The sequence below is a fragment of the Lolium perenne genome, chromosome 5 (genome assembly GCF_019359855.2).
Source record: "Lolium perenne isolate Kyuss_39 chromosome 5, Kyuss_2.0, whole genome shotgun sequence".
Classification (NCBI taxonomy): Eukaryota; Viridiplantae; Streptophyta; class Magnoliopsida; order Poales; family Poaceae; genus Lolium; species Lolium perenne.
The window spans coordinates 141,911,740-141,983,828 of record NC_067248.2 but is presented as its reverse complement, the minus strand read 5'-3'; the positions used below and the strand labels follow the sequence as shown (position 1 = coordinate 141,983,828).

Below are 72,089 nucleotides of genomic sequence, written 5' to 3'. Positions count from 1 at the left end.
CTTACCCGTATTCTGTATTGTGGGGGTACTTGTAAAATTGGAATGGTATCGCATCCGAACCCAACCATCAGTTTTTGTAAAATTCACCAAGTCATTCACCAGTCATATTCACCTTCAAAATCTCTCAATAGAATGACTCATCATTCCAAGGTTTTCAAAGTCATTTCAATTCACAAGTTCCCAACTAGAGTAGTCACTTTTAATATTGAGCACTAGCCACTTAGTTATGAGGGGTGCTAAATATCTTGGAGCTTGCTAGGCTAAGTGTGATTCTCTTGTACTACTCTATAATTCAACCAAGTGAATCATAAATCAAAAAGTAACTTTGATAAATAAAATCAAGTAAAGCTTGTAAAGTAAAAAACTTGGGATAGGTTCATAAAGTAAAGTGTAATGGTGCCTTGCTCTTGTAGAGCTTTGCACTTTGCAAGAATATAAACTTGCAACCAAAATGGTTTGCATTAGTCTAGATTGCATTGGTAATAGCTTGCCTTGATTGGTGATGTGATCAAAGTTTTCCTGTTCTTCCTCTTGGTAGAAGACCTCTTCTTCTTGATAGTCTCCGGTACTAGCGTCTATAAACGAATACGAGGATACAATCACCAAACAACACTTAAGTATTCTTAATTGGCCTTAATGGCTCACACAATTGATCTAGCATCACTACCTAACATTTATTCACAAATTATTCTAGGGTTTCTTTATTTAGTATTAGGAGAAATAATTTCCTCTCATTGAAAATTTGAATTAAGGTTTCTCTTTGGTTTGGAGAAATAATTTCCTCTCATTGAATTCTTCTTAAGATTTAATTTCTCTTATGAATAATATATGACCTAGGTTGACCAAAGTCAACCTCTTCATACTTATCATTTGAGAAAATGATTTAAATGAGGTTCCATACCTCATGCAATTTAATACTAACATGGTAGTGATTTAATGCCACCAAATAACTTAATATGAGATTATATAGACTATGGTCACTACCTCATGTTGAATTACTTGAGAACAAGATTTAAATGAGAGGAAAACCTCTCATATGATTTAACACATAGTTGTAACTAATTTAAAAACTACTATTGAGGTGATTTAATATCCTCAAATAACCAGGGATGATCCCATGTTGACCAAGGTCAACACTTCACACTTAGTATTTGAGAAAAGTGATTTAAATGAGATTCATCATCTCATGTGTTTTAAATAACCTTTGCAATTTAAATACTATGTTGATTTAAATTCTACAAGTGAGCAAGTATGAGCCTAAGCATTTAAAGGTCAACACATTACTTCATATCACTTGTGAGAATGATTTAAATGAGGTGATACACCTCATAGATTTAAATTCCTAAAATTTGAAATGGTTTAAATGGGCTAGTATTGACTACATAGCCAATATTCTGCTTCTAGCCCATGATCATATACAGAACATATATCATATTTTTACATAATAATTTAGAGTTTGTTAAATGTGAATTATTGCAATTGGATTCACTTCAAAATTCAAATTGGTTGATTTTTAAGATTTATTTGAATACTGAAAAGTCTCTGTTTTGTTATTTTTGCTGTTCAAAATCTACACAACATATGAGGTTGAATCCAGTGAGGTTAGCTAGATAATTTCATAAGCTTTCTATAGCATTTTGAATCACCAGATTTGGATTTGTAGATTTAAAGCTATTCAATTTTGAATTGGGCATCAGTATTGGATTTGAACAAAATGGATTAAATCATTTTTGAATTATTGGGCCACGCGGGAAACAGAATGGGCCAGGACGAGGGGAGACGAGCTGGGCTGGCCCAACTAGCGCTGCCCATGCCGCGGGCCGTCTGACGAAGTGGGGCCTGCACGTCAGTGACTCTTAAACATCGAATCGGTACCTGTTACTGAGAGCGGTTGGATTAGATGGACGATCGACGGTCGAGCGTCGTCGTCGTTGATGGCGAGAAGCAGACGCGAGCACGGCGGAGGTAGGGGGTCGGCGGCGTGACGGAGGTTCCCGCGGGGCTCTGCTGGGTGCGCGGCGAGGTTGTCGACGACGAGGAACCGCCTGGTAGCCGTGGGAGGAGCGGAGGTGGTCGAGATCAACGGCGGTGAGGAGCTACTGTGGCTGTGATCGACGATGCAATTGGCGCTACTCCGGCCAAATTGGGAAGGGGGAGGTGGTCGAGAATGCTCAGAGGAGGGAGGTGAGGCGATTGGTGTGAGGAACTCGTGCTGGGACTGCCTCTATTTATAGGTGAGGTGGTGACCGGCGGGTGCTGTGAGAGGTCATCGACGGGGAGGGCGCTCCAGGGCGCGAAGGGGCAAGCTAGGGGGTGCGCTAGGGAGCTGCGATCATGGCGAGGACGATGCGCGTGAAGGGGCAGCGATTGGAGGACGATGGCAGGCTGGCGTCGTTCGAGTGCTCGCGGTACGGGCGCGGCAGAAGTTTGATGATGGCGAGGGCGACGTTGCACGCGCGAGCCAGTGGGCACGTCTACGGCGTAGAGGAGAGGTTGGCGAAGCGCTAGGCAGAGGTAGGCATGCAGGGGGAGGACGAGGGTGCTCGAGCGCTTGGCGCTCTGGCGCGTCCAGGATTGGGTCGGGGCGCGGTCACCGCGTGCCTGGCATGCCGTGGCGAGGTACTGGGCGCGCGAAGTTTGGCCAAGTGTTGGTGTCTCCTTGCTCAGGGCTGGTACTGGCGTCGTCCTTGTGTGCTGGGGGTACTCTGTGACATGGTGAAAGTGAGAGGGGAAGGCCAGAGAGAGGGATGGCATGGGTGGCCGGCATGGTGCACGGCATGGTTAGTTTAGGTCTTTTTCTCACTTTAAACGGTGGTGCAAGTACATGGCATTGATGCAGGGGTTGCAGGGGAGTGTGATCATCACAAGCTAAAAGAGGTTTAGGCTAAGAACCACTGGATAATGAGATGTAACACAAAAGCTAAATGCTGCCTGCCAGGTGTTCGACACAATGGCCGCATGAGAAAAAGTTTTAAATTTTGAAATTCTTTTTGGTGAACTTCATTCATATTAATTATAGGTTAGTTTGGTGGTGGTGGGGTTCAATTTGGAAAAGAATTGCAAATTTTCAAAAGTGAGGTGATCTTATTCTCTCTCTCGGGTTCCATCTTTGCACAATAATTCTGGTCAACCTAGTCAACTCTGACCATGGTGGTCAACATGAAAGTTGTAGACTTTGACATGGTCTTGGATGACATGGCATTGGTTGGCTAAGTTTAGTTTAGGATTTGAGAGATAAAGAGGTGCAAAGTAGGGAAGAAATTAAAAAGGGGACATATGACCATTATCACATGTATGTAAGTTTTGAATTTTGCTTTGATTTGATTTTGGTTTCTTTGATGCAATTGTGTTGGTTTATCATATATAAGAGTTTTACAAACAATAGATCAAGCAATGGTGGCCTTTGATGAAGATTTGCAAATTTGGCTAAGTGTGTATGTGAGTGAAAATGGAATTTTCTCACCATTTGATTTCTCTCCATTTTTCAAAGATTTGCAAAAATGGCCATAACACATAAGAGGTGGTGTGTCAAATTTCATTAAACTTGTAAATTGTTCATCTTGCTTCACTTGGACATGGGTTAGGGTCAATTTAGTGTTATATTAGGTTGAGGGATGGTTTCACATCATTTGGTCAAGGTTTAGAGTCATAGGGCAAGAATTGGGTTTTATGGCTATGTGTCACATATGCCTCTATGCATATGTTGCATTTGGGTTTTACTTTGACTTGGCTTGACTCAAATGGTGTTGTTGAGTGTTGAAATGGTATATAGGAGTGATCCCTCCATTCACAACATGTATTAGGGTCAAGATTCTTAAATTCACATATTTGCTATTTTACTCTCATATGCCTCTATGGCATTTTTAGTTTCTTTTTATTTTCTTTTGTTTCAACTTGGATTTGATTTGATAAGTACTAGGTAAGATGTATGAAGGTTTTCCAAACCTCTAAGCAAACTAGAAAAGCTTAGGGTAAAGATTTATAGAAATAGCCATAGGCACATATGCCTTTTTCTTATTTAATTTTCTTTTATTTTATTTTAACTTGGGTGATGAAAAGAGGGGTGAGGTTTTAGGGTTTAAGATCATTTCAACATACTTTAACAAGCAATCATGGCAAAAGCACAAGAATTAAGCAAGATCATTATGTATCAAACTTAATTGAATAAAAGTTTTTGTATGTTCCAAAATTTGGAACTAGGGAAGTTCATTTTTTTTGTTTTGAAAATCTTGGGATGTTACAAACCCTTCCCCCTTAAACAAATCTCGTCCCGAGATTTTAAGAAAAGTTAGGTTCCTAAGAGGGATTGAGCATTTTGATTAACAGGAAGACATACTTGGCATGGCCTGGGGTGCTTCCTGAGCTTCAGTGGCAGTCATGTGGTAGAGACGGCCGTTGTTGTTGTTCTGGTTCCTTCTACCTGCGAAGCGACGCTGTTGCTGAGCAGGTGCAGCGGTATTGGCGGCAATCCTAGCAAGCTTTTTGGGGCACTCATTGGAGAAGTGACCCACAACTCCACATTCGTAGCAGTTGACGGTGGACTTGTCTTTGGGGATGACGGGGGTAGCATTGCTTCCAGTCCTTGGGGCAGTATTGGTGTTGTTGTTGTTTCCATTGTTGTTGCTGTTGTGGTGGTTGTTGTTGTTGTGGCTGTTGTTGTGGCTGTTATTGTTGTTGTTGCCTCCAGGCTTCGGGGGTCCTCCGTTGTTGTTGTGGTTGTTGGGGCGATAATTCTGGGCAGGGGGCTTGTTGTATCTTGGGTTGAATCCTCCAGAGGAGTTATTGCGGTACTTCTGGGTATGGTGGGGTCCATTTTGGTTCATCATTCTGCGCTTGCGGTTCTCGTTGGCCTGATGCAGCTTTCCTTCCATCTGTATGGCTGAGTCTACCAGGGCTTCTAAGTCAGCGAACGGAATGTTCACTAACACAGTCTGCATCTCGTCATGCAGTCCGTTCAGAAATCTCTCCTTCCTTTTCTCATTGGTGTCGGTCTCATCCGGGGCGTACCTTGACAGAGTGAGAAACCTGTCGCGGTATTCCACCACGGACATTCTTCCTTGCTTGAGTTCACGGAACTCGTCTCTCATCTTCTTGATCAGTCCTTGGGGCACGTGGTATTTGCTGAATTTCAGCTTGAAGTCTTCCCATGTCATCATCTGTCCCGCATTCATTGCACGGGCACTTGTCCACCAGGCTCTGGCAGGTCCTGACAGGTAGTGGGTGGCGAACAGTACTTTTTCTGCGGCTTCAACTCCCGCAACTTCGAGGTTGTTCTCCATGGTCTGGAGCCAGTCATCAGCATCAAGGGGCTCTTCAGTCTTGTTGAATACCGGAGGGTTGGTGTGTTGAAAGTTCTTCAGCTTCGATCCAGGGTGATCGTGTTTTCCGTGGCCTTGATTGTTCTGAGCTATCTGTTGCAGTGCAGCAATGTTGGCTTGGCGTTCAGCTCTCTCGACTTCTCGGTCGGCAAGCAGGGTTTGCAGCAATTGCATCATCGTGTCGTTGGTGCGATTGGGAGGGGCCATCTGAACATTGATGTAGATGATAAGGTAAGAGGGAAATTTCTATGGTTTGTTTGGTTAAAGTTTTAAAAGTTCATAACTTAAAAATTTGAGTAGTGTTGCGGGGGTAAAAACCAACAACACTTTTTCATTCATACCAAGCATCACACATTACAAAGCTAACACACCGTTGGTTTGAAGAACCATTCATCGCTCTACGATACAAGGGGATCCTGATACAACTCACACATACGAAAGTGCTTTAAATGAAACTACTCTTCAGGGAGGATTCTTCATCTTCACGGGTAATGTGCTTGGCGAAAAGCGAGGGCGTTGTCCAACTCCTTGCGGGTCTTGTACAACATGAAGTCGAGGTGTGCTACATAGTGGTTCATCTCCGTGTGCGGGGGCATGGTCATCGGTCTTCCGGTGGGGTCATGTCTTGGGTAGTAAATGAAGCGGGTATTCTTGAGCTTGTTTACATTCTGTCCGCACAGGCGGGCAATTGCTTCCTGCATGGCTTTGGCTATTCCATCCTTCCAAGTGTTTCCCGTAACAGAGAACCAGATGGTTTCCCATGTTGAGGCTCCAAGCTTTCCTCTCAGATCTGCAGTAACTTCCCACCGAGGTGGTCCTCCTGATGGATTGTTGAGGGGTATTCCGAAGAACTCGGGATACGGGCGTCCTAAATAATCAACCAGTTGTTTCAAATCCTTCTCGAACATGAGGTTTCCTCCGTGGCCAAGTTGATAAGACTTGCAGGTGTACTCCATCTGTGAAGAATTATGATGAGTAAGTTAGAGAAGTGTGTCAAAATTTTATGTAGTAGTATAAGAAGAATAGAGCATAACTTTCTTATTTTGAAAAAGATCTCAAGGATAAGAGGGAGAATAAGTTTTTCTTAAATAGTTACTTCATTTGTTTTGAAACTAAATTTTTCAGACGTCCATTCTAACTAGGGTCTCCTAAGGTCAACAATGGCTCTGATACCAACTTGTCAACACCCGGATTTTTAAGTCCAGATGCCTATTATGCCATTCATCGCAATCCCAGGAATATTGTTTTTGCGAGACATAATAGATTGATATCACAACACATCATTCATTACATACCATAATCATCTTACAAATAAAGGATCACATGATCCAGTCTCATTACAATAATAGAAGTTCTATTTATTCATTACATAACACATAGCGGAAGCGAAAGTAGCATAGTAGTAGTCCATCTATTCCACAGTAACTCGTTGACGTCAGGAGTGATCCTAGTTGTCGTAGACGTCCTGCTGTCCTTCTTCCGGGTTCTGGTACTCGTCTTCATAGTCTGGCCATTTGAATAGCCAGGGACACAGCCATGAGTACTTTAAAGTACTCGCAAACTAATACTAAGGTAAGTATTATCAATTATGGAAGGGGATGCTAAGCTCTAGTTTCATTTGCATAAAGCCAGTTTTATTTCATAAGCACTTTAGTAAACCAAGACTTTTCATTTGCCTAACTTAACTCAAGTGGGAACATTAGTGTCATTCCCACAACTCAGTTGTGATTCAAAGTCAAAGTCACCTTTCAATTCAAAAATTACAAGTCACCATTCATATTTTTAGAAAGGTTCTGATGACGGAACAGTATGGCCTTTCCAACTGTCCATAACCGCGGACGCGGCTATTCGAATAGGTTTAACTCTGCAAAGGTTGTACACTTGTGCCACAACAATTGCAATAGTTCGTCAGGGGTAACTGGCCCTGATTTATCGTACGCAGTACGCGAACTATCAATCCTAACCTTTCATTTACATATTCTAGTATAGGCACCTCTCCCCATGAGCTTGGCCTCCCAGTGAAGACACGCGGTCAGCCTGGGAACTGCACAGGGCTTGGGCCGGACATTCACCTCATTTCACGTCATTTCACATCACTTCACCAGTACGGAGGCAGCCTCAGCCTAACCCCTATGACGCTTGTTCAGAGGGAACCCATACTAAAATACATAAGTTTCCAGCTAAGCCTTACCCAGATTCAGGTATTGTGGGGGTACTTGTAAAATTGGAATGGTATCGCATCCGAACCCAACCATCAGTTTTTGTAAAATTCACCAAGTCATTCACCAGTCATATTCACCTTCAAAATCTCTCAATAGAATGACTCATCATTCCAAGGTTTTCAAAGTCATTTCAATTCACAAGTTCCCAACTAGAGTAGTCACTTTTAATATTGAGCACTAGCCACTTAGTTATGAGGGGTGCTAAATATCTTGGAGCTTGCTAGGCTAAGTGTGATTCTCTTGTACTACTCTATAATTCAACCAAGTGAATCATAAATCAAAAAGTAACTTTGATAAATAAAATCAAGTAAAGCTTGTAAAGTAAAAACTTGGGATAGGTTCATAAAGTAAAGTGTAATGGTGCCTTGCTCTTGTAGAGCTTTGCACTTTGCAAGAATATAAACTTGCAACCAAAATGGTTTGCATTAGTCTAGATTGCATTGGTAATAGCTTGCCTTGATTGGTGATGTGATCAAAGTTTTCCTGTTCTTCCTCTTGGTAGAAGACCTCTTCTTCTTGATAGTCTCCGGTACTAGCGTCTATAAACGAATACGAGGATACAATCACCAAACAACACTTAAGTATTCTTAATTGGCCTTAATGGCTCACACAATTGATCTAGCATCACTACCTAACATTTATTCACAAATTATTCTAGGGTTTCTTTATTTAGTATTAGGAGAAATAATTTCCTCTCATTGAAAATTTGAATTAAGGTTTCTCTTTGGTTTGGAGAAATAATTTCCTCTCATTGAATTCTTCTTAAGATTTAATTTCTCTTATGAATAATATATGACCTAGGTTGACCAAAGTCAACCTCTTCATACTTATCATTTGAGAAAATGATTTAAATGAGGTTCCATACCTCATGCAATTTAATACTAACATGGTAGTGATTTAATGCCACCAAATAACTCAATATGAGATTATATAGACCATGGTCACTACCTCATGTTGAATTACTTGAGAACAAGATTTAAATGAGAGGAAAACCTCTCATATGATTTAACACATAGTTGTAACTAATTTAAAAACTACTATTGAGGTGATTTAATATCCTCAAATAACCAGGGATGATCCCATGTTGACCAAGGTCAACACTTCACACTTAGTATTTGAGAAAAGTGATTTAAATGAGATTCATCATCTCATGTGTTTTAAATAACCTTTGCAATTTAAATACTATGTTGATTTAAATTCTACAAGTGAGCAAGTATGAGCCTAAGCATTTAAAGGTCAACACATTACTTCATATCACTTGTGAGAATGATTTAAATGAGGTGATACACCTCATAGATTTAAATTCCTAAAATTTGAAATGGTTTAAATGGGCTAGTATTGACTACATAGCCAATATTCTGCTTCTAGCCCATGATCATATACAGAACATATATCATATTTTTACATAATAATTTAGAGTTTGTTAAATGTGAATTATTGCAATTGGATTCACTTCAAAATTCAAATTGGTTGATTTTTAAGATTTATTTGAATACTGAAAAGTCTCTGTTTTGTTATTTTTGCTATTCAAAATCTACACAACATATGAGGTTGAATCCAGTGAGGTTAGCTAGATAATTTCATAAGCTTTCTATAGCATTTTGAATCACCAGATTTGGATTTGTAGATTTAAAGCTATTCAATTTTGAATTGGGCATCAGTATTGGATTTGAACAAAATGGATTAAATCATTTTTGAATTATTGGGCCACGCGGGAAACAGAATGGGCCAGGACGAGGGGAGACGAGCTGGGCTGGCCCAACTAGCGCTGCCCACGCCGCGGGCCGTCTGACGAAGTGGGGCCTGCGCGTCAGTGACTCTTAAACATCGAATCGGTACCTGTTACTGAGAGCGGTTGGATTAGATGGACGATCGACGGTCGAGCGTCGTCATCGTCGATGGCGAGAAGCAGACGCGAGCACGGCAGAGGTAGGGGGTCGGCGGCGTGACGGAGGTTCCCGCGGGGCTCTGCTGGGTGCGCGGCGAGGTTGTCGACGACGAGGAACCGCCTGGTAGCCGTGGGAGGAGCGGAGGTGGTCGAGATCAACGGCGGTGAGGAGCTACTGTGGCGGTGATCAACGATGCAATTGGCGCTACTCCGGCCAAATTGGGAAGGGGGAGGTGGTCGAGAATGCTCAGAGGAGGGAGGTGAGGCGATTGGTGTGAGGAACTCGTGCTGGGACTGCCTCTATTTATAGGTGAGGTGGTGACCGGCGGGTGCTGTGAGAGGTCATCGACGGCGAGGGCGCTCCAGGGCGCGAAGGGGCAAGCTAGGGGGTGCGCTAGGGAGCTGCGATCATGGCGAGGACGATGCGCGTGAAGGGGCAGCGAGGGGAGGACGATGGCAGGCTGGCGTCGTTCGAGTGCTCGCGGTACGGGCGCGGCAGAAGTTTGATGATGGCGAGGGCGACGTTGCACGCGCGAGCCAGTGGGCACGTCTACGGCGTAGAGGAGAGGTTGGCGAAGCGCTAGGCAGAGGTAGGCATGCAGGGGGAGGACGAGGGTGCTCGAGCGCTTGGCGCTCTGGCGCGTCCAGGATTGGGTCGGGGCGCGGTCACCGCGTGCCTGGCACGCCGTGGCGAGGTACTGGGCGCACGAAGTTTGGCCAAGCGTTGGTGTCTCCTTGCTCAGGGCTGGTACTGGCGTCGTCCTTGTGTGCTGGGGGTACTCTGTGACATGGTGAAAGTGAGAGGGGAAGGCCAGAGAGAGGGATGGCATGGGTGGCCGGCATGGTGCACGGCATGGTTAGTTTAGGTCTTTTTCTCACTTTAAACGGTGGTGCAAGTACATGGCATTGATGCAGGGGTTGCAGGGGAGTGTGATCATCACAAGCTAAAAGAGGTTTAGGCTAAGAACCACTGGATAATGAGATGTAACACAAAAGCTAAATGCTGCCTGCCAGGTGTTCGACACAATGGCCGCATGAGAAAAAGTTTTAAATTTTGAAATTCTTTTTGGTGAACTTCATTCATATTAATTATAGGTTAGTTTGGTGGTGGTGGGGTTCAATTTGGAAAAGAATTGCAAATTTTCAAAAGTGAGGTGATCTTATTCTCTCTCTCGGGTTCCATCTTTGCACAATAATTCTGGTCAACCTAGTCAACTCTGACCATGGTGGTCAACATGAAAGTTGTAGACTTTGACATGGTCTTGGATGACATGGCATTGGTTGGCTAAGTTTAGTTTAGGATTTGAGAGATAAAGAGGTGCAAAGTAGGGAAGAAATTAAAAAGGGGACATATGACCATTATCACATGTATGTAAGTTTTGAATTTTGCTTTGATTTGATTTTGGTTTCTTTGATGCAATTGTGTTGGTTTATCATATATAAGAGTTTTACAAACAATAGATCAAGCAATGGTGGCCTTTGATGAAGATTTGCAAATTTGGCTAAGTGTGTATGTGAGTGAAAATGGGATTTTCTCACCATTTGATTTCTCTCCATTTGGTTTGACTTTTCTTGACTCTAATGTGGTTCTTATTAGTTTAGAAACATTTTAAGACCATTGAAACCAATTCAAATGGTCTTGTTCAAAGATTTGCAAAAATGGCCATAACACATAAGAGGTGGTGTGTCAAATTTCATTAAACTTGTAAATTGTTCATCTTGCTTCACTTGGACATGGGTTAGGGTCAATTTAGTGTTATATTAGGTTGAGGGATGGTTTCACATCATTTGGTCAAGGTTTAGAGTCATAGGGCAAGAATTGGGTTTTATGGCTATGTGTCACATATGCCTCTATGCATATGTTGCATTTGGGTTTTACTTTGACTTGGCTTGACTCAAATGGTGTTGTTGAGTGTTGAAATGGTATATAGGAGTGATCCCTCCATTCACAACATGTATTATGGTCAAGATTCTTAAATTCACATATTTGCTATTTTACTCTCATATGCCTCTATGGCATTTTTAGTTTCTTTTTATTTTCTTTTGTTTCAACTTGGATTTGATTTGATAAGTACTAGGTAAGATGTATGAAGGTTTTCCAAACCTCTAAGCAAACTAGAAAAGCTTAGGGTAAAGATTTATAGAAATAGCCATAGGCACATATGCCTTTTTCTTATTTAATTTTCTTTTATTTTATTTTAACTTGGGTGATGAAAAGAGGGGTGAGGTTTTAGGGTTTAAGATCATTTCAACATACTTTAACAAGCAATCATGGCAAAAGCACAAGAATTAAGCAAGATCATTATGTATCAAACTTAATTGAATAAAAGTTTTTGTATGTTCCAAAATTTGGAACTAGGGAAGTTCATTTGTTTTGTTTTGAAAATCTTGGGATGTTACAAGGACATGAGTAGCAAACCGAGGAAACGGAAAGATAAGAAAACGATCAGTACATCATGCGATGATCCAAAGCACCACATTGTTCGTTCAGGGAAAAGAAACATCGTGGGAGTGGAGGACAAGACAGATATGTCAGAAGATTATAATATGTTTGCTGAAATTCCGCCCTTCAAAGTGAACACCGACCCAAGCATTAAGTTAAATGATGAGGATACTCCATGGATACGGCACAATCGTAAGCAAGCAGGGACACAAGGGAAGAAATGATGTGTAATAATTTATTGTACCAAACTTTATTGAATGGATCATGTGAATTATATTACCCGTGATGTGTTTGGTGTCCATTTTGGAATGATTCGATTGATTCGAGAAACCACACTGATGATACATGAAATTTGGAGTGATTTAGTCATACTCCTTCCTAGGCGTATAATATGCATACTCGTAGTCTTCATAGCCGCCGCCGTTGTACTGGTAGTCGTCGCCTTCTAAGTTGTCGCCGTCGTCATCGCTGCTGTCATCGCTGTCGTCGGGCGGCGCTCGTGGCTCGAACTGAGGGTAGCGCAGGCGGGGGATATCGCCGGCCGTGATGTAGTCCATGACGCTCTGCAGAGTCCGGCCGTACCACCATAGCCGACGGCCGGCCTCGTGGAAGTTCCCAGGAGGCAGACCGTCCTCCTCATACCTAGCGAGCGCCCTCTCACGCCGATTGATGAAGAAGGCATCCCAAGTATGCTGGTTATCGGGATGCCAGCGGGGATTCATCCGCTGCTCCGGCGTGAGGTCGAGGTAGTAGTGGTTCGTGATGGCCGCCCGGCGCGCAGTACCCTGAGGGACGGGAGGGACCGGCACGCCTCCGGCGCTTAGGCTCCAGCCGGCGGGGACGCGGTAGCCCGGTGGGCAAGGGTAGTTCGAGGCGCAAAGCTCCTCCACCTGCTGGTAGGTTACAGTGGGTGCGGTGGAAGCCATGAGAGAGTGATGAGAGATTGTAGAGATGTGATAATGCTGGCCAAGCCGGGCTACATATATGTAGTGAGAAATGGCGGGAAAATGGGAGCGGGAAGACAGGAGGCGGGAAGAAAGTGGCGGGAAGACAGGGAAGAAATGGCGGGAAGAAGAGGAGGAATCCAGAGCTGGTCATCTAACCTTTAGTCCCGGCTGGTGGGTGCAACAGGGACTAAATGTGGTTTTTGTGTCATCTAACAAAACTGTCGGTGGGATATGGATGTTTGGGTAAGCTTTAGTCCCGGCTGGAGGGTGCAACCGTGACTAAAGCTATCGGCAGGATAAGGACGCGTGGGTAGCGCACGACGCCCTGTCGGAGGAACAAGACAAAGCAGAAGCATCGATACGCGGGAAGATAGAGGCGTGAAGAAATGGCGGGAAGACATAGGCGGGAAAGAACTGGCGGGAAGACGGGCCGGGAAGAACTTGTGGGAAGACAGAGGCGGCCGGGAAGAACTTCTCTGAATTTTTTGATATATTATTTGTATTTTTAAGATTTTGAAATGAATTAGTTCTATTTTATGAATTTTCTGATATATTATTTGTATTTTTAACATTTTGCATTGAATTAGTTGTATTTTTCTTAATTTTTTGATATATTATTTGTATTTTTAAGATTTTGAAATGAATTAGTTCTATTTTATGAATTTTCTGATATATTATTTGTATTTTTAACATTTTGCATTGAATTAGTTTTATTTTTCTTAATTTTTTGATATATTATTTGTATTTTTAAGATTTTGAAATGAATTAGTTCTATTTTTCTGAATTTTTTGATATATTATTTGTATTTTTAACATTTTGAATTGAATTAGTTTTATTTTTCTTCATTTTTTGATATATTATTTGTATTTTTAACATATTGAAATGAATTAGTTTTATTTTTCTGATTTTTTTGATATATAATTTGTATTTTTAATTTTTTGAAATGAATTATTTTTATTTTCACATTTAGAAAATGAAATAATTTTGAAAAAGGCCTTTAGTCGCGGTTGGCCGCGGTTGGGGTCACCAACCGCGACTAAAGGGTACCCTTTAGTCGCTGTTGGTGACCCCAACCGCGACTAAAGCCCCGACGGTATAAATACCGCGCGGGCGGCGCGCAGGATCGCACTTCTCCTTCCTCAGTCGAACCGCCAGCTGCCTCTTCGTCGACCTCGCCTCCGCCGCGCGCGCGTCTCGTCGCCGCCCTCGTCGCCGCCGCCTCCTTCTTCTTCTTGCGCCCTCATCGCCCGTACGTCGAACCCCGGCCCCTGCACGCGCGCCTTCTTCTTCCTGCGTCGTCGCCGCCCTCGTCGCCCGTTCTGCCGGCGCCCGCCGCGCGCCGAACCCCACTGCACGCCGCCGCCGCGCGCCGGACCTTGCGCGCCGCGCGCCGCGATGCGCGCGTGCCGCGCCTCCGACGATCACCGCGCCGCGCCGCCGGACCTTGCGCGCGCGCTCGCGATGCGCGCGTGCCGCGCCTCAGGCCGATCACCGCGCCGCCGCCGCCGGACCTTGCGCGCGCCGCACGCGATCTGGCGCGTGCCGCGCCGCCCGGCCGGCCGGCACGGCAGCGAGAGAAGGGCACGGCCAGGGCGCGCGCGCCTCTCGATCGATCTGGCCGAATTTTTTTGTTTTTTTTATTTGTAACTAATTAAACTTTGTATTTTTTGTAACTAACTACTTAACCAAAACATAATATTTGGAATTTGGAATGTTAAGAAAACATAATATTGGAATGTTAAGGAAAAAAACTTAAAAAAATCCGCGCCGTCCTCCTCGCCGCGCCCTCGCCGACCGCCGCCAGATGCGCCCTCGCCGACCGCCGCCCTCGCTGCCGTATGTCTCGACGTACGTCGCCACCAACGATCGGCCGCCGCCTCGATCCTCTCCTCTTCTTCCCGCGCCGCCGGCCGTCGCCGCCGCGTTGTCGCCCCCTCGCCCCGCGCATTTTGGTGCCCGCCGCTGAACAGATCGAGAGAGAGAGGAGTCCGGGGGCGCCGTCGCGTGTTGCCGCCAGACGCGCGCAGTACACGGGAGAGAGAGGGTCCGGCGCGCCACAATCTGTATTTTTAAACTTAATTAACTTAACAAAAAAACTTATAACAAAAATCTTAATTAACTTAACAAAAAAACTTATAACAAAATGAATTGGTTTTTTTTGTTTTTAACTTAACACAGCACAACAAATCGGAGAAAGCAACCCCGCGCGTATACGGAGGGGGGCGCGGCGAGGGGGCCGGGCGGCGAGGTGCGCCGCCCCCCTTGCCCCCCTCCGTATACGCGCGGGGTTTTTTTGTTGTTTTTTGTTCTTCACTTAATTAATTAGTTTTTACTACATGTTTTCAGGACTGACATATGGCGGACGATAGAGCTGACCCGATTATGGACAACTATGATCCGGACGCTGAAGACCATATGTTCGGCATCTTAAACGGCGATATTCTATATGTGCCGACCGAACAAGAAGAAGATGATATCTCTTCTTATCTGAACCTTGACGGTGAAGATGAAGGGCACCGTCAGCAAGATGATGCCGAACAAACGTCGATAAACGACGATCTTCAAATGGAAGTAGCAACCACCTCCGGCGCCGAGGTATATATATATATACATTGAGCCTCTGGTGATACAAACTAACTGATTTGAATAAATATGTGTGTACTAACGCGCGCGACTCTCTTTCTTATTTTAGCCCTCGGCCGGATCGTCGAAACAATCGAGTACGTCGTCAAAGCGTGGCGCAACCAAGACGATGAAACAAGGAGAAACATGCACCATCGAGGTTGTCGACAGTGCAACCGGCAGGCCGCTGGAGCCCCGCAAGAACGCCACCAAGTTTATCAACCAATGCGGAGCCGTTGTTAGAGACAACGTCTCGATCACCGTCCAGGAGTGGAATGAGCCAAAGAAGGCACGAATTGGTTTCACTTTTGTCGATAAGAGAACAAAAAAAGATTGCTTCAAGAAGCTTATGGAACATTTCGTTCTACCTCCGGAATACAACAAATTCGATGAGGAGGGTAACAAGATTGAAGAAAACAAGGAGAGGAGGAGGCTAGTCAAACAGTTCGCTCTTCATAAGATGTCCGACGCATTCCGGAAATTCAAGCAAAATCTAGCCCATGACTTTGTCAAGGAGAACAAGACTCCGGATTTCAAAGGACAATATGAGAAACTGAAACATGATTGGCCAGAATTTGTGAAGCAAAAGAAATTGGAGCAGTTCATTCAAATATCGAAAAAAAATAAGGAAAATGCGGCTAAGAAGGAGTACAATCATATTATGGGGCCAGGAGGGTATCGCCTTTGGGAGCCTAGGTGGGAGAAGATGGAGAACGAGCTGAGGGCGCGAGGAATCCGTCCAGGTACGGAGGGATGGGACCCAAGGGCCAAAAGTTGGTGGTACGGGCATGGGGGAACGCTGAACCCGGAGACAGGGGAGTGTGTTTACCGGGGCAAAATAATTAAATCCACCCAAGCCCTTATTGACGCAATGAGGGATGCTCAAGAGGGGAAGATCAAGTTCAACAGAGAGAACGACGCGCTGACAAAAGCCCTCGGGAATCCTGAACACGGAGGACGTGTACGAGGCATGGGGCACATTCCGTGGAAAATAGGGTTCCCCCAGAACGATGACCCGTACGGTTACAGAAGTCGTAAGAGAAAGATGGATCGGGAAGCAGATGTTGTGGCGCGGTTGGCATCGGAAATGGATGTGATGAAGAAAACCGTGAGTGTACTAGTAGCCGAAAGAGATGCAGCTCGGGCGCAGCATGAAGATCATCTAGTGGATCTCGGAAGCCAGCAGCGGAGAAGCAGCGTGGCTTCCACGGAGGCCCCACCGGCTGGTGCACGTGCACCGACGATCGAAATTACTGCACCGGAGCCTCTGGCGGTCGAAATTACTGCACCGGAGCCTCCTCGCTACCCCGTGGACGATATAAAGGAGATGAAAGAATATCATCTGTATTATCCTATCGGGAACATGTCCATGAAGGTAGCCATCGGTAGTGCTTTAGCATGTTTACCTGGAGCACTCCACCACAACAACCCCATTCAAGATGGCTATGCTCGTGTCACGGTGGAGGACATAGTCCAAGGGTTTGAGGACCTGGACATTGACATTGCTACACCTGAAGGGGCGAGAAGACTTGGAGATGTCAAGCGCCATATCATTCTATGGCAAAAGAAGTTTATCAAGTTTCCAGGCGAGGCGCCAACAAGTCCACCCCCCTACGGTGGTGGTGGCGGTGGCGGTGGCGGTGGTGGTGGTGGTGGTGGTGGTGGTGCTTCACCTACACCTCCTTCACGTCAGCCGACGCCGCCCCCCAATTCACCTCCGGCAGGTAAGCAGCCGCCGCCCCCTAGTCCGCCCCGGGCGGGTAAGCAGACGCCGCCCCCCAATCCACCTCCGGCGAAGAAGCAGAAGCAGTCCTGGAGTATTAACCCGGACCCTTATGTACCTAAGATAACAAAGGTACCGGAGCCATCACTGAAGCCTCTCCCCACGAGGCCTTGGGAACGTACTGCCGAGGAAGTCGACGCGGCCGCGACTGCTGATTATGAGAAATGGAAGGCGGACTGCAAGAAGAAAAGAGAGCCCGAGCCCAAGCCAGTATTTTCTGATGAGCAAAAGAAGTGGGCTAAGTCATTTTTGAACGAACCGTCCCAAGCCGCGAAGAATCTGCCTGACGACTATGCACGTGAACTTCGTAAGCAGGCACTCATGTTGAAGGAGAAGAGAGAGCGGGAGGAGGCCGAGAAAACGGAATTAGAAAGTAAAAAAAGCGGGAAACGAGTTGCCCAGCTCGGGGAACAAAGTAAACAATCGATTGCCCCACTTATAGTGAAAGCCGCCGGTCCGGATGCCCCCGATATCATAGAAGCTGCGGCAGCACAGGGATTGACTGTAACGAGTGCCAGAGAACAAGCGGCCAACTTAGGTATTACTCTTCGTGAACTGTTAGGCCTTGATGAGGCGCCAGTGAAGGAGGTAGTAATTACATATGTGAAGAATGGGCCTCTCGTCGAGCCTGCGCAGGAAGAGGATCTACCTCCACAAATGAAAGGTCTGCTGAAATGGTACAAGGGTTACATAAAAAATAAAAACGCCAAAGAATATATTTATGCGGAAGTTAGATATGAGCATCACTTCAAACATTACTATGTACAAATTCATCTGAGTGAATTGTTCCAGCTTTTCAATCTGCGCGAGCTCGACAAATCTATCATCAGTTGCTACGCTCTGTAAGTGATTTATTTCTACCCCATCTCGTTCATATTGCCTGCACTATATATATGTCCTAACTATATTGTTGTGTCCGCTATTATACATGCAGAATGAAGATTAAGGAATGCAGAGTAAGGAACATCCATGATGTTGGGTTCATTGACCCACACATCGTTAATGGATATGTGTTAGAGCATCACCCCGCCGACGTGGAGGCAGACCTGTGGCGATTTCTTACAAAGCAGAACTCAAAAGTGATATTCTATTTCCTTACCATTTTGGGTGAGTGTTTCTGTCTTGAGCACATTCTCTTTTGTTTACTCCATGCATGGTATGTGGCCGGCTAATCGATGAGTTATGCATGACGTCGTGCATGTATCGTGTCCGCATGAGTTCCACGGATTCTCGCTAGTAATTAAAGTTGACACCTCAGAATGTCTCGTCCACGACTCTCTGACTCTGGATTCAAATCTTTGGGGCGGCATGAGAAGAATGCTACAGAAGTAATTATTTTCATTCATTTGCGCTCTATATCGATCGGCCTATTTCGTTCATTTCCTAAGCTTCAATTAACTAATAACTCTCTTGTTCATTTAATTTTCTTTGCCTCGTAGGGTTTGGAGACGGTTCTCAGATCAAAAGGTTGGTGATTTCAAAAAAGAGCTAGAATTCAAAAGGTCAAAGGCTAAGAATGGTGGCGATATTCAGCCAGCGGGGACCAATCTATGTGGATACTATGTCTGTGAGATGATCCGGAGATACACCTCTGAGCGGGTTCCGAGTGATACCAATGCTCAGAGGAATAACCTCCGGATGATGCTTAGTCCAGAAGCTCGCTTCCGACCACTTCAAGAGGAACTAGCTGGATGGTTCAGGAGGGAAGTCCTCCATCCTAAAGGAGAACACCATTACGAGGACGTAGAACTTTATATGCATTAAATTATGTATGGAAACTTGTTCAAAATTGTATATGGTCATCCGATGATATTGAATATATATTGTATATTCCTCTTGAATTCTTTTTGGTTCTAATTTCAAATTTGTTTGAAATTGTACATTCATATGCATGTATGTAGTACCGTAGAATATGTGAAACTCCTTCAAAATTAAAATAAAGCACAAAAGAAATAAAACAATACAAATTAAACAGAAAACAGGTTTAGGGGGGGGCAGGTTTAGGGGGGGCTAAAACCCTAAACCTGCGGCGGCCTTTAGTCGCGGTTGGCCAGAAGAACCTCGACTAAAGGTCCTCCGCCCCGACGGCCGCCTGGCGCCCACGTGGACGGGCCTTTAGTCGCGGTTCTTAAGCAACCGCGACTAAAGGAGGGGTCTTTAGTCGCGCTTATTTGGTCGCGGTTGCGCAACCGCGATTAATGACAGTTGCGAACCGCGACCAAAGGCCCTTTTTCCACCAGTGGAGGTGGCTACGTACGCTAAAATTTCAGGATACCCTCGCACTTTAGGGTACCTTCACTAGCATTAGAAGGACTTCACCATGCCATTATAAGATATAAATGAATGCATTGGCTTCATCGATCACGCAGTTACTTATGAGTTGAGTTAATCGATCACGCAATTACTTATGAGTTGACGCCCACTTATGGACGCGCATTTTCTCAGGACGTTCGGGTGTCCGAACCTAATCCTCCACCGTGTAGAGCATCAAGATTGGTGAAGTCTTTTAGCGAAAAGTCCATTTTCTTTATCCAATTCCTAGCAGGAGGTCCTCTCAGTTTGTGAAGTTCTTCACAGGTTACAGTGTGGATCCACGTAATCATCATAACATATCAATTTTTTTTGAAGTTCCCTACATTTTTCTTATCTGTGAATATGAAGTTCTTCACTAATTGGTATAAGTAACATTTATCACGTAAAAAGATCCATGTAAATCCATATGAAGTTCTTCACAATTTGCAGTGTGATTTCATTGTTGCGATTATAAATAACATTTATCTACATAAACAAATCCATGGAAAATCATTACAAACCACTGGATGCATTGATTTTAACCACGGATCTATGTAAAGTTCTTCACAGATCATCTGAAACCTAATTTGAGCATGAATATCTAACACAGTCAGAAACGTATCCATGAAAATTATCTTCTGAATATTCATGAGAAATATGCATTGGATCCATTTGTTTCTACAAAGATTCTAACAACCATTGGATCCAGGAGATTCAAGAAGATCCTAACAAAAAAAGAGGAAGAAAAGAAAAGAAAAAAGAATGGATCTCTGGCCACCCGTCAAGCCGCTGGCTCGGTCATGCTGGCTGGCGGCGGCCAGGATCTTGCCCGGCCGCGTCTCCAACGCCAGACAAAGCCATGGGGAGGCGGCCCTGTCCGGTCATGGTTACCTATGATGCAACGGTAGGCTCCTTTTTTCACACATGTTGAAATGACGTTCGCGGCGGGCTTCATGCGGTTCACAAAGCACATATGCAAGGGTGCTCAATCGGATTTTGGGCTAGCGGCGGTCGGCGATCTGTTTCGTGTCGGCGTCCAGCGGCGGCGGTGTTTCCAGATCAAGATCAAAGAAAGGCGGTTTGCACAAAGGTCTTAAAGGGTTTCAATGTAATTTTCTTTTCTATAGAGGGCATGAGTGCAATTTCTCTAGGACGCGTGTGTTGTGGGTCTTTCTGGTTGTGTGTACTGCGTGTGGCGTGTGTTGTAAGCTTTATTCTGTTCAAATGATGGCATGCAGTGTTTTCTCAAACAAAAAATGTAAGATTTCTAGTGGGATGAGCAGGCATGTATATCCCGCGTCTCATCCCAGTTCCCTAAACCATCTAATCCCGTTACCTAAACTTGTTTGTCCCATGTGGGCTAAAACAGACTATCCCATCTAGTCTCGCTTGGCTGCCTACTTATAGCTAGCGACCAAGTGCAGCGCTGCAGCAGTAGAAGACAGTACGGCTATACTCGCTAATTCCGGAGCTGGCCAGCTGCTGTCAAAAATGGCCTAGGCGGTATCTCCATGGGTCCCATGCGGTCCGGCTAGAAGTTATCCCGCTCATCCCTTTAATCCCGACATTATTCAATTTTAAAATTAAGATATCCCGCTCATCCCTTTAATCCCGATATTATTCAATTTTCAATAATTTTCAGATCTAGAAATTTTAAAATTGAATAATGTCGGGATTAAAGGGATGAGCGGGATAACTTCTAGCCGGACGCGCGGGACGCATGGGACCCATGAGGATACTGTAGGCCATTTTTGACAGCAGCTGGCCAGCTCCGGAATTAGAGATTTGAACATTTTCCAAATTTGTACATATTTAAAATTTTAATATTTTCCATATTTCCAAAATGTATATATTTGAACATTTTTTAATCTAACTGCCTTATGTTTGAAATTTTTTTACTCCCTCCGTTTCTAGAAAAAAAAGCTTCCCAACTTTATCTAGGTATGGAGGTATATAGACATGTTTTAGTTATAGATTCATCTGTATTAAGAAAAAAAATGTGAAGATTTTTTTAGAAAAAAAAGAGGAAGTAGATTTGAAAAATATTAAAATTTAAACATTTTTATAGATTAAAAAAAAGAACAAAAAAAACGAGAGAATCTTACCCGTTACTAGGCCAAAATATCAACATGGCCAATGACCACACAATCCAAACAGGAGCAACCATTACACCGGCTTAAGGTGGGGAATAGGAGCCCACAGGAATGACTTGGTAGCGTGTGCATCTCGGAGCGTCCGTTCCGCTTAACACCTTCTGTTGTGGGCTAGGCTCATTTAGTAGTTCGCTCACCCGCTTCTTTTTAATGGTACCATCGCTTGCCTTCCTTGAAAACTTTTGCACATCACGTATCACAGGAAAGCACTTCATTCAGTTAGCTTCCTTCGGCGTATGTTTTTTTATCCTTTCCGTTATTTATTTTTCTTGTTTTCCATTCAATTCTTTCATAAATTCATTTATTTATATATGTTTAATGTTTTCATTTCATATTCCTATTTTTGTTTTTTCATGTTTTTCTTAATTCTATTTTTATGTTTTGTATTAGGGCTTCGTTCATTGAGTGCTATTTTTCTTGTTCATTTAGTCTAACTTTTGTTTTGTTCTAGTCGATAGTTGTGATTTGTTGCATGTATAGTTGTGATATTTTGTCTCAACTTAGTCATAAATTTGTCGAGTCCGTGGTTGGGAATTTATTTGACAATGTGATTTTTTTTATTCCTCTGGATCTGCTTTCTTGTTCCACGGCGCTAGACTTTTTGCTGCAATTGTTGCCATGATTTAGATGTGTTTTTGGTTCTTGGACGCTGAAGCTTTGTTCCTCGGGCGCTACAATTTTTTTCTTGGGCTCCAAGTTGTGTTCCTCATATAAAATGTTTTGTTCCCCTAAGAATATGGGTTGTTTCTCATATATCTCAAAGTTGTTCCTTATTATAAAAGGTTTTTGTTCGGCTCTACCTATGGAGCCTCGAAGTTGCTCCTATTACAAATATATTTGTTTTACCGACCTATAAGGTTGTTCCTTATATGCTCCTAACTTGTTCCTCCTTATAAAAGGTTTTGTTTCCCTCAATCTATGGGAATGTTCCTCATATACCTCCAATATTGGCTCAAATGCAGTAGAGTATTTTCCAGGTATGCTTGGTAGCATCGACTGCATCCATTGGGTTGGAAGAATTGCCTGTTTGGTTGGTAGGAGATGTACAAGGGTCATACAAGAGAGTGCAGTGTCCTGCTTGAAGATGTGGCTGACTATGATCTATGAATTTGGCATGGCTGGATCGCAAAATGACATCAATATGCTCACCGCTCACTAGTCTTAGGTAGACTTGTTGAAGGCCATGCTTTATGATCAACTATGAGGCAATGGCCACACGTACAACAAATGATGTTACTTTGTTTCTGGCTTTTATCCTCCATGCATGACATTTGTGAAGATAATATCCACCCCTTTTACTGAGAAGATGGTCGGGTATTCATAATTCCCAAATGAATGCATTGGCTTCATCGATCACGCAGTTACTTATGAGTTGAGTTAATCGATCACGCAATTACTTATGAGTTGACGCCCACTTATGGACGCGCATTTTCTCAGGACGTTCGGGTGTCCGAACCTAATCCTCCACCGTGTAGAGCATCAAGATTGGTGAAGTCTTTTAGCGAAAAGTCCATTTTCTTTATCCAATTCCTAGCAGGAGGTCCTCTCAGTTTGTGAAGTTCTTCACAGGTTACAGTGCGGATCCACGTAATCATCATAACATATCATTTTTTTTTGAAGTTCCCTACATTTTTCTTATCTGTGAATATGAAGTTCTTCACTAATTGGTATAAGTAACATTTATCACGTAAAAAGATCCATGTAAATCCATATTAAGTTCTTCACAATTTGCAGTGTGATTTCATTGTTGCGATTATAAATAACATTTATCTACATAAACAAATCCATGGAAAATCATTACAAACCACTGGATGCATTGATTTTAACCACAGATCTATGTAAAGTTCTTCACAGATCATCTGAAACCTAATTTGAGCATGAATATCTAACACAGTCAGAAACATATCCATGAAAATTATCTTCTGAATATTCATGAGAAATATGCATTGGATCCATTTGTTTCTACAAAGATTCTAACAACCATTGGATCCAGGAGATTCAACAAGATCCTAACAAAAAAGAGGAAGAAAATAAAAGAAAAAAAGAATGGATCTCTGGCTAGGCCACCCGTCAAGCCGCCGGCTCGGTCATGCTGGCTGGCGGCGGCCAGGATCTTGCCCGGCCGCGTCTCCAAAGCCAGACAAAGCCGTGGGGAGGCGGCCCTGTCCGACCATGGTTACCTATGATGCAACGGTAGGCTCCTTTTTTCACACATGTTGAAATGACGTTCGCGGCGGGCTTCATGCGGTTCACAAAGCAGATATGCAAGGGTCTCAATCGGATTTTGGGCTAGCGGCGGTCGGCGATCTGTTTCGTGTCGGCGTCCAGCGGCGGCGGTGTTTCCAGATCAAGATCAAAGAAAGGCGGTTTGCACAAAGGTCTTAAAGGGTTTCAATGTAATTTTCTTTTCTATAGAGGGCATGAGTGCAATTTCTCTAGGACACGTGTGTTGTGGGTCTTTCTGGTTGTGTGTACTGCGTGTGGCGTGTGTTGTAAGCTTTATTCTGTTCAAATGATAGCATGCAGTGTTTTCTCAAACAAAAAATGTAAGATTTCTAGTGGGATGAGCAGGCATGTATATCCCGCGTCTCATCCCAGTTCCCTAAACCATCTAATCCCGTTACCTAAACTTGTTTGTCCCATGTGGGCTAAAACAGACTATCCCATCTAGTCTCGCTTGGCTGCCTACTTATAGCTAGCGACCAAGTGCAGCGCTGCAGCAGTAGAAGACAGTACGGCTATACTCGCTAATTCCGGAGCTGGCCAGCTGCTGTAAAAAATGGCCTATGCGGTATCTCCATGGGTCCCATGCGGTCCGGCTAGAAGATATCCCGCTCATCCCTTTAATCCCGATATTATTCAATTTTCAATAATTTTCAGATCTGAAAATTTTAAAATTGAATAATGTTGGGATTAAAGGGATGAGCGGGATAACTTCTAGCCGGACGCGCGGGACGCATGGGACCCATGAGGATACTGTAGGCCATTTTTGACAGCAGCTAGCCAGCTCCGGAATTAGAGATTTGAACATTTTCCAAATTTGTACATATTTAAAATTTTAATATTTTCCATATTTCCAAAATGTACATATTTGAACATTTTTTAATCTAACTGCCTTATGTTTGAAATTTTTTTACTCGCTTCGTTTCTAGAAAAAAAAGCTTCCCAACTTTATCTAGGTATGGATGTATATAGACATGTTTTAGTTATAGATTCATCTGTATTAAGAAAAAAATGCGAAGATTTTTTTAGAAAAAAAGAGGAAGTAGATTTGAAAAATATTAAAATTTAAACATTTTTATAGATTAAAAAAAGAACAAAAAAAAAGACAGAATCTTACCCGTTACTAGGCCAAAATATCAACGTGGCCAATGACCACACAATCCAAACAGGAGCAACCATTACGCCGGCTTAAGGTGGGGAATAGGAGCCCACAGGAATGACTTGGTAGCGTGTGCATCTCGGAGCGTCCGTTCCGCTTAACACCTTCTGTTGTGGGCTAGGCCCATTTAGTAGTTCGCTCGCCCGCTTCTTTTTAATGGTACCATCGCTTGCCTTCCTTGAAAACTTTTGCACATCACGTATCACAGGAAAGCACTTCATTCAGTTAGTTTCCTTTGGCGTATGTTTTTTTATCCTTTCCGTTATTTATTTTTCTTGTTTTCCATTCAATTCTTTCATAAATTCATTTATTTATATATGTTTAATGTTTTCATTTCATATTCCTATTTTTGTTTTTTCATGTTTTTCTTAATTCTATTTTTATGTTTTGTATTAGGGCTTCGTTCATTGAGTGCTATTTTTCTTGTTCATCTAGTCTAACTTTTGTTTTGTTCTAGTCGATAGTTGTGATTTGTTGCATGTATAGTTGTGATATTTTATCTCAACTTAGTCATAAATTTGTCGAGTCCGTGGTTGGGAATTTATTTGACAATGTGATTTTTTTATTCCTCTGGATCTGCTTTCTTGTTCCACGGCGCTAGACTTTTTGCTGCAATTGTTGCCATGATTTAGATGTGTTTTTGGTTCTTGGACGCTGAAGCTTTGTTCCTCGGGCGCTACAATGTTTTTCTTGGGCTCCAAGTTGTGTTCCTCATATAAAATGTTTTGTTCCCCTAAGAATATGGGTTGTTTCTCATATATCTCAAAGTTGTTCCTTATTATAAAAGGTTTTTGTTCCGCTCTACCTATGGAGCCTCGAAGTTGCTCCTATTACAAATATATTTGTTTTACCGACCTATAAGGTTGTTTCTTATATGCTCCTAACTTGTTCCTCCTTATAAAAGGTTTTGTTTCCCTCAATCTATGATAATGTTCCTCATATACCTCCAATATTGGCTCAAATGCAGTAGAGGATTTTCCAGGTATGCTTGGTAGCATCGACTGCATCCATTGGGTTGGAAGAATTGCCTGTTTGGTTGGTAGGAGATGTACAAGGGTCATACAAGAGAGTGCAGTGTCCTGCTTGAAGATGTGGCTGACTATGATCTATGAATTTGGCATGGCTGGATCGCAAAATGACATCAATATGCTCACCGCTCACTAGTCTTAGGTAGACTTGTTGAAGGCCATGCTTTATGATCAACTATGAGTCAATGGCCACACGTACAACAAATGATGTTACTTTGTTTCTGGCTTTTATCCTCCATGCATGACATTTGTGAAGATAATATCCACCCCTTTTACTGAGAAGATGGTCGGGTATTCATAATTCCCAAATGAATGCATTGGCTTCATCGATCACGCAGTTACTTATGAGTTGAGTTAATCGATCACGCAATTACTTATGAGTTGACACCCACTTATGGACGCGCATTTTCTCAGGACGTTCGGGTGTCCGAACCTAATCCTCCACCGTGTAGAGCATCAAGATTGGTGAAGTCTTTTAGCGAAAAGTCCATTTTCTTTATCCAATTCCTAGCAGGAGGTCCTCTCAGTTTGTGAAGTTCTTCACAGGTTACAGTGCGGATCCACGTAATCATCATAACATATCAATTTTTTTTGAAGTTCCCTACATTTTTTTATCTGTGAATATGAAGTTCTTCACTAATTGGTATAAGTAACATTTATCACGTAAAAAGATCCATGTAAATCCATATGAAGTTCTTCACAATTTGCAGTGTGATTTCATTGTTGCGATTATAAATAACATTTATCTACATAAACAAATCCATGGAAAATCATTACAAACCACTGGATGCATTGATTTTAACCACGGATCTATGTAAAGTTCTTCACAGATCATCTGAAACCTAATTTGAGCATGAATATCTAACACAGTCAGAAACGTATCCATGAAAATTATCTTCTGAATATTCATGAGAAATATGCATTGGATCCATTTGTTTCTACAAAGATTCTAACAACCATTGGATCCAGGAGATTCAACAAGATCCTAACAAAAAAAGAGGAAGAAAAGAAAAGAAAAAAGAATGGATCTCTTGCCACCCGTCAAGCCGCCGGCTCGGTCATGCTGGCTGGCGGCGGCCAGGATCTTGCCCGGCCGCGTTGATGACCCACAAGTATAGGGGGTGTATCGTAGTATTTTCGATAAGTAAGAATGTCGATCCCAACGAGGAGCAGAAGGTGTTGACAAGCAGTTTCGATGAAGGATTCACTGTAAATGCTCACAGACAAGTATTCAGGGGGTTTTGATGTAACAGGTGAATAAAGTACGAGTAAGTAAAGTGCGAGAGTAACAATTGCAGCGAGTGGCCCAATCCTTTTTAGCACAAAGGACAAGCCGGTTTGTTTACTTATAATGACCAAACGTTCTCGAGGACACACGAGATTTTAGTCTAGTGCTTTCGCTACATACGGCTAAATAATCTTCATTGTTATGATAAGTGTTGTGTGGGTGAACCTATGCTAATGTACCGCCCTTCCTAGGACTAATACATACTTGTGATTATACCCCTTGCAAGCATCCGCAACTACAAGAAAGTAATTAAGAATAAATCTAACCACAGCCTTAAACTCTGAGATCCTGCTATCCCTCCTGCATCGATATACCAACGGGGGTTTAGGTTTCTGTCACTCCGGCAACCCCGCAATTGGCAAACGAGTACAAGATGCATTCCCCTAGGCCCATAAAGGTGAAGTGTCATGTAGTCGACGTTCACATGACACCACTAGAAGAATAACACCACAACTTAAATATCATAACATTGAATATTACTCAACCATAGTTCACTACTAACATTTAGACTTCACCCATGTCCTCAAGAACTAAACGAACTACTCACGAGACATCATATGGAATATGATCAGAGGTGATATGATGATGAATAACAATCTGAACATAAACCTTGGTTCAATGGTTTCACTCAATAGCATCAACAACAAGTAGAAATCGATACCGGGAGAGTTTCCCCTATCAAACAATCAAGATCAAACCCAAATTGCTACGGCGGTGACGATGTCCAGCGGTGGAGACGGCGGTGATGATGGTGGAGATGATGATGATGGTGATGGAGATGATGTCCAGCTCGATGACGGTGACGATGGCGTCGATTTCCCCCTCCCGGAGGGAATTTCCCCGGCGGATCTCAGCCCGCCGGAGAGCTCTTTTCTCTCTGGTGTTCTCCGCCCCGCAGAGGCGGCTGTAACTCTTCGTGAGGTACCCTCTGTGGCTTAGGTTTTCGGGACGAAGGATTTCGCGAAGAAAAGGAGGCGAAAGGGGCTGTGGGGCCCCCTCACCACCAGGTGGCGCGGCCAGGCCATGGGCCGCGCCGCCCTATGGTCTGGGCCCACCTTGGGTCCAGCTGGCACCCCCTTCTGGCTTCCTTCGTCATCTGGGAAAATAGGATTTTTGGTATAATTTCCTTCCACAGTTGATCTTCCGAAATATTGCGTTCTGACGGTGCTTTTTCCAGCAGAATCCTGGCTCCGGTGCTTGATCCTCCAATAATGATGAAACATGCAAAATAGATAAAATAACATAAGTATTATGTCCAAACATGAAATATATCAATGAATAACAGCAAATTATGATACAAAATAGTGATGCAAATTGGACAATTAACAGGTTATATTTATCTATTGAGCAGCGCTCTCATGTTAAAGTTTATATGGCACAACTTGCATACTCAATCATAATAGTCTCCTCATAATCATTGATAACTTGCAAAGCTATATTCATTCAGATAAAACTTGTACTAAACAAGGAAGAATAAAAGACATGATGAAGCAGATCACAACATAATGGTTTGATCACAACTACTCAAATGCTTGCTTGAGATAGAGGGAAATAGGTTTACTGACTCAGCATAAAGTAAAAGACAGGCCCTTCGCAGAGGGAAGCAGTGATTAAATCATGTGCTAGAGCTTTTTCAGTTTTGAAATCATATAGAGATAATAAAAGTAACATTTTGAGAGGTGTTTGTTGTTGTCAACGACTGGTAGCGGGTACTCTAACCCCCTTGCCAGGCAAACCTTCAAAGAGCGGCTCCCATTTTATTTTTATTTTGTGTGGCACTCCTTCCAACCTTTCTTTCACAAACCATGGCTAACCGAATCCTCGGGTGCCTGCCAACAATCTCATACCATGAAGGAGTGCCTTTTTATTTTGGTTTTATTATGATGATGACACTCCCCCCAACCTTTGCTTACACAAGCCATGGCTAACCGAATCCTTCGGGTGCCGTCCATCAATCACATACCATGGAGGAGTGTCTTTTTAGTTTAATTAATTTGGGACTGGGAATCCCATTGCCAGCTCTTTTTGCAAAATTATTGGATAAGCGGATAAAGCCACTAGTCCATTGGTGAAAGTTGCCCAACAAGGTTGAAAGATAAAACACCACATACTTCCTCATGAGCTATAAAACATTGACACAAATAAGAGATAGTAAATTTTGAATTTGTTTAAAGGTAGCACATGAAGTATTTACTTGGAATGGCAGAAAATACCATGTAGTAGGTAGATATGGTGGACACAAATGACATAGGTTTGGGCTAAGGTTTGGATGCACGAGAAGTATTCCCTCTCAAGATGTGTCTTTGGCTAGCAATGTTAATTAGCAAGCATAAGAGTTGAAGGAAACAAACAAATATACATGTGATAGAAACAATCATGCATCTTTCTTGTAAGCACAAACAATTTTAACTTCAGAATAATAAGCTATGAGCTAACAAGAAAGAAAGACAATGAAACATCTACATGTATTTCTCTTTTCTATTTAAACCTCAAAGTGTTGTTGCTATTGACCAATGCTAAGTTTGCCAAAACCAAATAGATTTATTCAATGCTCCCAAAGTGATACCAATACTAACAACAAGGTAAATCATATAATAGAGATTGCAAACTAAAATAAGATGTGCAATATGTAAATGATAAGACTTCTCATTAATATTCCATAACGATAACTCACACCAAGTGATACATAGACAACCAACTAAAGGAGAGATACTTCCAAACTGCAACCCATCTTATATGATAACTTCCCTACTCATGATATGACACTACTTGACAGTAAAAAGTAAAAGGTAGTGATGATGTGATACCGGCACTCCCCAAGCTTGGAACAAACCAAGGGGATGCCAATACCGATGATGAATTACTCCTTCGGCGATGGTGGTGATGAATTCCTGACGAGCTTCTCAACAAGCTCCTGAAGCTCATCAATCTTGTACGTGAGGTTGCGAATCATCTCCGAATTGTGCTCGACGCGGTTAAGAAGTATGTCCGACGGCGAGTCCCACCTTTTGGAGCTATTTCCCCACTCTTCACCCTCAGGCTTCGTCCTTCCTGCAGTGTTAGAACGATCTATATCCCAATTGCTAGGCAATGCTGCCCTGGGAATCCTTTCAATTTGATTATTGAAAATTAGATTGCGGAAGGGATGGTGAGTGCCTGAGAAAGATGTCTTCGGAGCTAGGTAATGACGTGGAACCCCTCCTCCGGTGCAAATTCTTGCGCTCTTGTTTGCACTGAAGGGGTTGTCCACCACCTTGACGCTTGCGATGGTAGCACGCGGGTGTGCACGCGAGTCTTCCTCCACCTCTTCTTCATCTTCTTCCTTGACGCTCTTGTCTTCCTCTTTCCACTCAAGATCTTGATTATCTTCATCCGGAAGCTCCTTGCCCTTGTTCTTGGAGACCATGGTGCTTCTAAACTGAAAACAGATCCTGGCGTAAACAGCTCGAAACAAAACACGTCGAAAGCGATATACGGACTTCCGGGGTCCGGGGATTATATAGCAAAAATTTCCACGTCAAAAGGAAAGTACCAGATCGAACTAGAGTCGGAAAGGGGCGACGAGGCGGCCAGCTCATAGGGCGGCGCGGGCCCAGGCCAGGCCGCGCCGGCCTATGGTGGCACGCCCTCGTGCGTCTTTTCCACTCCGTTTCGATCTCGTAATTTTCCATATTTTCCAAAAACAGCAAAAATATTGTTCGGAAAGTAAATTGCGAACTTTTTATTACCAGTACTGTTACCTATTCAAAGTCGAGTTCTGGCGAACTGTCAACTTGTCCTTTGATGAAGGCCTCCGGTGTTTCCACTCGAATAATATCAACATCAACATTATAGGAATCACCTGAGATATAATGCTTGAGTCTTTGTCCATTTACCACTTGCGTAGCATTGCCTTGGAGAGAGGTAATTTTGATTGCTCCTGAACGATACACCTCCTCGACAACATACGGTCCTTCCCATTTCGAGAGTAATTTCCCTGCAAAGAATCTGAGACGAGACCGATACAATAGGACTTTATCTCCAATATTAAATTCTCTTTTGATAATCCTTCTATCATGCCATTTTTTAACTTTCTCTTTAAAGAGTTTAGCATTTTCGTAAGCTTCACTTCTCCATTCATCTAGAGAACTCAATTGCAACAACCTCTTATTACCGGCAAGTTTAGGATCTTTATTTAATTCTCTAACAGCCCAATAAGCTTTGTGCTCTAGTTCTAAAGGTAAATGACAAGCTTTCCCATAAACCATTTTATAAGGTGACATTCCCATGGGATTTTTATAAGCAGTTCTATAAGCCCAAAGTGCATCCTTCAATTTACTAGCCCAATTCTTTCTAGTTTTATTAACAGTCTTTTGCAAGATAGATTTAATCTCTCTATTTGATAATTCTACTTGCCCACTAGTTTGAGGATGATAAGCGGAAGCAATTCTATGATTAATACCATATCTAGCAAGAGTTTTTCTAAAACCACCATGAATAAAATGAGAACCTCCATCAGTTATAATATATCTAGGAACTCCAAATCTAGGAAAAATAATATCTAAAAGCATTCTTAAAGAGGTCTCACCATCAGCACTTTTTGTAGGTATGGCTTCCACCCATTTAGTAACATAATCAACAGCAACAAGTATATGAGTGTTACCTTCTGAAGAGGGAAAAGGTCCCATGAAGTCAAATCCCCAACAATCGAACGGTTCAATAACAAGAGTATAATTCATCGGCATTTCATTGCGTCTAGAGATATTACCAACCCCTTTGGCATTCATCACAAGATAAAATAAACTTCCTTGCATCTTTGAAGAGAGTTGGCCAATAAAAACCTGATTGTAGAACCTTTTGCGCGGTTCTTTCTCCGGCGTGATGTCCTCCGTAAGCACTACCATGGCATTTACTCAATATCTCCTGTTGTTCATATTCGGGAACACATCTTCGCATAATACCATCCACTCCTTCTTTATATAAGTGTGGGTCATCCCAGAAATAATGCCTCAAGTCATAAAAGAATTTCCTCCTTTGCTGAGCTGAAAATGTTGGAGGCAAGTACTTGGAAACAATAAAGTTAGCATAATCAGCATACCAAGGACTGTCTCGCGAACTCACCTTTATTGCAGCCAATTGTTCATTTGGAAAACTATCATTAAGAGGAACAGGATCATAAGCAATATTTTTCAATCTAGACAAATTATCAGCAACAGGATTATCAGCACCCTTCCTATCTACAATATGTAAATCAAATTCTTGCAACAGAAGTACCCATCTAATAAGCCTAGGCTTAGCATCTTTCTTTTGCATAAGGTATCTGATTGCAGCATGATCAGTATGAATAGTAACTTTTGAATCAACAATATAAGATCTAAACTTATCACAAGCAAAGACTACAGCTAACAATTCCTTTTCAGTAGTAGCATAATTTCTTTGAGCAGCATCAAGAGTTTTACTAGCATAATGAATAACATTCAGTTTTTTATTTACCCGCTGTCCAAGAACAGCGCCTACAGCAAAATCACTAGCATCACATGGTAAGTTCCAATCAGGAGATTCAACTATAGGAGCAGTTGTTAAGGCTTTCTTAAGATTTTCAAAAGCTTCCTTACAATCGTCATCAAAAACAAAAGGTACGTCTTTTTGAAGAAGATTAGTAAGAGGCTTTGAAATCTTGGAGAAATCTTTAATAAACCTCCTATAAAACCCAGCATGACCAAGAACACTACGAATACCTTTAACATCCCTAGGATAGGGCATCTTCTCAATTGCTTCAACTTTAGCTCTATCAACTTCAATACCTCTCTCGGAAATTTTATGTCCCAATACAATTCCTTCATTAACCATAAAGTGGCATTTCTCCCAATTAAGAACAAGGTTAGTTTCTTCACATCTCTGCAAAACTTTATCGAGGTTCCGCAAGCAATTATCAAAAGAATTCCCATAGACAGAAAAATCATCCATGAATACCTCTACAATACTCTCGCAAAAACCATGAAAAATAGCAGACATGCATCTTTGAAAAGTAGCAGGAGCATTACACAAACCAAAAGGCATACGTCTATAAGCATAAGTTCCATAGGGACAAGTGAAAGTGGTTTTCTCTTGATCTTTAGTTTTAACAGCAATTTGTGAAAATCCAGAATAACCATCAAGAAAGCAAAAATGAGTATTTTTAGCCTTTCTAACATTTGATCAATAAAAGGCAAAGGGTAATGATCTTTTTTAGTAACTTTATTAACTTTTCGATAATCAATGCACATTCTATACCCTACAAATACTCTTTGAGGTATGAGCTCATCATTATCATTAGGCACAACAGTCATTCCTCCTTTCTTAGGAACACAATGCACAGGACTAACCCATCTACTATCAGCAATAGGATATATAATACCAGCTTCAAGAAGTCGTAATACCTCATTTCTTACCACATCCTTCATCTTGGGAATTAGACGACGCTGAGGTTCAACAACAGGCTTCGCATCATCTTCCATATTGATGGCGTGTTGGCAAATAGAGGGAGAAATCCCCTTCAAGTCATCGAGAGTGTAGCCAATAGCTCCTCGGTGTTTCTTCAATATTTCCAATAGCCTTTCTTCTTCAAACTCTGTAAGATTAGAACTAATAATAACAGGATATATTTTCTTATCATCAATATGAGCATATTTAAGATTATCAGACAAGGGTTTTAAATCAAAGACAGGATCTTCCTTTGGTGGCGGTGTTGTACCCAGATCTTCCACCGGTAAATCATGCTTGAGAATAGGTTGACGAAGAAAAATTTCCTCAAGCTCATCTCTTTCTTTCCTAAAAACTTCACTCTTGCTATTCTCCAAATGTTGCTGCAAAGGATTATTAGGAACAAGAACAATAGATGCACACTGTTCCATTTTAAAATCATTATTAGGCAAATCAGCTTTATAAGGAGTTTTGGTAAATTTAGAGAAGTTAAACTCATATGATTCACCAGCAAATTTAGTCAAAATTTTCTCTTTCTTGCAATCTATAATAGCTCCACAAGTATTTAGAAAAGGTCTACCAAAAATGATAGGACAATAATCACTAGCGGTAGAACCAAGTACCAAAAAGTCAGCAGGATATTTAATCTTACCGCATAAAACTTCTACATCTCGAACAATACCAATTGGAGAGATAGTTTCTCTATTAGCCAGCTGAATAACCACATCAATATCTTCAAGTTCACAAGAACCAATTTCGTGCATAATCTCCGTATAAAGCTCATAAGGAATAGCACTAATACTTGCACCAATATCACATAAACCATAATAGCAATGATCACCAATTCTAACAGATAGCATAGGAACACTAGCTTGCTTGGGTTTATTAGGATGTGAAACAATATTAGAAGCATCTTCACAGAAAATAATATGACCTTCCTCCAAATTTTTAGTCACAAGATCTTTAACTATTGCAACAGCAGGTTCAACTTTTATTTGTTCTTCAGGTTCTATAGGTTTCTTTTCACTTTTATGAACCGCACTATTTATAACAGAGTACTCCTTCATTTTAGCAGGGAAAGGAGTTTTTTCAATATAAGCTTCAGGAATAACATGATCAACAGTTTCAACTCCAACGCATTTATTAATAGATGAATCAATTTTATCTTTGTACGGTTCATGATACTTATCAAAATTCTTCTTAGGCAATTCATAATGAGAGGCAAAAGCTTTATAAAGATTTGCAGCAACTTGAGAATCAAGACCATAAGTAGCACTCATATTACGAAATTTATCAGTATCCATAAAAGCTTCAATGCATTTGTAATCATAATTTATACCTGATTCTCGATCTTTGTCGATCTCCCATCCTTCAGTATTTTCCTGGATCTGATTAAGAAGGTCCCTTTTAAACACTTCCTTATTGCGTGTGAATGATCCAGAACAAGAAGTATCCAGCAAGGTCTTGTCTTCAAAAGAAAGTCTTGCATAGAAATTATCAATAATAACATTACCAGGAAGCTCATGAATGGGGCATTTGAGCATTAAAGACTTCAATCTCCCCCAAGCTTGGGCAATACTCTCTCCATCATGAGGCCAAAAATTATATATGCAATTCCGATCCTTGTGAATTTCACTTGGAGGATAGAACTTAGAATAAAACCGGGGCACAATATCATTCCATTCAAGAGAATCCCCATTATCCAGTAATTTATACCAATGCGCCGCTTTACCAGACAGCGATATAGAGAATAGTTTCTTCCTCACTTCATCCATAGCAATACCTGCACACTTGAATAAACCGCATAATTCATGCAAGAACAATAAATGATCTCCAGGGTGGACAGTTCCATCCCCTGTATAACGGTTATTCACTACGCGTTCAATAATTTTCATAGGTATTTTGTATGGTATTTCTTCTTCACCTGGCGCCTCATCCACTACCTTTGCAGTAGTAGCGGATTTCCCAAATAAACATTCGAGAGAAGATCTCTCCATAATGAATTATGGCAACAGGCAGAAATAAAATCAGCACAAACAGTAGATATTTCCCTTACCAATTCCACTTACCAATAGCGCTTCACTCCCCGGCAACGGCGCCAGAAAATAGTCTTGATGACCCACAAGTATAGGGGGTGTATCGTAGTATTTTCGATAAGAAAGAATGTCGATCCGAACGAGGAGCAGAAGGTGTTGACAAGCAGTTTCGATGAAGGATTCACTGTAAATGCTCACAGACAAGTATTCAGGGGGTTTTGATGTAACAGGTGAATAAAGTACGAGTAAGTAAAGTGCGAGAGTAACAATTGCAGCGAGTGGCCCAATCCTTTTTAGCACAAAGGACAAGCCGGTTTGTTTACTTATAATGACCAAACGTTCTCGAGGACACACGGGATTTTAGTCTAGTGCTTTCGCTACATACGGCTAAATAATCTTCATTGTTATGATAAGTGTTGTGTGGGTGAACCTATGCTAATGTACCGCCCTTCCTAGGACTAATACATACTTGTGATTATACCCCTTGCAAGCATCCACAACTACAAGAAAGTAATTAAGAATAAATCTAACCACAACTTAAACTCGAGATCCTGCTATCCCTCCTGCATCGATATACCAACGGGGGTTTAGGTTTCTGTCACTCCGGCAACCCCGCAATTGGCAAACGAGTACAAGATGCATTCCCCTAGGCCCATAAAGGTGAAGTGTCATGTAGTCGACGTTCACATGACACCACTAGAAGAATAACACCACAACTTAAATATCATAACATTGAATATTACTCAACCATAGTTCACTACTAACATTTAGACTTCACCCATGTCCTCAAGAACTAAACGAACTACTCACGAGACATCATATGGAATATGATCAGAGGTGATATGATGATGAATAACAATCTGAACATAAACCTTGGTTCAATGGTTTCACTCAATAGCATCAACAACAAGTAGAAATCGATACCGGGAGAGTTTCCCCTATCAAACAATCAAGATCAAACCCAAATTGCTATGGCGGTGACGATGTCCAGCGGTGGAGACGGCGGTGATGATGGTGGAGATGATGATGATGGTGATGGAGATGATGTCCAGCTCGATGACGGTGACGATGGCGTCGATTTCCCCCTCCCGGAGGGAATTTCCCCGGCGGATCTCAGCCCGCCGGAGAGCTCTTTTCTCTCTGGTGTTCTCCGCCCCGCAGAGGCGGCTGTAACTCTTCGTGAGGTACCCTCTGTGGCTTAGGTTTTCGGGACGAAGGATTTCGCGAAGAAAAGGAGGCGAAAGGGGCTGTGGGGCCCCCTCACCACCAGGTGGCGTGGCCAGGCCATGGGCCGCGCCGCCCTATGGTCTGGGCCCACCTTGGGTCCAGCTGGCTCCCCCTTCTGGCTTCCTTCGTCATCTGGGAAAATAGGATTTTTGGTATAATTTCCTTCCACAGTTGATCTTCCGAAATATTGCGTTCTGACGGTGCTTTTTCCAGCAGAATCCTGGCTCCGGTGCTTGATCCTCCAATAATGATGAAACATGCAAAATAGATAAAATAACATAAGTATTGTGTCCAAACATGAAATATATCAATGAATAACAGCAAATTATGATACAAAATAGTGATGCAAATTGGACGTATCACGCGTCTCCAACACTAGACAAAGCCGTGGGGAGGCGGCCCTGTCCGACCATGGTTACCTATGGTGCAACGGTAGGCTCCTTTTTTCACACATGTTGAAATGACGTTCGCGGCGGGCTTCATGCGGTTCACAAAGCAGATATGCAAGGGTGCTCAATCGGATTTTGGGCTAACGGCAGTCGGCGATCTGTTTCGTGTCGGCGTCCAGCGGCGGCGGTGTTTCCAGATCAAGATCAAAGAAAGGCGGTTTGCACAAAGGTCTTAAAGGGTTTCAATGTAATTTTCTTTTCTATAGAGGGCATGAGTGCAATTTCTCTAGGACGCGTGTGTTGTGGGTCTTTCTGGTTGTGTGTACTGCGTGTGGCGTGTGTTGTAAGCTTTATTCTGTTCAAATGATGGCATGCAGTGTTTTCTCAAACAAAAAATGTAAGATTTCTAGTGGGATGAGCAGGCATGTATATCCCGCGTCTCATCCCAGTTCCCTAAACCATCTAATCCCGTTACCTAAACTTGTTTGTCCCATGTGGGCTAAAACAGACTATCCCATCTAGTCTCGCTTGGCTGCCTACTTATAGCTAGCGACCAAGTGCAGCGCTGCAGCAGTAGAAGACAGTACGGCTATACTCGCTAATTCTGGAGCTGGCCAGCTGCTGTCAAAAATGGCCTACGCGGTATCTCCATGGGTCCCATGCGGTCCGGCTAGAAGATATCCCGCTCATCCCTTTAATCCCGATATTATTCAATTTTCAATAATTTTCAGATCTGGAAATTTTAAAATTGAATAATGTCGGGATTAAAGGGATGAGCGGGATAACTTCTAGCCGGACGCGCGGGACGCATGGGACCCATGAGGATACTGTAGGCCATTTTTGACAGCAGCTGGCCAGCTCCGGAATTAGAGATTTTAACATTTTCCAAATTTGTACATATTTAAAATTTTAATATTTTCCACATTTCCAAAATGTATATATTTGAACATTTTTTAATCTAACTGCCTTATGTTTGAAATTTTTTTACTCCCTCCGTTTCTAGAAAAAAAAGCTTCCCAACTTTATCTAGGTATGGAGGTATATAGACATGTTTTAGTTATAGATTCATCTGTATTAAGAAAAAAAATGCGAAGATTTTTTTAGAAAAATAGAGGAAGTAGATTTGAAAAATATTAAAATTTAAACATTTTTATAGATTAAAAAAAAGAACAAAAAAAACGAGAGAATCTTACCCGTTACTAGGCCAAAATATCAACGTGGCCAATGACCACACAATCCAAACAGGAGCAACCATTACGCCGGCTTAAGGTGGGGAATAGGAGCCCACAGGAATGACTTGGTAGCGTGTGCATCTCGGAGCGTCCGTTCCGCTTAACACCTTCTGTTGTGGGCTAGGCCCATTTAGTAGTTCGCTCGCCCGCTTCTTTTTAATGGTACCATCGCTTGCCTTCCTTGAAAACTTTTGCACATCACGTATCACAGGAAAGCACTTCATTCAGTTAGCTTCCTTCGGCGTATGTTTTTATATCCTTTCCGTTATTTATTTTTCTTGTTTTCCATTCAATTCTTTCATAAATTCATTTATTTATATATGTTTAATGTTTTCATTTCATATTCCTATTTTTGTTTTTTCATGTTTTTCTTAATTCTATTTTTATGTTTTGTATTAGGGCTTCGTTCATTGAGTGCTATTTTTCTTGTTCATCTAGTCTAACTTTTGTTTTGTTCTAGTCGATAGTTGTGATTTGTTGCATGTATAGTTGTGATATTTTGTCTCAACTTAGTCATAAATTTGTCGAGTCCGTGGTTGGGAATTTATTTGACAATGTGATTTTTTTATTCCTCTGGATCTGCTTTCTTGTTCCACGGCGCTAGACTTTTTGCTGCAATTGTTGCCATGATTTAGATGTGTTTTTGGTTCTTGGACGCTGAAGCTTTGTTCCTCGGGCGCTACAATTTTTTTCTTGGGCTCCAAGTTGTGTTCCTCATATAAAATGTTTTGTTCCCCTAAGAATATGGGTTGTTTCTCATATATCTCAAAGTTGTTCCTTATTATAAAAGGTTTTTGTTCTGCTCTACCTATGGAGCCTCGAAGTTGCTCCTATTACAAATATATTTGTTTTACCGACCTATAAGGTTGTTCCTTATATGCTACTAACTTGTTCCTCCTTATAAAAGGTTTTGTTTCCCTCAATCTATGGGAATGTTCCTCATATACCTCCAATATTGGCTCAAATGCAGTAGAGTATTTTCCTGGTATGCTTGGTAGCATCGACTGCATCCATTGGGTTGGAAGAATTGCCTGTTTGGTTGGTAGGAGATGTACAAGGGTCATACAAGAGAGTGCAGTGTCCTGCTTGAAGATGTGGCTGACTATGATCTATGAATTTGGCATGGCTGGATCGCAAAATGACATCAATATGCTCACCGCTCACTAGTCTTAGGTAGACTTGTTGAAGGCCATGCTTTATGATCAACTATGAGTCAATGGCCACACGTACAACAAATGATGTTACTTTGTTTCTGGCTTTTATCCTCCATGCATGACATTTGTGAAGATAATATCCACCCCTTTTACTGAGAAGATGGTCGGGTATTCATAATTCCCAAAAGCATGTAGGAAGGATGTCGACCGGGCATTGGGTGTGTTGCAAGCTCGTTTTGCTATTGTTAGGTACCCTACTCTAACTTGGTTTAATTCTCAGATGTAGGAGGTGATGAATGACTGTGTGATCATGAAAAAATTTGATCATCGAGATGGAGCACGCAAATCCGAAGGCTGCGGACATGACCTTCGAGAGTCAGGAGCCTCTTGCTGAAGTTGATCACGAGGTGTCAGCCGAATTTGGAGCTTTCATTGCCATGCATCAAGATATTCGTGACGAGCAAGTTCATGTTAACCTTCGTGATGATCCGGTGGAGCAATTGCGGGTGAGGAAAAAAAAGGCCGCTTGATGTGTCTCTTGCACTATTGAATTGTTTAACTCTATTTATTTTAACTATTGTCATAAATTATTTAATTTGGTGTGTAAGATACTGAAATTGTTTGATTCAAATTTTGGTATATTGTAATAATAAATAGTCTATTTGTTTGAATTGTGAACTACCAAAATTTAGGGGCTCAAGCCAGCTCCATCGAACCGAACCGAATCGAATCCCATCCGGGACCAACTCTCCCCTCCCAGCCCTAGCCGCCGCCTCAACCCTAGCCGCCTCCAGTTCATCCTCCTCCATAGATCGGTTCCCCCTCCTCCGGTCGGCTTCACCGGTATCGGGAGGAGTGGGGAACCCGATCTATGCGTGGAGTTTCCAATAAAAGTATTGTTTTCATTATATTATGTTAGAATTTTGATAGCCGTCTTCTTGTTGGTTTCCCCTCAATGGAGATGGCATCGTCTGTGATAAGTGATCTTCGGCCTTTTGTTCGGCGACGAGATCTTCTTCCCGGCGTCAATGATGGTGTTGAACGATCACAATTTTCTAGGTATGGACCTTCAGATCTTGCTTCGCTAGATCGATTTTGGATCTTTTGTCGTTGTTGCCGCGAGGAGGATTACGCTCGCAGTTTTTGTCCCGGCTGCTACATCCTCGATAATGGTTATTCGTACTATCGACTCTCCATCGACGACGACAAAGCTAGTCGGTTATTATTCCCTGACATACTGGTGTTGGTAATCTTGCCGATGTTGTATGACTGCTTTAATGGTTGCGTGCGTGCACGCAGCCTTGACATTGCGGCTCAAAAAATTATGGGAGTACTTTCGTCAGTATCTATAGGTCTATGATTTGTTATCTATCTTTGGTTGACTTCGGAAGAGTACAAGATTGTGTTCTGGAAGATAAAAGAAATTGAAGACCTCGGAAGATTTGTTACTATCTTTTAGACTTTATTTGGCAATCGTTGGAGTCGGTTCATGTATTTCTACTATGTACTATTTATTACTATGAATATATGTGATATTGACTATCAAAAGAAATAATAGGGACTCAATTTAGGAGGCGCGTGTGCGGGTGCCCTCTCCCCAAACGGGGGCAGTTCAGCCGAGGCTCCCATAATGGCTTTTTCGGCCCAGTTGGCAGACGCCATTTGGGTGCCATAAGTAGATGCTCTAAGGGTACATTTGGTTTTTGTCTAATGCGTGCCATAAGAAAAGTTTAGTCACAAGCCAAGCCAAAGATTTTGGATCTTCTTTAGATGGTGGCCAATTTTTTTGGCATGCCCTGGTACCTTTGCCAAATGCCAACTCTACTTTCCTATTTCTTTTGTCAACATTGGCCAAATCTTGGGAAACCAATGCGTTAACCAAAATTTGGATAGTCAACATCTTGCTGGGGTGAGCATGAGCTAAAACAAAACGCAGCCTACTTATAATCCTATCAATGCCCACCACTGCTCTACAAAAAATACATGAGCAAGAAGATGATACTCACAAACTTTACGTGGGACAATAAGAGCATCTTCAGCCGAGTCCCCCAAAGCATCTCCAAAAGTTTTTGGGGCATGCCGGATACTTTTTCGTTCCCAGTCGCGCGTTCCAAAGCCTCATTCCGTCCGGCGCGGTCTAATATGGTGTCCGACGCCCCTAGCCCGTCCCCGGTCTACAGAGGATGCTCCGGGCACGCCAGACAGAGCGAGAAGCGAGGCAGGAAGTGGCGGGCCCGACGCGTCATTGACATATTCAAATTTAACCTAACCGTCGCCTACCATTCGACGGAAGTTATTGGCGTGCAACGATGGTGCAGTTTCCGCAGAGGCGTAGCGATGCGTCTCGTCGCGCCTAGCTCTCCGTGCCGGCGTTAATGAGCGCCACCGCTCCTTCCCCTCCCTCCGATCTATAAAGAGGGGCGCTCTCGCATCATCCCTCACACACAAACCCTAGCGCCTCTCTCCCAAACCCTAGGCTGCCACCATCTCAAGAGTCGAGGGCCATTCCATGGCCGGTAGAGGCCGTGGCTGTGCTGGAGCAGCAAGGCCCGCACGAGCGCTGTCGCCTGTGATGTCGTCGTCTTCCGAGGGGGAGTGGGAGTTCGAGTTCATCGTCGTCCTCAATGGCGACCCACTCAGCATCCAGAGGCTGCCGGACAAGTTCGTCGAGTTCATAGCCGGCAACGAGCCGGCCGCGCAGCAGCTGTGAGAGGCTGGATGCGGCTTCTGCCGGTGGCTGGTGGATGTGCTCTTCGACGGGTACGACAAGATGTACCTCCACACCGGCTAGGAGAAGTCCACGCGCTTCCACGACCTCCAAGCCGGTTGCGTCCTCACATTTTCCTACCAAGACGACAAGGAGATGAGCGTGAAGGTGTTCGACGACACGTCCTGCCTCCGGCACTACCACGGCGACGATGAAGATGACGACGATTGAACACGTCGAGTATTCTTTGTTCGCAGCGAAAATGGTCACGGAGGTTTCTGTATGTTCTCCCTGCATGTGACTAACAGGGCTATTATTACCAGCTTGATTTTCCAGTTTGGGTGACTGATAGTGCCTGAGAGTGTTCTTTCCTAGCAGCGAATAAACGAAATCTGCGAGGCCAACTATAATTAGATTTCCTCATTTTGCAATGTTTTAACTATGTATTAGTTTGTGTAAACCATGTTCCAAACTATGTATTAGTTTGTGTAAAACCATGTTCCCAATTATGTATTAGTTTATGTAATGTTCCTCTTATCTATTCAAATGAAAATGCAAAAAAAAATAAAAAAAGTAGTTTAATGTAAAAACAAGTTTGGGGCCGCGTTTGGAGGACGCAGCTGGGGAACGACGTCCCCCAAACGCGGCACGAAGAAAAAGCGTCCCCCAAACGCTCGATTCGGCGCCGTTAGAGAACGCTTTGGGGGACATGGCTGGAGATGCTCTAAAACTTAGTAAGATCGGTCAGACAATGGCAACCATGTGACTTTCACAATTTTTTACTTTCACAATAACAAAGACCTAACCAAACTTTATGTGCTGAATGGTAGGCCTATGTATGTTCCCGCTTTGAAGTATAAGAGCATCTCCACTCCCCCCCACCCCCCACCCCACACCACGTCGGCGGCGTTTTATCGGGGGCATATGATGGATTTGACAAATTCAAACATAAAGATCACCGATCACATAGTTTTAGCACCTAGAAAACGATCACATTGTCTCCATGATTACGTCATCGCGAATCGCTGCAATTCAATGTCTAGCGAACCAAAAAGAGTGCACGTTGCCCGACATTACATAGCCGCGGAAATTAAAGGGTGAGATCATCCACCGGGGTAGAAGGCACCGATGGCGGAGTAGCTGTAGCCGGTGAAGCCTCGGTCGCCAGTGGGATCTCTGTCGCTGTTGGAGTCAAGGTCACCGGTGGTGTAGTGGTGCTGGCCTAGATCGCCCGTGGAGCTATCCACTCTGACAAGATCATGGCATGCTGATCCGCACACCACTCCCTCACGTCATCGTCTATGCACCTTGTGTCGACCAGCAACATCGCCAAGTCCTCCCTCCTCTTCTTCACCGCCACGTTGGCCTTGATCAGATCAAGCTTGATGTCCTACCTCTCAATGACCGACACTCACCTTGCCGCCACAATCTCTTCCATCTTTGCGGTCTACTCTACTCGCTTGGTGGCGTGCGAGGCGTCGTCATCCATGGACGCCATGATGGACGAATGCAGCTTCTCGACTGCCAATACGGCACGAACTATTTTTGTGTTGAGAATTAACAAGTTTTTTTTTGCGGAAAGTCCACCAATCTATTTATAATTCTCAACCGCAGGACGGCATAAAACATTTTTTATATGATATCTATATAAATCTTTGACCAAAGGGGGATGAATCACTCCTTTAGTTGCCCGTTGTTAAGTAGAAGATGAGACCTCTTCACCAGCGAATTTATACGTGTTGGATAGCACCCCTTTTCATTCAGCTCCCCTTAGGACTCGAACCTAGGTGAGTTGGTTGCCGCCATTGAGCTAGCACTCAGTTCTCATATGATATCTATATAGTGAGTGGTTTTGTACACACATGAGTATTTTCTAAGTTTGGTCAATTTTGATTTAGCTTGGTTTAGAAAAAATATAAGTCTTATTCATTTGAGAAAAGGTTACTTTTGCTGTTAAAAAAATGATCCTCTCCTCTCTTACCAAATGTACAAACCTGCGGTCCCTTGTTTAGAGAAGAAAAGAAAAGCCCGGACTTAAAGTCCCACACACACAGTGGACAGTGGCAAAGAGTGAGCAAGACCTCGAGCTAATGGCGACCACTCCGCTGGCAACCTATCCATTCCCCTTTCTTTCCTCCAAAACCCTAAACCCCACCACCACCTCCAAGCTCAATCCTCCCCACGCCCTCTCCCTCTCCCTCCTCACCACCCCAGCACCCCTCCTCCTCCCCAGCGGGCGGGGCCGGCGGCAGCGGGACGTCTCGGCGGCGTATGGCGACGGCGACATGGACGACGACTTCGGCGACGCGGGTGACTTCGACCTGGACGGAGACGACGGCGTGGGGGACGACGAAGACCTCGACAACGAGCAGGACTACGACGTCGACTACGACCGCCTCCTCGCCCCGGTCAAGCCGCGGCGGCAGCTGTCTGTGCGAACCGGCGGGGCCGGCGAGGAGGGGGAGGGGGACATCGCCATGGTCGCGGCCGACAGCTTCATGTCCACGGGGGAGTCTGCTTTCGACACCGTCGTCGATTACACCGTCGACGAGGATGAGTTCCACAAGATAAGCCTCCTCCACTGCGACTTCTTCATCCGCAAGGTGCCCGACCCTGACCACGACGTCTACGATTTTAGAGAGGTATATACCAATAAATTTCTCCTATCTACTTTTACTACGACATTCTGCAGTGATTGTCTGTGCTATTTCACCATTCATGTCTGTCGAAAATGAGTTTGGTCTCTCTGACATTTCGTCGAACATGTCAATCTACTGCGATGTTGGCACAACAACTAGGAGTAGTATTCTTCAAGATAGTCGCGTGGTTCTCGTTCTGCTCAATATTTGCATTCTGTGCAACAGATGTATGTCACGCCACCCGACACCGACATCTACTCCATTCCAAGGGTTCTTGCCCCGATGCCGCAAAAGGTGTCAATCTGCTTTCAAATTCTTATTTTGGATGAATGTAAGGGAACCTTGGGTTATTAATTGTTGATTTTATCCTTGAAATTTAGTACGTGAGGTGCGCGAAAAAAAACTTTGCCCGCTACCATGTAAGCGAGCCACCGGTTGAGCATATGCGTGATCCCCTGTACAAGACGGAGAGGGAGATTATGAAGGTATGTGTGAGAATGTTGCCTACTCTGCTAATTTGTTCAAGCCACCCTGTTATGTTTTCTTGTGTTGTAAACCAAATGGACTGGCTGAATGTGGCTTCAAAATTAGGTAGTTGACAGCCATAAAGATTCTGAAGTTCATCCCGCTGTTTTTACCACTTGTTTCACACTAGGAATGCATCATAGTTGCTTGCTGAGGAAATGTCTTTGCCAACGGTAGTTCTTACTTGTTAGGTTACCTTATTCTTGATATGCATCTGCAAGCTTCGATTCACGTGAAGCTAGCAGTGAAACTTCATCGGAGACTGATTCTACACTTGATTTAATAGCTTTTTACGGAATGTGCAGTGCATTGATTATTGACCTCACAGTTTAAATATTTGTAGGGGCTAAAACAAATTTCTTAATTTAGATGCCTACATCAGTGGCCTTCTATTAGGCTAGTTTTAACTCGATTTCAATCCTAAGCAACGTCACAAGTCACAGTTGTTATATCACGTAACGTGTGTTTCTGTTCTCCACCCCAACAGTTCTTCTCACCTGCCGTGCTAGCTTATTCTGAATTCTAATTGTTCTTGTCTGGGATATGTCATATGATATATTAAGCACATGTGCATGTAGCTTCAGATTTCTTATCTGGACTATATATATTTCATTTTCCCATTGGTGCTCATGGTTGTTTCTTCTATATAAAGAAAAATCAGCATGGACTAGTCTGTGTTGGCCTCATTTTTTTAATACATATTTCATTTTTGTTTCTTCTGCTGTAGGTTTTCTTGACGAAACACTACAGAAACAGACGGTTTAGCGATACAGATTTTTTCCTTGATTTTGAGGAGATTTATGTCATTGACTCAAAATCAAGGTCAATCACAAGAGCGAAAGTTGTGGTAAGAGAATTTACATCTAAATTCCTTAGTAATATAATAGATTCTTTACTATTTATTTAACTGAGGAGGTATACTAAATCTGCTGTCATTAATTTAATACTAGTTACTTTATTTGCTCATCTTATCTAAATGGTTTAGCCATCTCAACCCTGGCCCTGGAAGATAAATTTCTACCAGTAACTGTACATCTGCTCTGTTAGTTTACTAGTGATGATTCTGGATACCTATCAAATGTTACATCTGGATATTGCCTGTTATTTTTCGCGCAATGACAATCTTATTACCTTAGTAAAAACACAAGCATCATATTGGTTTTGGTCCATATCTGGGGATTCAAATATAAATCTTAGTAGAGAAAAGTGCATCTGTGCTTGTTCAGTAACTTTTTGCCTGAATCCTGAAGCAGTATTATTTGGTTAAGGCAAAGAGCTACGATGAGTTTATGTGGATCCGCTTCATATCTAGAGTCCAGACAGTGTGATCTCTTCCTTACCTTGTTGCCACTCATTCCACACCAAAATCATAGACTCATGGCCACCAGCCATCAGCTCCTGCACCGCAGCCACTACTAGTCTCCAGCGCGCCAACCATACTCCATGGCTGATGTGGTGACATACTGTCATCTCTGATGCATGCGACCTGCTCAGCAGAATCTCTGGCTGTGGTGTTGATTCCTGCCACCTTCTGCTCATTGTCTTGTATGGATCAAGGATTAACACAGACAGTTCCAAAGTGACCATAGTGCGCTGTCTTACTTAGGGGGCTATTAATCATGGCCTCTCATTTTCAAAATCTATGGTTGACCACTGAGATTGTTAGTCCTACTATTGAACATGTAACCCATAAAGTACCAAATTTGAAAACAAATAAAATTGTCAGCAGTCTGATGTCAGGAAACTAGGTCAGCTAAATTTCGGACCTCTGTAATACCCAATATTTTACGTGTTTTTGTTTTGTTTAGTGTAGTACTTATCTTAGTGTATTGTCTACTGATATGTAGTTGTCTTTCGCAGGTGAATGTCCCTGAAGGGAAGAAGAGAGATAGGAGAAATGACCTGCTACTCATTCGCGATGGAGGGGATTCTTTCAGAGTAACTGACAAGGTAGTTTACCTACTTAATGATTGTCTCTTTGTTAGTAACAACAGGCTTCTAAAGCTAATTTGGGAAACCGCTATCACAGACTCAAAGGGATGACGCCTCCACTATCATACAAAGAGAAGAGTGGAAAAAATCAAGACAAGACACAGAGAAGCATTTCCGGAAGCTCAGAGATTTCGACTACTCGAATTGGTTCTGAAGAAACGGCCGTCAAAGTTTGTTGATGCAGAGGAGAATGTGCAGCGATTTTGTTGTTTCTTTGGCTGCTGTTTATGCTAGAGCTAGTAACCCTGTTGGTCAAGTGAGTTTAAGAAGATATATTATGCATAGCATTGTAGCAAGTTGAACCTAGGTGGATGCATCTGAGCATTTTATGTATCAGGGCTCGAAATAGCTAATGGATAATTTTCACTAATTGTGCTCCAACTTGAGAATTACCAATTGAGTGGCATAACAAAAATTAGGGGTGTTGCGAGAATCGAACTCACGACCTCTCGCACCCGAAGCGAGAATCATACCACTAGACCAAACACCCTTGTTGTTAAGTGTTTCCAATGAGCTATTTTGTCCTAAGATTGCTTGCTTCATTTGATTTTAAAAATATTAATATACACACAGCTTTTATGGAAAACCCTAGCCTTTCGTAATGTTACATGTAGCGCTAAAAAGAAAAAGGGCACATATGTTTGGACGGTACATCAACCATGATATGGTGCCAATCACGTATTTGTGACGTATAGTGGAGTTCAGGGGGCTCTATTTGACTCACTGCTGATTCAAAAATTGTTGAACAACAAACACACGCCTGGAATAACATAATTGTGTTGTATAGGGTATTCATATGGTCACAATTGATAAAAATATTTGGATTTCGCCGGAGATATAAGAGTCAATTAGTGATGGCCCACTGGCCCAGGTTAGTTAGCACGCAACCGCAAGAGAACGTCATGGTGCCTTCCCTCGAAAAAAAAAAACGTCATGGTGCCTCTTTGTACCTACCATGGTTTGTACTATACGGTATGCCTTTCTGATTCACGGGGATAATCTGATCTGGTTTTCCAAAATCTTACCGTCTTTTTCTATAAACATGTAAGGTCTTTGTTACCACATCTTAGTTTCAATGATGGGGTCCAACCGGCCGACCTTCATTTAAAAGACTGAAAAATATTTTTGTTTGGAAGGGCTGAAACGAAAACACATATTGTAATTTTGATGAAGGGGTCTAAAAAAGGATTCCATTTTAGAGGGTGCAAAGTCGATCTCACGAAATTGGATTGACTGGCACACCTCGCATCTAGCATTCGCTTCTCCTATCTATCTCTTCCAACTAAGCTGATCACTAGAAAATGTGAAATCCTGCAAGCAATTATTCTAGAGCCAACTACGAAGATACCTAGTCTTCTACTCTGTTCACTGGAGGAAAGACAAGAAAGTAAACAATTCTTCAAATGAATTGGGGTCCGTGCCGGTCCCTACCTTAGCCCATTTCAATGTCATACTGTGTGAGTGTAATGTCCATCTTTTGTGTCATTTTTGAATAAGGGTCTTTCTAAGGCTCAGTCTACTACGAACGAAGTTTGTTCTTAGTAGAATAACTTCATCAAATTTCAGTTGAACCTATGTTGTAACTCACCATTAGTACACGAAGTAAATCTATTTAACGGCTCAAATTAAAACTATGGAAGAATCTTGGTTGATATTTTCAGATCTATGATTTGGTATCTATTTTCGGCTGCCTTCAGAGAAGTACAAGTTTGTGTCATGGAAGAAAGAAGAATTTAAAGAACTCAATGATTTGTTTTCTTTTATACTTTATTTTATAATTGTTGAAGTCAGCTTGTGTATCTCTAGCATGTACTATTTATTACTCCCTCTGTTCCATTCTATAGTGCCTATTGTTTTTTGGCACGGAAATTAGCGCAAGAGTATTTTTTACACAAGACCCCTAGCTGAATGATTTGAGATCAACGTAAAATTTGGAAAATCCATATTTTCCTAACTTATCATAACAATTTTGGGAGCTGAACGATTTGGGAGCTGAACGGGGAGGGGGTAATTGAAAAAAAAGCTAAGCTAAAACCTTATATTCTGAAACAAATGTCAAAAATTTATAGGCACTATAGAAAGGAACGGAGCGAGAACTATAAATACATGTGGTATTGATTGCCAAAAAAAATCTATTAATAGCCCGAAAGCATTTTTCGTAGTTGCAACCTCACTTGCAACCGATTTTTTTTTAATTCTAGCCTCACTTGCATCTGGAAAAAAAATCTTAGTTGGAACCTAACTTGCAACTCAAGTTCATGAATCACGATGTAATTCTGACGTTGCATGAGTTTACTGAGCACAAGCTTGGTTTTCAGCCTAAGAACTAGCAATTACGTTTAAATAAACAGGATGATGCATGCATTTCAATATGGTACCGGAGTAGAGAGATATCTTCCCGTAATAAAATGTTATTTCCGGTGGCCACAACATATGATATGCACTTAAGATCAGAAATGAATTTTAGGCCTTTTTGTTCCCAAAAGAGTTTATGCTCCTGATTTTTTGAATTGAGTTTTAAAATGTATTTTTAAATATGAAAAAATAAGATATCGACATGTTATGTGTTCGCAAAGTGTTTCACGAAAAAACCGATATTCTTTTGCGTGTGTAAAACAGAGAAAGATCGGTCTAAACACTTTTCATGAGGCATTTCTTTATCTTTGTTATAAAGGACAAAAAAATCTATTTTCTACAAAATTTGGCGTGCCCACATAGAATGTCGAGGTGTACACGGAAAAAAATGATTTATGGTTGCAGGAGCAGATCCACCCACAAGATCAAAAGTGAATTTCCGTTAAGCGGTGTTTGTTTGGTAACTACTATATTTTGTTGTAAGAAGTGAGCCTAACTTACTTGATTAGGGAAGTGGATATGTACAACCTAGCCACCTAAGTTCAAATTTCCAGTAACACAGATTTAGATTCTTATTATTTCAAAAAAAATCACCACAGAGGCTTCCCCTACCGTATTTTTCTTTTAAAAACAAATGTATCGTTCTTTGCACTGAGTGGCTATTAGTTTTCAAGCCGAGGGAAAACAAGGAAAATAAGTTTTCTATGTAAATTTATTTTTGCTGGTCGTTTTGTAGCTTGTTGCATGCTGTGTACCAACTTCTGTTTTTCTTGATGAGCATCATATGCCCGCTTTTCTTGACGAACATCAGATGCCCTTAGGGTGATGTGAGGATAGTGGCACCTTTCTACTTCCTTGGATCCATGATAAGTGCCAGGAATTTAATCACTTCAAGCATTGGAAAGAACAACAAAATATGCGGAAAGTTATTGGGCTTTTGAATAGAATCCAACCACACTGAGAAAATTACAAAAAACCACCACATATCAGGCAGTCGTTTCAAAAAGCAACCACTATTCGAAATTATTTCAAAAAACCACCGCTCTACGGTTAACACGTTGCAAGGTCCACTGATTCACGTCCGACCCGATTTTAATCACGAAACTGACGAGTCGGGCCCACTGTCAGGTCTACGTGGCACAGCATAGACGGTGCGCGTTAGCGGCCGTTAACGACCGTTAACGGCGCAGTGGGGCCCACCACTTGGTCGTTTTTTATGGACGGATCGCGTGGAGTTGACCAGCTCACTCTCCCCTAGCCAGTGAGCTTTTGCTCGTCGCCGTCGCCGCACTGGAGCAGCGCCGCCGCCTGGAGACTTGTCGCCGTTCCCGCGAGGCACCGACGAGGGAGGCGATGCCGAGCTGGCACGACGGGTCGACGAGCTCAGAGAGGCTCCCTGTAAGTGGCCGATTTGAATTTCTAGGGTTTCCGATTTGGGGGAGAATTTGGGTATTTGTATGCATTGGTCGATTTACTTCGATTCCGTTTGCATTTTTGCTCAATAGGAGTTCAATGACATCGACTATGCTCCTGATACTACTGAGGAACCTACATTTCACGGATTGGCCGTGGGATCTGGCGAACGATGCCGTGTCCACAACCTTGAGCCGGTGAGATGTGTGGCCTTTGAAGGGCCGAACACTGGTCGTCGTTTCTACCTCTGCTCCATTGAAAATGTGAGTGTTATTTTTTGCTGTTGAACCAGTGCAATATCTGTATGCCTCAACCATAGAAAATTGTAGTGTGTAATTATATGTGTGTAATACTCTGTAATTTAACCATAGCAATTGTCTGTATATTTAGTAATTTCATAGCAAAAATCTATGTAATTAAACCATAGCATGTTAACCATTTGTTGGCAGCATTTGAAATTATTTATGCCTCAACCATTTTCTTTTCCAGTTGATATAAATTAAGTGCAGCATTGTGTAGAAATATAGATAATTTACTATGGGGAATTAAGTGCACCATAGCATGGAGTGATATATATTTACTGCAGCATAATATACATAATTTCCCTAATTGTGCTAATTTTTATGCAGCATGTTCTGAACTGTGGCTTCCATGCATGGGTAGATAGTGAGTGGCCTGAGCCACTACAAAATGCTTTGAAGAAACTATGGGGAATGTACTACTCTAGCAATTCAGGTAGAATTGATGACAAGTTAGAGCATGCCAGATTTGTTGAGGAGCTTGCTGTAGAGAAAAACAAGATTGAGAAGAAGTATGCAAGCCTGCTAGCTGATGTGAAGAAATTTGCAGAAGAGACTGAGAAAAGAGTGGTGGAGAGAAATTGCAAGTTGATAACTTCAGGAGCTGCTGATGAAATTAATGAGCTAAAGAAGGAGGTTGCTGAGCTGAAGCAGTTGCAGAAAACACAGGCTGAGGTCATTAGAGCAAAGGAGGAATTGGAGGCAGGAAGAGAAGCTTGGAAGACAGAAACTGATGCTTTGAAGAAAGAGAAGGATGCATTGAACGAGGAGAAGAGAAAGATGGAGTACATGCTCTATGACCTGCTGAAGCTTAGCAATGGAAACAAGGAGAAGCTCAAAAGGATTAGGGAAGTGTGTGAGGAGGAGGTGATCATTTGATGTCCTACTGCAAAATTGTAATGGTTAATTGTGGTACTGGTAGTTTGTAATGGTTAATTGTGCTACTACTAAGCTATGTAAGTGAACCCAGGTGCTGTAGGTGTTGTATGTGTTATGTATCCTTTTGTATGTCAGACTTATCTTATGTGTGAACCTGTCATTGTGAACCAGTCCATTTGTTGTGTACCCTTGTGTTATTTTATTTGTGAACCTGTAATATCCCAGGTATTGGGGTTACAAAAATAGAGGAAACAGATGTGTGCATTGCATTCATGCATAGAAAATCTGGGGAATTTTCGCGCTTTAAAGTAAAACAGTCACAGTAACTGAAGTTTCACTTGACCTTGGTGGAATTGAAATAGCTCATCAAGTCAAGCGCTATAAACCTCAATGTGACTTTGCTAAAACCTTGTTTTGGGTAGAGATAATTTGATCTAAGGGGTTAGATCAAATGGAACTAATAATCAACACAACAACACTTTACTCAATGATCAATTACTTGATCTTATAAAATATTATAATATGGCAATCCTTGTCATAACATATGAACACCAATTCAATTACAAACCAAGTAACAATAAAATGGAGAAACCATTCTTGACTTATCTTTTCCATGTCTTAAACTAATCCATGATCCTACCATGAACCTCATGGTATTTATTTCACTTCATTCTTGGAAACATGACATGGGGATTAACTCTAGAAATATATATTCTTCTCTATTCCAAATTATTAAGCATCCAACCTAGAGATGTGAGAGTTCTGTTATAATTGTTAGAGAAGCAATAACAAACCTGGAGTTAAACCTTGGACATACATCCAAGTATTCAAATCATTATCTTTAAGAGTAACCTTAGGATATTATTCAAGACATTCCTAGAGAGAGAGACCATTTATTCTAAACATAGATATTGATGATCACATCAATCCCTATAGAGCCTAACCTTAGGTTAGTATTAAAGTCCTTTCCAAAATGAGAGAGACCAATCATACAAAACATAGCCTTATCTATTTAAGAATAAAGGACAACCATTGAACTAGAGTATTAGGAGTACACCATAACCTAGAATAATCCATTCTTATATAAGAGAGATCAAATATGGTGTTACACTCAAGTTAGTTGAGGCAACACTTGAGTTTAAGGGAGAGAACTACCCATATACCCAGATGATAATATCATCATTGATTAAGTAGAACCCTAACATAATATCTCAGGCATTCTCCTGGGATATAAACCAAAGAGACAATCATAGTAGACCCATACAAGAAGGTAAATTAGAAGTGCTATACCTTGATTGATATAGACAATGCTTGATCATGGAAGTGAGAACCCATTTAATGAGAGATCCCTAGGAATCCAAACCTTGATCATTATAAATTGAGTGATGATCATAAACCCTAAGAACTTGACGTAAAAATGTTAAGAACAAGATGATCATGCCTAATCCATGATCATGCTCTTGAGGTATTGAGGATAAACCCTAAAAGGATAAGTAGATATCCTTCACCACATGAAATCATAGGGAGGTAATTAATAAGCAACCCTAAACTTATATTCCAACCTTAACTTGTGAATCACTTGGTGATCATAAGAAGAATCCTACCATATCTATGTTTCATAAATTAAAGAACCTAAGAAAACCTTAGAGTAAAACTCCATACTTTATATTGTGAGAAACCAACAATCCATTTGACCAAAGTTAACTATAAAAATAAGTATTACCAATGTAGTTACTTTAATGATAAATTGGGGATAATAATAGAAGTTAATTGGTAGAAGATAAAACCAATTCTCAAATCCTTAGTAATTAGGGAAGCTCATGAAATATCCAGCAAGTAACTACCTTATCATGGTTAGGGGAGGTTAAACCCTAGCACATGCAATATGGTGTCATCCCATCTCTATAACCTAGAATTAAATCTCAACCTTAGTTTATGTATCACAATGGTAATCATAATGTAAACCCAGGCCACAATTGAGATTCCAACCAATTGCCATTAGATAAATATCATCAGAAACCTAGAATGGCATATTATTAAAATCTTAAGCTTCAATTATTGAACCTAAGTAAAACCCTTGTGATACATCTTATATTAACATCCTATTTGATGATCAAACACTTATATTTATAATTAAAGCCAACCTTGAGGAAAGTAACATCTACTCCAGTATTTTTGGTTGCTATACAACTACAGCATTAGTGCTAACTTTGATATGGGTTATAATCTAACCACAAGACTTAATCAATAAATAAGTGCTCACATAAAATGACATGTATAGAGTTAAATCCTCAGTTATGAGATTAAACCCTACTAATAATTTATAACACACTCATAGTAGAAATACCCAACTCTACTATTATCAAATAGATTTAACTCACAAGCAAACCAAAATGAGAGTATCAACTCATGAATATTAACATTTTGAATAAGGATCACAAATATGCAATAGAAGCTTATATAAAAGGCTTGACCAAGTAGAATAATAACATAATAGTCAGGATATTAAATCTTGATAAAATTAACAATTGAGAAACCTGTAAAAATAACAGAATTCAAATTTGAAATTCAAATAGAAACTAAAAAAACAGATTTGTAAACAGAAAATAAAAGAGAAAACAGAAAAGGGCTCACCTGGCCGTGCAGCCCACGGTGCAGTCCACCAACACGGCCCAGCAACACAACCCACCAGCAGCCCACTTACCAGCCCAGTACCTCTTCGTCTAAAAAAAATCGAAGAGGGCATCGTCCTCATCTTCACCGTGTGCTGGAGGGCAGCACGACGCCGTGGAGCTTTTTCCTCTCGCGCTGGCACCATCTCCTCGATCGAACCTGTGACGAGGCACGCTCCCAGGCGCCGTATAAAGGCTCTGGACGAACCCTAGTCGTCCTCTTCTCCCTCGCTGTCTCAATTCTCCCCCAAACCGAAACCCTGGCTCCGCCAGTACCCATCACCGTCGGCGAATGAAGCCCTCCCAAGCCAAGCGGAGTTCACCAGCGTGATCGTCGTCCACGACAAGCTCAGCCCACGGAAGGAATCGAGCTGAGGTGCCCGAGATCGACGCCGACGCCATTGTCTTCCCCGGCACCGGCAGCTGCAAATTCCGGCGAACCAAACCTCCCTGAGCTTCACCGAGCCCACCAACAGCCTCAGGTCGATCTTGCACATCTCTGGAGCCCATTAATTTGAGTTATTGAAGTACATAGCTAGCAGTAGCTAGGTGGCCGGAGTGCGCCGCCGCGGTACCTCACCGCCGGGCATGCTCCGGTGACCTATTTGGGGCGGCGCCACCACCATTTGGCTCCTCTCGTCGCGCTGAATCTTTTGATCATAGCTGCGCATCTGGGGGTGCACTACATCGTCGGCGACGTGGTAGACTGGCCGCCGGCGAGGTGCTCCTCTGCCCAGTCACCGATTTTGACTCGGTCAAGGCTCGCGTGGCAGCTGACCTGGCCACGGGCCTACCAGTCACCGACTGTGCGGGTAGATTACTCGGGTAGCCTTAGTAATTTTAGTTTAAATCAAATCCATCAATTGCTGAAACTTTAAATGGTTATAGAAAAATCATATTAACTCGGAAAAATAAAAATAAGACATCAAAATTCTTATAAAAGTAAATTCTATTTAATAAAAATATAATATGAAATTTTTATTTCTAATAAAAATTTAATTGTTTAATACTTGTTATTTAAGCTTTTAATTTTAATTCTAAATGTAATTAAAATTCAATAATTAGAAAAATCTTCCAAATTAAATAAAAACCAATAATTAAATAAAGAAAAGCATAAAAACTAAATTTTCTTTATTTATTATTTGTTAAATCTTTATTAGAGAGATTTAAACCCTAATTAATAATTACCTAATTATTAATTGTTTAAAAATAATAAAATGCCAAATTCAATATTATTTTTATTCCCAAGTTATTAATAACTTCAACTTTAAATTGAAGTTATTAATCATAGAACTATATGGTAAATAGAAAACCCTAATTCCATATGGAATGATATTACAACCCTATCATTTCATGTGAAACCCAAAACCCTAATTCAACTAGGAACCCTAGTTCAATGATTACATGTGAACCCTAAATTGCTCCTAACCTAAACCCTAGGTTAGAGCATGTGATCATGGTACCTTATTACAAATCATAGAACCATAATAGCAACTAAATACTTGTCTTGGACACATAAAAGGTAGAAGACCTATCACTAATATATGGGTAACCCATGTGTTCATCCTCATCAGACCTAAATGATCAAATAAGGGCAACCAAATGCAAACCCTAGCTCCTATCCTTAGAGATATCAATTTTAATTAACCATGCTTAGCATCACACCATTATGATGAACCCTAATAGCAACCATGCCCATTATCATGCACCACATAACCATACTCCACTAAACCCTACCAGTGTTGGATATTTATCAACCATCCTATTTAGGAGTCAAGTATTCCTTACTTAGTGAATCAAACAAAAAACCACATACACCCTCAATCCTAATTGTAATACTTCTTATTACTTAAGAAGTATGTTCTTCAAAAGTTATTCTTTTGAAATAAATAAGGAGTAGCCATCAAACCTGATTCATAGGATCTATAAACCCCAGACAACTATCACCAATAAGATATACCACCTTAATATCAACTATTGGTAATTAAGATGTTTAGACTTAATTCAACCATACAAGCCTAGTAGCTAATGAATCCAACCAGGTTGTGATCCATCTACGACTTACTCCAGACAACAATTAGAACCATGGAAAACCATAGAACCTCACCAACCTAATTATCATACTTGTTCTTTATCAAAGAACATGTTCTTCAAAAGTTATTCTTTTGAAGTATATGATAATCAATCATTAACCATGCCATATAGTACTAAAACTAACCACTGTTCTTTACTTGTTAACATTATGCCAATTATCATTCTTCGTGTGCTCAATTGATTACTATGCCTTATTATCTACCTGTTTATAATACCAATTAATCACACCGGAATAAGAACCTTGTATGTGAATCACTCTAAAAGTGCAACACACCCTGAACCAATCCTTACAACCCACTGATCCTAAATCCTCAGGGTTAGATCACGCTTAGAGCGATTGCATCTCATACTTATGCATTATTGCATCCTTGCCAATCTTTTAAACATCGTCCTTACCGGACGATGATGCTATTTCAGAATTTGGAGTTATTGCGTATCGAAGACCTTGACTGCATAATCTTGCAGCCAAGAAAGGCAAGTTCATCGCTTGCTCATGTCATTTGAGTATCTTTATCAAATTACTTGCAAAGTACTATGATTATCACTATTGCATAAAAACCAAAACCACTACTTTCATAACTATGAATATGACTATGTGGTGGGCAATGGAACCATGGATTGTGTTGATATGGTGGAGGTTCCATTGCAAGGGTTTATATCCATCTAGGATTAAACAACAAATGTCGCCAGTGATTCTTGTGCCGTAATACCCGTGTTAACCATAAGATCCGGAGTGGGACGGAGTAGTCAAAAGTGTTTCCACCTCTCGTTCATCAACGGATGCGCTTTACCGTAGACACTTGTATCTGTCGGTGGCAAGCGGTAGGCTGGGGAAGCCTTAAGTCCCCACAGCACTGTCCGTAGACACTTGTCGCTTGAAGAACAAGCGGTAGGCTGGGGAAGCCTTAAGTCCCCACGGTATTGCGGTCTATGATGGGTTGCAGCTACCGGCGTAGGAGTGTATGGTAGAGCCCCAAGATCGTCGTGGTCGGGGTCCACCTTGAAATCTACAGGAATAATGGGACCGGCGTGGACCCAGGGTCGGGGCATGCAACAAAGGGTGGGTGTTCGAGGTAGCGGAGGAACATGATTGGCTAGACCTTATACCGGGCCTCACACCAAAGGAAGTGTGGAAGGGTTGCGCGCCCAGTTGGCACCAAGGTTAAGATCTCTTATGGGTAAAGCAACACACCTCTGCAGAGTGTAAAGAACCGTGACCTGTCACTCCCTGTTCCGGGATATGGAACTGCGAACGCGGCCGGAAAGGAGCTCCATGAAATTCTAGTAAACCGGTGAAGGCTGACGGACATAGTTCTTCTGAATAAAAGCAACCTTTTGAAGAAATGGTTATAAAACTTGCATTGGTATTAGACTTTCTGGTCTAATGTCGTAGCTAGTGCATTAAACACCTCTTTCCTATAATGAACTTGTTGAGTACGCTCGTACTCATCCCACTCTTAAATCCCCTGCTTAGATATGGAGGCATCAAAGGAGGATCTACAGTACAACTCGAAGGCCGAGGAGTCAACAACTACTTAACGAGACAGGACCTTGTCAGAAGAGTCAGATACCTCATCCAACAAGGAGAAAACCTAGTTTAGCCATAGACGGGAACTAGCTTCCTAAACTTAGCTCCTAAATTAGCTAGAATCTATTCTTAGCCTCTGTAGCTAGTTAAATACTCTACAAATAGAGTTCGTGATAAGATTAGACTACGAGTCGTTCTTCTGGAGTTTATTTGCAGTTTTACCTCATTGTAAAGTAGGAGGCTGTGATGATCTTATGTAACAGAGTCGATGTTGTAATTCTATAGACATACCTTGGACCTGCATATGTTTCTGTTGTACCACTCTGAGCGATATAATACTAGTGGAACGGTGTTTCATTGGTGTTATATCAGACTTGCATACTACACCATGCAGTGGTATGCTGGGTCACCACAGAACCTGTCTTTGTGAACCTGTCCATTTGTTTTGTACCCATGTGTTATCTAGATTGGATTGTAGTGGCAGTATGTCAAACTGGAGCTGGTAGTTATCTTCCAGGTTTTTTACAAAAAGCAACCACTTTTGGGGATGTGAATGACAGAAAACCACCACTCTGATAGAGATCCAGCAGCACAAGGTTCAGACAATAACAATAACTGAACATAACATGGTTCAGGCAGTAACTAGAAGATAACTGATAGAGAAGATAACTCATTCAGGCACTACAAACATAAGTTCCTGGTTCAGACACATACAAACATACATAAGTTCAAACACTACAAACATAAGTTCCTGGTTCATACACATACTCTGCTTGAGATCTATGTTGCGACCCAGAAAATACCCAATTAGATTTTCGTTTGTTGTTTTGTTTTTCACGTCATTGTGACGTCGTGCATCATCCTGCATCATATCACCTTGCATGTTCTGAAAAGATCAAAAATTATTTTGGGCAACCCTAATTTGTTTTGCAAATTAGTCCTGGGGTTATATAAAAAACCTTCCTTATTCTTATTTTAATTCAACATAAACATTTCGAAAATATTTGAAAACTTGTTAATTCAAAATTAATTATTTTTGAAAATATTTTTTTGTGAACTTTCCTTCCCTAAAATCGTTCCCTCTTTTACTTGTTGCTTCCTGGGAGAATTCAGCGATGCAAAGGAAACGAAGACAGAAGAAATACGAAAAGAGATGGAAAGAAGCCCCGCAGCCACATTTGGCATGTGCGAACCCAGTGTTGTAACCAAACTCCAGCCCAGCCCAAAAGAGCCAAACGACCATCTATCCTGACCCCTTTCTTCTTCAGCTTGTACGGCAGTTCATCGAGCGGTGCCACGTCGCCATGGCTCGGATGGGACGGCCGACCTTGCTTCCTACTTCATATAAATCCCCCACCTAGCCTGGAAGCTGCAACCCTAAGCTAGCTTCCTATCTTCCGCCGCCACTCTCTTCTTTCTCCCACGTCCCGTTGCGCTCCTCTGTTCCGTGGCCAACGTCGCCGGCGGGTGAGCGTCCTCAACTCGCTGCTTCTTGCAACCACGTGAGCCACAGACAAGTTCTGCTCCGCCATGACCGAGCTCCTCCGCCATGTCCCTCCCCGGCGCGGGCCTCTACCTCGCCATCGACCACCGCCGAGCACGCCTCCTACTCTGCCCGCCTCGCACAGGTGTTCTGCGAGGTCGACGCTGCCTAGTTCCGCTCCGCGCGTCTCCGCCTCCGGCCCCTTCATCCCACCTGCTTCCTCGTCCTCCAAGGTCGTTCGTCGTCCTCGTCCGTCTCCGACGCGAACACCCGGCCTCCTTCATCAACGCACGAGTTCGCTAATCTCCTCTACCGTGAGTCCTCGTTCCGTCCTTGCTCTTCCCGGTCACTTTCATGCGCTAACGCCGTCGCCGCGTTCACGTCCAATGCGTGCAGCTGCGCCCGGCCTTGTCGGACATGATCCAAGTTCCCGGCCATTCTCCATCTTCTCCAGCCTCGTCCGCGCGTGGGCCGCAGCTCTGCGCCGCCGGCACCGCCCCGATCTCAGACTCCTCCGTCAAAGCGTCCACCAGCCAGCTCCCGCGGATCATACTGCAGCACACGCTTCCGTTCCACGTCGCCAAGATCCATCCGAGCACCGCGCCGCGTCCCTGCATGTCCGATGCCCTCGTGCATGGCTAAGTTTCCGCCGTGGATGCTGTCAAGAATTGTGCGTCTCCACTTTTCACACGAAGCAAACAGTGGCCCAGTGGTAATCACCTTGCTAATCCATTCCGTGAGACCCAAGATCAAAACCTGTGCTGGCAGATAAATCCATCCCTTTTTGTCTCATTTGTTTGTCCTTCACTGCTGACAGCCGGGCCTCGTTCGTCATTTGGTCAGGCTAGATCCTCCTCCGGTGTAAATCATCACAGCAGCAGGCAGCATCCAGTCAGCAGTACACTGAGTACAGTCAGCGCCTGGTCCCGCGAGTCATTCCCTGTGGCTAGCCCCCCTTTCGGTATAAAAACATTTTCTTCTTTTCTCTGTTTTCTGAATTTGCAGAAAATGTGCATATCTTGCAAAAATCATATCTCTTAATCCGTAACTCCAAATAAAAAGTGTTCTATATGCAAATTGATCAGAAAAACATGAGGAACGTGAATATGGCATCCATATACCTGTTTGCTTATCGCATCATATCGAACCGTGATAGTTTTTTTTTTTTTTTTGAGAAGATTACTGCATTCACCAAATTACAAAGACAGACTCGATACAAACGCAGCAACCTCGAGCGAAGTCGAGAAGATACAGATGTCCCGGCACAAAAGCAGAAAGACCCGAAAAAACAAAAAATAACAAGTAGGTCCCTGTGGTGAGTCTCTCTGCATCTGAAGCCATGCCCACTGCCAGTCGCCGCCGCCGAAAGACGCCGGAGAAGGACGTAGGCCGCCATCTTCCCAGAGGCCGAAAAAGCACCATCGCCTGATCAGGCTTTGTGAGTCGAAAAGGACCCCGCCGTGACCGGCGAGGCGCAGACGTTGGGGTGCGTCGACCGGGGCACTCCCCGTGCTTTGTCGGCTTCAGATCCGGAGCTTGCCGTCGATCCTGTCGAGGAAGACACCGGAACCGCCGCCACGAGCCACATACCTTGCACCGGAGCAGCAGATCTCCCGAGCGCCGACACTGGTGAAGCCCATGCCGGCCACCACGCTCCCGTACAAGCTTCGATATCTGCGGACGGAGTCGGAGGGAACGCCGCCGCGCGACGACGACGTAATCCGAAGCACAAAAGACCAGAGTTTGGTCGCCGCCGTCGTCTTGCCGACCAAACCCGGCCACAACACTCCCAGATCCATGACCGACCACAGCAAGAGAAGCTGCGTTGGACGCCGATCTGGAAGGAACTTTATTCGACGGCGCCGTCAACCTCGCCGGAGCATGTCGACGAACGCCCGAAGACCTAGCTACGAAGCCTAATCCTAGACTACGCCTATACACAAAGGGCGCCGGATCCATTGACCCCCCTTCCACCAGAGAGAACCAGGCCCTCGGGGAAGGGAAGTCGCCGGAGCCAGCGCCGGCAAAGGATTCGCCTCTCTAGTCGCCTTGTACAGTAGAGGGGAGAAGAGAGCGAAAGGGGATCTCCTGGATTCAGGTTGTTCGTTCAGAAGTCTAGAATTGAGGCCGCGTGAACCGTGATAGTTATGCATGTTCACCTAACACATATGCGGAGTATTTCGGACACCGACTAAGGTTTCCCCGCTCCGTTTAATATTGATGTAGCTCACCCCTGCCATGATATGCCATGCTATCCAACCCTTAACTTTGTCGGTAGGAAATGCAACTCGAACCTAATAATTTGTTTGTCCGGGTTCCTATCCCGCTTAATTTGGATAAGTTGCATCGCCGCATCATGTTTGCCATGTCATGCATGCATACCATATCATGAGCATGCCGATTCTTCTGCCGTAGTAGTAAGATTTGCATCCGATGTGTGTTCCAGCATTTGCTTCTTCACGGATAGGATCACGAAGTGGTGTGGTGAGATACGACGAGTTTTCCGGATGTTCCTCGGCAAGCTTTAACAGGCAAGCATTTCCCCTATACTTCTGCCCCTGCAGAAGTCGTTCACCTATTTTATTTTGCCTTCTCCCTCATGCTATCCTTAAGTTGCGTTCTTGTCACGTGTCCCTTTCCACTTGTTACCTCAAGCAGACCATATTGCCACCACCACCTCCTACGGCTATTGTTTGGTTATCGAGTCTGCCCTTGCGAGTCGTAGTGCATGCTAGTGCTGTTTTATCTCGTTACCGTTATTGTTATCTTATCGGGTTATATGTTGGGAAGAATCATGGTTACTTTAGTTGTTGATAATTGTTTAGCGGAGGCATCGGTGGGTCAGCTGATCGTTTTATGACGACTCACTTGTGTTTCCTAAATATCTTAGGACCCCGAGTTCTTGTTATCTGTTCCGAGACTGAGCGCTCTAACTACACGTGGGTATGCTTACCGGGTCTCCCCTCGACTACTGCCGTAATCTACAGCTTTGTCTAGTGGCCACAACTAGTTTGGATGTTTGTTTTGCTTCTCCCGGGCGTGCAAGCATGTTTCTTTGTGGTCAGATGATATGATGTTACTTTTGGGGAAGCCGTGAGTGCCTTGTATTCCCGTTGTCTCTTGCACGTCCGTAGGTGCGACACGTATTGTTAAGAGGTCATCCTCTAGTGGGCTCTGATCCTCTTAGCCGTTCTCGCAACAGCTAGGTCCGCGACGGAGTTTCGATCGGGCTCTGAAACGGGTTAAACTTAGTTAGGTGGCTTCCTGGACTTTGTTGTGGTGAAGGAGAGTGCGTGTCGTGATATCCACCTGTCGTAAGTGGGTTGATCGTGCGTGTGGGCACATTTGGGCACCCCTGCAGGGTTACAATCTTATCGATAAGCCGTGTCCGCGGTTATGGACGACTTGGAGCTGTATGACTCGACCATAGACAACTTACACCTGTTGTTTCAATACTAATAACTTGCATAGTAAGATAGAACAACCTAAATAATAACTGGTTAAAACTTGACAACCGTGTGAGTGCCTTTGTAAGTACCTCCTCACGAGGGGGGAACACATCGGTTGGGTTATGTTTGCAGAGTATATAACTGTTAGTTTATGCGCTCTCTCATCTTCTCTGATTAGACGAATGTTGTAGAGTGTCTCTATAGGTTTTTTTTAGTGCTTGCGCGTTGCCGCTTAACCCCACCATATTGTCCATGACGTTCCTCTTGCGTCCTCTAAGTCCCCTGCGTGCCTCAAGTACAAAGTACGACTGGTTGACGAATGCTTATACGTCTTGAAGTCTTGTTAAGTACGAACCCGTACTTATTGCTGCTTCTACGGGATATAACCGGGCAGGTATGAAGATATGTTCGATGAAGACGACGTTAGCAAGGTTACCCTTCCGGCTTGGCACAGGCGAGGTTATGGACGCCACTGGTTATCTTCAGGACTCTTAGTCCAATTTGTATCTTGTCCGTACTCGGACGTATTCGATCTTCTGTATGATTTGGATCTTTGTATTGTATATTTGTATCTTGACTCGTTGGAGTCGTTGTTGTAATATATGTATCTTGTGGGCTCTATTGTAATCCTGTTGTAAAGTTACCGCTCGTGTTAATTCCTCTGGCATCACGTGTGTGATTCTTCGCGCACGTCGTGTCGGAGGGCGTCTCTGAATCGATATCGTGCGGATTTCGGCGGGATCGCTCGAATCCTCATGATACCGGTTCCGGGGCGTCACAAGTTGGTATCAGAGCCTCAGGTTGACGGTACCCCACTAGTCCAGCCTGTAGGATAACCTTGCCAACTGACGTTGTTGTGTCTAGTGTCAAAACTATTTTCTAAAATTCGTTGGATAGATCTGATTAGATCTGAATTTTCTCCTTACCTATATTCTTTCTCCTCTTACCTTTGCGAATTTTGATCTTCTTTCTTATCTGCTTTTCTGAGTCTTAGGTCTCTACGCGGGTTGAACGATCTTTGCATTTATCCTATTAGGTCCGATCTTCGGAGGTCTCGACGAAACTGCATCATCAACAGCGGAACAACAACTTCTTGTTAGTGGTGTCGACCGCCCAAGCTGGAGCAAGACTTCTTGTTGGTGGTGTCGAGGAGTTCGACACATCGCTAGAAGATCCGATAGTTCACCTCTCTCCCCCGTACCTGGACGTGGAATCTCGGGGCGAGATTCCTTGTTAGTGGTGTCGATTGTAGCGACCCAGAAAATACCCAATTAGATTTTCGTTTGTTGTTTTGTTTTTCACGTCATTGTGACGTCGTGCATCATCCTGCATCATATCACCTTGCATGTTCTGAAAAGATCAAAAATTATTTTGGGCAACCCTAATTTGTTTTGCAAATTAGTCCTGGGGTTATATAAAAAACCTTCCTTATTCTTATTTTAATTCAACATAAACATTTCGAAAATATTTGAAAACTTGTTAATTCAAAATTAATTATTTTTGAAAATATTTTTTTGTGAACTTTCCTTCCCTAAAATCGTTCCCTCTTTTACTTGTTGCTTCCTGGGAGAATTCAGCGATGCAAAGGAAACGAAGACAGAAGAAATACGAAAAGAGATGGAAAGAAGCCCCGCAGCCACATTTGGCATGTGCGAACCCAGTGTTGTAACCAAACTCCAGCCCAGCCCAAAAGAGCCAAACGACCATCTATCCTGACCCCTTTCTTCTTCAGCTTGTACGGCAGTTCATCGAGCGGTGCCACGTCGCCATGGCTCGGATGGGACGGCCGACCTTGCTTCCTACTTCATATAAATCCCCCACCTAGCCTGGAAGCTGCAACCCTAAGCTAGCTTCCTATCTTCCGCCGCCACTCTCTTCTTTCTCCCACGTCCCGTTGCGCTCCTCTGTTCCGTGGCCAACGTCGCCGGCGGGTGAGCGTCCTCAACTCGCTGCTTCTTGCAACCACGTGAGCCACAGACAAGTTCTGCTCCGCCATGACCGAGCTCCTCCGCCATGTCCCTCCCCGGCGCGGGCCTCTACCTCGCCATCGACCACCGCCGAGCACGCCTCCTACTCTGCCCGCCTCGCACAGGTGTTCTGCGAGGTCGACGCTGCCTAGTTCCGCTCCGCGCGTCTCCGCCTCCGGCCCCTTCATCCCACCTGCTTCCTCGTCCTCCAAGGTCGTTCGTCGTCCTCGTCCGTCTCCGACGCGAACACCCGGCCTCCTTCATCAACGCACGAGTTCGCTAATCTCCTCTACCGTGAGTCCTCGTTCCGTCCTTGCTCTTCCCGGTCACTTTCATGCGCTAACGCCGTCGCCGCGTTCACGTCCAATGCGTGCAGCTGCGCCCGGCCTTGTCGGACATGATCCAAGTTCCCGGCCATTCTCCATCTTCTCCAGCCTCGTCCGCGCGTGGGCCGCAGCTCTGCGCCGCCGGCACCGCCCCGATCTCAGACTCCTCCGTCAAAGCGTCCACCAGCCAGCTCCCGCGGATCATACTGCAGCACACGCTTCCGTTCCACGTCGCCAAGATCCATCCGAGCACCGCGCCGCGTCCCTGCATGTCCGATGCCCTCGTGCATGGCTAAGTTTCCGCCGTGGATGCTGTCAAGAATTGTGCGTCTCCACTTTTCACACGAAGCAAACAGTGGCCCAGTGGTAATCACCTTGCTAATCCATTCCGTGAGACCCAAGATCAAAACCTGTGCTGGCAGATAAATCCATCCCTTTTTGTCTCATTTGTTTGTCCTTCACTGCTGACAGCCGGGCCTCGTTCGTCATTTGGTCAGGCTAGATCCTCCTCCGGTGTAAATCATCACAGCAGCAGGCAGCATCCAGTCAGCAGTACACTGAGTACAGTCAGCGCCTGGTCCCGCGAGTCATTCCCTGTGGCTAGCCCCCCTTTCGGTATAAAAACATTTTCTTCTTTTCTCTGTTTTCTGAATTTGCAGAAAATGTGCATATCTTGCAAAAATCATATCTCTTAATCCGTAACTCCAAATAAAAAGTGTTCTATATGCAAATTGATCAGAAAAACATGAGGAACGTGAATATGGCATCCATATACCTGTTTGCTTATCGCATCATATCGAACCGTGATAGTTTTTTTTTTTTTTTGAGAAGATTACTGCATTCACCAAATTACAAAGACAGACTCGATACAAACGCAGCAACCTCGAGCGAAGTCGAGAAGATACAGATGTCCCGGCACAAAAGCAGAAAGACCCGAAAAAACAAAAAATAACAAGTAGGTCCCTGTGGTGAGTCTCTCTGCATCTGAAGCCATGCCCACTGCCAGTCGCCGCCGCCGAAAGACGCCGGAGAAGGACGTAGGCCGCCATCTTCCCAGAGGCCGAAAAAGCACCATCGCCTGATCAGGCTTTGTGAGTCGAAAAGGACCCCGCCGTGACCGGCGAGGCGCAGACGTTGGGGTGCGACCGGCAGGGCACTCCCCGTGCTTTGTCGGCTTCGTATCCGAGCTTGCCGTCGATCCTGTCGAGGAAGACACCGGAACCGCCGCCACGAGCCACATACCTTGCACCGGAGCAGCAGATCTCCCGAGCGCCGACACTGGTGAAGCCCATGCCGGCCACCACGCTCCTGTACAAGCTTCGATATCTGCGGACGGAGTCGGAGGGAACGCCGCCGCGACGACGACAGAACCGAAGCACAAAAGACCAGAGTTTGGTCGTCGCCGTCGTCTTGCCGACCAAACCCGGCCACAACACTCCCAGATCCATGACCGACCACAGCAAGAGAAGCTGCGTTGGACGCCGATCTGGAAGGAACTTTATTCGACGGCGCCGTCAACCTCGCCGGAGCATGTCGACGAACGCCCGAAGACCTAGCTACGAAGCCTAATCCTAGACTACAGCTATACACAGCCGGGCGCCGGATCCATTGACCCCCCTTCCACGGAGAGAACCAGGCCCTCGGGGAAGGGAAGTCGCCGGAGCCAGCGCCGGCAAAGGATTCGCCTCTCTAGTCGCCTTGTACAGTAGAGGGGAGAAGAGAGCGAAAGGGGATCTCCTGGATTCAGGTTGTTCGTTCAGAAGTCTAGAATTGAGGCCGCGTGAACCGTGATAGTTATGCATGTTCACCTAACACATATGCGGAGTATTTCGGACACCGACTAAGGTTTCCCCGCTCCGTTTAATATTGATGTAGCTCACCCCTGCCATGATATGCCATGCTATCCAACCCTTAACTTTGTCGGTAGGAAATGCAACTCGAACCTAATAATTTGTTTGTCCGGGTTCCTATCCCGCTTAATTTGGATAAGTTGCATCGCCGCATCATGTTTGCCATGTCATGCATGCATACCATATCATGAGCATGCCGATTCTTCTGCCGTAGTAGTAAGATTTGCATCCGATGTGTGTTCCAGCATTTGCTTCTTCACGGATAGGATCACGAAGTGGTGTGGTGAGATACGACGAGTTTTCCGGATGTTCCTCGGCAAGCTTTAACAGGCAAGCATTTCCCCTATACTTCTGCCCCTGCAGAAGTCGTTCACCTATTTTATTTTGCCTTCTCCCTCATGCTATCCTTAAGTTGCGTTCTTGTCACGTGTCCCTTTCCACTTGTTACCTCAAGCAGACCATATTGCCACCACCACCTCCTACGGCTATTGTTTGGTTATCGAGTCTGCCCTTGCGAGTCGTAGTGCATGCTAGTGCTGTTTTATCTCGTTACCGTTATTGTTATCTTATCGGGTTATATGTTGGGAAGAATCATGGTTACTTTAGTTGTTGATAATTGTTTAGCGGAGGCATCGGTGGGTCAGCTGATCGTTTTATGACGACTCACTTGTGTTTCCTAAATATCTTAGGACCCCGAGTTCTTGTTATCTGTTCCGAGACTGAGCGCTCTAACTACACGTGGGTATGCTTACCGGGTCTCCCCTCGACTACTGCCGTAATCTCTGACTTTGTCTAGTGGCCACAACTAGTTTGGATGTTTGTTTTGCTTCTCCCGGGCGTGCAAGCATGTTTCTTTGTGGTCAGATGATATGATGTTACTTTTGGGGAAGCCGTGAGTGCCTTGTATTCCCGTTGTCTCTTGCACGTCCGTAGGTGCGACACGTATTGTTAAGAGGTCATCCTCTAGTGGGCTCTGATCCTCTTAGCCGTTCTCGCAACAGCTAGGTCCGCGACGGAGTTTCGATCGGGCTCTGAAACGGGTTAAACTTAGTTAGGTGGCTTCCTGGACTTTGTTGTGGTGAAGGAGAGTGCGTGTCGTGATATCCACCTGTCGTAAGTGGGTTGATCGTGCGTGTGGGCACATTTGGGCACCCCTGCAGGGTTACAATCTTATCGATAAGCCGTGTCCGCGGTTATGGACGACTTGGAGCTGTATGACTCGACCATAGACAACTTACACCTGTTGTTTCAATACTAATAACTTGCATAGTAAGATAGAACAACCTAAATAATAACTGGTTAAAACTTGACAACCGTGTGAGTGCCTTTGTAAGTACCTCCTCACGAGGGGGGAACACATCGGTTGGGTTATGTTTGCAGAGTATATAACTGTTAGTTTATGCGCTCTCTCATCTTCTCTGATTAGACGAATATTGTAGAGTGTCTCTATAGGTTTTTTTTAGTGCTTGCGCGTTGCCGCTTAACCCCACCATATTGTCCATGACGTTCCTCTTGCGTCCTCTAAGTCCCCTGCGTGCCTCAAGTACAAAGGACGACTGGTTGACGAATGCTTATACGTCTTGAAGTCTTGTTAAGTACGAACCCGTACTTATTGCTGCTTCTACGGGATATAACCGGGCAGGTATGAAGATATGTTCGATGAAGACGACGTTAGCAAGGTTACCCTTCCGGCTTGGCTTGGGCAGGGTTATGGACGCCACTGGTTATCTTCAGGACTCTTAGTCCAATTTGTATCTTGTCCGTACTCGGACGTTGATGTCTACTTCCCCCTCCTTTTCCTGTAGACAGTGTTGGGCCTCCAAGAGCAGAGGTTTGTAGAACAGCAGCAAGTTTTCCCTTAAGTGGATCACCCAAGGTTTATCGAACTCAGGGAGGAAGAGGTCAAAGATATCCCTCTCATGCAACCCTGCAACCACAAAGCAAGAAGTCTCTTGTGTCCCCAACACACCTAATAGGTGCACTAGTTCGGCGAAGAGATAGTGAAATACAGGTGGTATGAATATATATGAGCAAGAGTAACAACGGTGCTTTAAAATAGCTTGTGGCATGTAGTTGATGGTGGTAGTATTGCAGCAGTAGTAACACAAGAAACAAAGAAACAAGCAGCGATAGCAGTATTTAGGAACAAGGCCTAGGGATTACACTTTCACTAGTGGACACTCTCAACATTGATCACATAACAGAATAGATAAATGCATACTCTACACTTTTGTTAGATGATGAACACATTGCGTAGGATTACACGAACCCTCAATGCCGGAGTTAACAAGCTCCACAATTAATGTTCATATTTTAGTAACCTTATAGTGCAAGATAGATCAACATAACCAAATAGATCACATCAATACCATCATAGTAATAGTTAACTTCACAATCCACAAGAGATCATGATCATAGCCTACGACAAGAACCACATAGTGCACACACTAGTCACCTTTACACCATGCAGGAGGAATAGAATACTTTAATAACATCACTAGAGTAGCACATAGATGAATTGTGATACAAAACTCATATGAATCTCAATCATGTAAAGCAGCTCATGAGATCATTGTATTGAAGCACATAGGAGAGAGATGAACCACATAGCTACCGGTACAGCCCCGAGCCTCGATGGAGAACTACTCCCTCCTCATGGGAGCAAAGAAGTGATGAAGATGGCGGTGGAGATGGCGGCGGTGTCGATGGAGAAGCCTTCCGGGCACTTCCCCGCTCCGCGGCGTGCGGAACAGAGACTCTGTCCCCGTATCTTGGCGTCGCGATGGCGGCGGCTCGGGAAGGTTTCGTGGTTTTCGCCGAACGTATCGTGGTTTTCGATCCAGTGGGCTTTATATAGGCGAAGAGGCGGCGCAGAGGGTCGAAGGGCTGGCCAAACCATAGGGGGCGCGGGCCCCCTAGGCCGCGCCAGGTATGGTGTGGTGGGCACGTGCCCCCTCCGGTCCCTCTCGTGTGTTCCGGATGCTTCCGGGGATTCTAAGATCTTTGGCGTTGATTTCGTCCGATTCCGAGAATATTTCGTTACTAGGATTTCGAAACCAAAAACAAAGAAACAGAACCGGCACTTCGGCATCTTGTTAATAGGTTAGTTCCAGAAAATGCACGAATATGACATAAAGTGTGCATAAAACATGTAGATAACATCAATAATGTGGCATGGAACATAAGAAATTATCGATACGTCGGAGACGTATCAGACGTATTCGATCTTCTGTATGATTTGGATCTTTGTATTGTATATTTGTATCTTGACTCGTTGGAGTCGTTGTTGTAATATATGTATCTTGTGGGCTCTATTGTAATCCTGTTGTAAAGTTACCGCTCGTGTTAATTCCTCTGGCATCACGTGTGTGATTCTTCGCGCACGTCGTGTCGGAGGACGTCTCTGAATCGATATCGTGCGGATTTCGGCGGGATCGCTCGAATCCTCATGGTACCGTTTCCGGGGCGTCACAATCTAGCAGCACAAGGTTTAGACATTACATACATAACTGATACACATACTGAGATCACAGAACACCTTTTTTGATATCTGCCATGGTAAGGTTGTCAATGTTGCTTGCTGTCAGGTATCCCTTCATCCTACTGCTCTCTCTCCTCTCTCTTGCTGGCCTGGGGGCTTTGAATGGAGCTACGAGCTGTAGCAAGAAGAAGCAGATACTCTAGCGCTTGGAGCGGCAGATGCTCTAGTACTTCCCGATGCTTCGCTTGATGCCGTTTCTTCTTAGAAGGTGGTGTCTGCAGATGCTCCAAAGACTTGGTGATTTCCTCTTTGGTGCAATGAGCAGCTTGCAATCGCCAAGCACCTGTTTTCCTCTTCCATGGTGGTGGGTTCAGAGGTGCAGAAGCTTTCTTCCTCTTAGGTGCAGCAGGAGCAGGTGCTGAAGAGGCTTGGGTAGCAGATGGAGCAGATGGAGCAGCAGTTGGTGGTGCAGATGGAGCAGCAGTTGGTGGTGCAGCACTTGGTGGTGCAGCTGGAGCAGCAGTTGGTGGTGCAGATGGAGCAGCACTTGGTGGTGCAGCTGGAGCAGCAGTTGGTGGTGCAGAT

At 43.4% G+C, this 72,089-nt stretch overlaps 1 protein-coding gene and 1 non-coding gene across 2 annotated transcripts; one reads left to right on the top strand and one right to left on the bottom strand.

The window, feature by feature from the left end:
- The first annotated feature begins 44,588 nt into the window (after positions 1 to 44,588).
- Positions 44,589 to 48,008, top strand: LOC127300080 (PLASTID TRANSCRIPTIONALLY ACTIVE protein 6, chloroplastic). Its single transcript, XM_051330156.2, has 6 exons — positions 44,589 to 45,194; positions 45,417 to 45,485; positions 45,572 to 45,676; positions 46,444 to 46,563; positions 47,577 to 47,666; positions 47,746 to 48,008. Exons 1-6 carry the CDS (start codon positions 44,643 to 44,645, stop codon positions 47,860 to 47,862), a joined length of 1,053 nt encoding a protein of 350 aa, XP_051186116.1. The 5' UTR covers positions 44,589 to 44,642; the 3' UTR covers positions 47,863 to 48,008.
- A 118-nt stretch (positions 48,009 to 48,126) lies between these two features.
- Positions 48,127 to 48,198, bottom strand: TRNAP-CGG (transfer RNA proline (anticodon CGG)). Its single transcript has one exon. It is a non-coding gene; the product is annotated as a tRNA-Pro (tRNA).
- Positions 48,199 to 72,089: the final 23,891 nt, after the last annotated feature.

Bases quoted from the DNA above. Each gene is read 5' to 3' on its own strand.
- LOC127300080 (XM_051330156.2), top strand. From the start codon at position 44,643: ATGGCGACCACTCCGCTGGCAACCTATCCATTCCCCTTTCTTTCCTCC. The intron at 46,564-47,576 runs GTAAGAGAATTT...TGTCTTTCGCAG, and splicing joins TCACAAGAGCGAAAGTTGTG to GTGAATGTCCCTGAAGGGAA. The intron at 47,667-47,745 runs GTAGTTTACCTA...CCGCTATCACAG, and splicing joins CTTTCAGAGTAACTGACAAG to ACTCAAAGGGATGACGCCTC.